The sequence below is a fragment of the Amblyomma americanum genome, chromosome 7 (assembly GCF_052857255.1).
Source record: "Amblyomma americanum isolate KBUSLIRL-KWMA chromosome 7, ASM5285725v1, whole genome shotgun sequence".
Classification (NCBI taxonomy): domain Eukaryota; kingdom Metazoa; phylum Arthropoda; class Arachnida; order Ixodida; family Ixodidae; genus Amblyomma; species Amblyomma americanum.
In genome coordinates, this window is record NC_135503.1 from 27,326,909 (window position 1) to 27,398,082 (window position 71,174).

Consider the following 71,174-nt stretch of genomic DNA (forward strand, 5'->3'; position numbering starts at 1 on the left):
ACAAACTATGTCTGGGACTTCTCGGACAAGACAAGCCTATTGCCGACAGGTTATCACCCAAAATGATACGCTGGTCAATCACCCTCTCACCATACAAGTACACTAAGTATAGTTTGTTTTCGGGTTAGTTGTTTGAACGGCGTTGAACATCTTCCCTGGCGTCTCTTCTTTTCTTTTAAAACTATGCAGCGCCTTCATTTGCTTCAGTGCACAGGTACCATCTTGTGTACCACCCTGGCACCAGCATCAGCAACGTCGATGGGCTAAGCAAGATACCGCTTCCTACAGAGCCCGGCACAATATCAAAGCCTGATGATATCTTTGTGCTTGAAAGTTCATATCCAATTCTTTCGCCATCCGACATCTCCAAATCTATAGATCGCGATCCTATGATGTCATGCCTACGCCGTGCGTTCTTTGCTGGGGATGAGCTGCCAAGAGGAAGTGATTGGACATTATTTCAGAAGAACCGTACAGAGTTCAGCGTTCATGAGAACTGCATCCTGCGAGGAACACGAGTCATCGTTCCTGGCATCGTTCCTTAGGAACGATGACAGGAACGATGACTCCTTTCTTAGGAAGAAGAAGTTCTTGATCCGCTTCAAGAAACTCATACGGGCATGAATAAAATGAAAGCAGGCGCACTTAACCCACGTCTGGTGGGAAGGACTCGACAGCAGCATTACAGAGAGAGAGCATGTTTGCAAAAGCTCTCAAGAACACCAGAGAAAAGGACGGGACCATGGTCTAGACAGCATGCTGATTTTGGTGGTGTATTTGAGAGGCACTGCTCTTTTGTCCTAGGGGACGCCTACTCTAGTTGGGTAAAGGTGACTCCCGTTCATGCGTCTTCTCCGGATGCAACGATTCAATGCCTGCGAAGCATATTTTCCATACATGCCATTCCAGATGTCATTATCTGTGACAACGGCACCGTATTCGCCAGCGCGAAGTACGTTGACCTCTTGAGCAGGAACGCCATTTGGCGAATCCTGGTCTTACCATAACACCCAGCATTGAACGGAGCAGCGGAACGCGTCGTGCAGATAATTAAGGAAAATTTCAAAAAGGTAGTGCCAAAGAATTTCCAAACAAACATTGACAGAATATCTTTCTTACAGAACAAGGTCTCACGCGTTTGCTGGATCCCCTCCCACTGAGGTCTTCATGGGTAGGCAGCTGCAAATAACCATTCAACGAATGCACGCCGACATAAGGCCGCATGTGGACATCAGGCAATTAAAGGAAAAGATCCGCATTGACAGCAACACATGCAGAAGCTTTTGTAGCGATAGCTACATTACAGTAGCATTTCAAGCCTTCAGCGTGGCGGCGCCGCCACGCTGTCACGTGGTTGGTCACGTGGTGCGGAGCAGCTGCCGGCGGCGCGGCGCCGTGGCTGATCACGTGGTTCGCCACGTGGATGGCCACGGGACCAAGTACCACTCAGCCAGCTGTAGCTATCCCGTCACTCAAGGTTTAACCAGAGCTAAACCGCCGCCAATTTTTTTTTTGCCTTCGTCCGGAGAGCACGTCGTTGTTCCGAACTTCCGACCAGGCCCGACATGGATTCCAGGAACCGTTCGCCGTGCACCTTACAAGTGTCGTGGCACCAGCCGCGACCGTGGCAGAGAGCAGCCGTTCTCGCGCCATGCTCAGTGCACCTGGGTTTCGGCGTTACTTTCAAGGCTCGGCCCCTTACAATGCCATAACATGAGGATTTAGATCGCCTTCCCTAGAAAGCAAAGAAAATTAATTTTCTTCTAGCCTCGCCTGTTCAATGAATTTGCCGCTGCTTTTCTCCCATGTTACAACTCAGCTTATACAGGTAACCCCTTCCCCGTTTAAAGAAAATTTCGCTATGTGTACCAGCGAAAAGGTCAGTATAATACAAACAAGATTTTGTGATTCCTTAGAAGCAAAAGAAATGCAACGTTTGGTCCACAATTACAACAAAATTACATAGTTTATTAGCACGTAACATTTCCCCACGACGATTTCATCGGTGGCTACTATTGTTACGCTTCCTACTGTCACGTGAGCGCCCAATTTGCGACAGCCCATCAAGAAATATGGACAAGAGTTTCATCGCTTACTGACTTTTTTACAATATAATTAAGACGCACTGTGACACCCTGGTGCTTTAACACCTTAATCGCTATCCTTTTTTATCGACCAGCGCTCTAGGACATGCAGCATGGATGACAAATGTACTTTCTTGAATATCAAATAGTTGCATAGAATATCCAATGAAATATTGCAGGCTTTGCAGGCCATGTTTCACTTTAGAAGGCTTGCATCGCAACATGTGCTGCATTTCTGAGTAATATAAGGCGCCGCGAAACTATCTTGCCCAGTTAAATTTTCTCAACAACTTTCCGCGGTTACATACAGCAGAATTAAATTATAGGGCAGAAAAGAGTTCAGCTCAACTTAAAGACAGCGCAGCGAGCTATGGAAAGAAAAGTGATAGGTGTAACGTTAAAAGACCGGAAGCGAGTAGAGTGGGTGAGGGAATAAACGCGGGTTAATGACATCCGAGGGGAAATCAAGAGGAAGAAATGGAATTGGGCAGGGCTTGTAATGCGAAGGCAAGGTAACCGCTGGTCCTTAATTGTAACGGAGTGGATTCCAAGAGAAGGCAGGCGTAGCAGGGGGCAAAAGAAAGTTAGGTGGGCGGATGAGATTAAGAAGTTCGTAGGGATACGGTGGCCACAGAGACAAGGGAAAGGCCTTTGCCGTGCAGTGGGCGCAGTCAGGCTAGTGATGATGATGAGCATTTACTTTGTGCAGTAAACTCCTACGATATTCAGGAAACGTTCTCGTGTTAAGAAGAAACAAATACATTTTAAGCAAGTGGCGAAAAGAAGTAAGACGCCAAAGCGAAAACAGTTTGACGTGACGGTGCCGGCAGACGGGCACAAAGAAAACAGAGGACTGCTTTCAAATAAAATTATTTCTTGGGTGGACCTCTGCATATAAAAAGAACTGAACTCGACAGCACTGATATAGCCATGACTGCTTCAGACTGACCACCTGTCTCGCTCTTAGCTCAACAATATAAATATAGAACCGCACAAAGATTCACTCCAATAACTTTGATGTGGAAAAGACTTCAGTAATTACATTCAGCAACAACTAGCAATATATGATTTTTATACAGTAGATACGTACAGGTAAAGTCGAAAAGGAATGTAAAGCAACAACCTGATTGCGTAGCCTTCCGTGTATTCTGTGGCATAGAAAGACTCTTGGAAAGATTTTAAATAAAAGGGAACCTCCTTACAAACGCTGGGAAAGAGGTTGTGCTGCTAGCATGTTTTTTTAACGCCGGCTGAATCAAAGAAATTCCACCACGGGGCAGTAAATTCTTGAAGGCCATATGCTCGCAGCATTTGGTTCATGCATTAACGAATGTACTTTTTTTCTGTACAAATAAGCATTCATTATGTTCTGCAAGTTTTATTATGTGTCACTGTTCGCATCACTGTTGTAATATGTCTTTTTCTGGAGTGCATACAAACTCTGGACAATTCTTACTGGCAAAAGGCATCGATAAAACAAGTCGACAAAGAAATTAAAATATTCACCGCCTCCAAAATATTATGCCCCTAAAAGCAATTCTCCTGGTTTATTAAAGGGCACATTAATGCACAAGAGGGTAAAGAACCAAGGTATAAGGCAGGCTATCACGGTAAGCAAGCGCAATTAATAAGCAGTACGAGCTTTCTGCGAGTGACCTGCTTTCAGTCAGATTTGTTTTCAGTCTTCGCACTTGGTCCGCCACCAACATTTGAGGTCGAACTTAGTTTGGAAGCTAGTACGTTATCCCTTAGAATACATTCCACTGTACGTAGACGATGACCACCATCTGGTCGTGCAGCGTTGCCGTTTACGCTATTCAAACAGTACTTAAGTCCAATTTTAGAAAACCTGCCGTCTAGTAAGAGTCACACTCAGTGTGCAAGTCGTGCCCAAACCTATGACAAGGAGCGCTGCATAGCTCCCACACGTTTCGCGCATGCGGATCACAGTGCTACACTTTCTCCTGAGAAAGTAAACGCGCAAAATAATATAAAGGTACATAGCACGTGCACGACGCAGCCCTGAAAGTTTACAAGTAAAAGCGTGGCATTAACGCTTCGCAGAAAGGGAGCAAACATGATGAGATAACTGTTCAGAGACACAAAAACACATAACAGAGGGAAGATGAAAATAACAAGCAAAGGTGTCGATTTGGATCTGGAACTCGCCCTTAGTGACACAGATACCATGAACCTAAAATCAGCGCAAAAGAAGCGATGAGGAGGCCACCACACAACTCCAAGAAAAAGTCTACGAGTCCTGTGTAACGTTCGCACACGCGATACTGCTTGGCACGCTCGGGTTTGTCCGGCAGTGGAAAGCACGGATGAAGTCGGGGCTTAGCATCAGAGGCTCGTTCACCACGGACCTGGAGTACGCATTGGCGCCGCAACGGAAGTAGGCGTAGCGCGTGTAGAAGAACTGGGCCTTAGACATGCGGTACAGACTCCAGGCAGGCTTAAGGTCGAGCCAGTCGGGCGTCACTTGAACCGCAGAAGAGTACGTGGAGAACGCCCCGACAACCGCCGCGGCGATGTGCAGACCTATCGTGGACGCCATCACACCTTGCGCTCCGTAGAGGTAGGGTGCGGACATCGAGGTCTGCATGCATTTGCTGTGAGGAAGAGTCAAGGGACGGTGGGAGATCACTCCAGGGCTGCGTAAGCGTCGCTGAAGAATTAGAAAAGTTCGGGGGCGTTACTGCTGACAGCACTTCAAAGCTCGTGATGATTCTCCGGCGTTTCTTGATAAGCTTATTTGTTTTTTATCGTTTTGCTTTTGTTTGGACAGTTTGAGCCGGCCAGTACTGAGCCCATCAACCTTACTTCCTGGCTCCACTGCTCATTCCCCGATTGTATTGATAATATTGCCAATATTCGCGTGCGCGTTACGCTTGCCTTTCTCGAATAAAGCATAATTTCAGTTCTTGAGCGAGGTCCTGACTGGTGACGTTGTTCTTCTTTAGGCTAACATGTCTGCTTGCCTTTTCTCACTGCCTTAAAAACTACAGACTAATTCTAGACTTTACGATACTCGCTCAAAGTCCTCGGTTTTCGCGACAATACTTCGATCACCAGAGCTCACCTTCTTTGAGACATTTACGTCTTTCTCGATGCCGCAATGGACGCACATTATTCCTGAAATTAATTGCTTGTTTTCCTTTTCTGTCTTTATTTTCGCACTCTGCTTATCGCCGGCGGCACATGGGCTGATCGATTTGTTTTCTGGGCGAAAAGAGACCGGAGCCTCTCGTGAAGTCAATCACGCCTGCTGTTTTCATGTTGTTGGAGATAATCGTCGTTCTTCCCTTTTCCTTATCTCGAATGTTTGATGCTGTCTATATACAGGTCGAGGCCGAAAGCAGCAGGTTCCGTTCTTTGACCGGCCACTGAGCACTCCTGTTGCTATCGCCACCGCACAGTTCGTTTTTTTTTTTTTATAGCCCAATAGAGCCCGTTCCAGTGCAGTTTACACCAGCCTGTGGGTCTGTTATCTTCGGTGCTACCAACCACCACAATGTAGAAGTCTCTTCGTTATCAGTGTCACCATTCGTGTCCTTCCAAAAGAAACATTCCCTTCCTGTGATATTGTTTGTAGAACACGTTCACGTGCAGGTTATTTATCCAAATTCTGCTAGTAGTTCACCACTCCAGTTCGCAAGTCAATACAATGTACTTTCCTGCTGCCCACTAATTTTCTTGCTTCTCTCGTAAGCTTCTCATTACAGTAGCGGATCAGTACGCTGCACCACGACTTTATTTCAAGAATCAGAAACTACATTTTGTAAAACCATTCGGCGACCTCGTCATCCGGAGATGTCAGGGATGTTCCCGCATTATCTCCAGTTTTTGACTACACACAAAGCTTGATTATAATGATGCTATTCGTGAATTCTGAAGAATTTGTCAATATTGCCATCTGTACATTAATCAACCAAGAATTATACATCATGTCCTCTTTGCTCCGGCAGACACCAGTTAAAAAACACGCACCCGCCATTACGCCCTGCATACGCCTCGTCAGTTCCCCAAATTATTCTAAGTCTTATGGAATGCAATCTTCTGCCTCAGAGTTTGTCAAACACTGTAGCTAGAGCAGATTTGTTCAGGGAGAATTTTGCGTTAAACGTTTCTTGCAGAAATTGGCGGTGAAAGCCTGTCCAGATGCAGTTACTACTGATACCGTCGTCTGCGTCGTGAATCTAATGTGGGTATTGGTCAGATTCTACTTAGCCGCCGGAAACTGCGAGCCGATGAACTATTGTCACTGCGGCTAACTCCGGTTCTCGAGACGGAGGGCATATTGCAATTTACTAAGTTTCCCCTCTATTTGCATAGACCTACTGGTATGATACTCGTAGCTGTTAGCCGTGGTCATGCAGCTTTGCAGCTGCATCCCAAATCATTAATCATACATAAATGTTTCTCCATTTATCTAGTGATTTGCGGCGCCAGTTTATTCGTTGTAGAAAAACAATTTTTCGATACGTTTTGACATGACAGTAATCCAGTTAGGATACTGATTTGTTTAGTGTTTTGCGCACACCATTGTTTATATCAATGTTGCGTCTTTTCACAGCTACAGAGTTAAGTTCATAAGTTTTAATCCCTTACTGCAGTGCCCGCCCGGCCTATTGGATCTCTGTTTTTCACGAATAGTCATTTTTAAGGCTGTTACCACCTTTAGCGAGCAATCACAAAAATATTTAAATTCGAATTCCATTCAGCATTTACTGCCCTATTCGCATTCGATTCGGTAGCAAAGCAAAAATATTCGCACTTAATTTGGCTTTGAAAGAGTGCTATTAACCCACCTCTCTAATTTCATCTCCCCCTAAGTTAGCCGCTATCAAGAGAGTTGAAATACGAGGGAAATATTTTCCACAGTGGCACATTCGAGCCAACCCAGAGCATTTGGGCCCCAGTCTCTACCGCGGCAATACGCGGGAAATCACCTGTGGGATGCGATGGCTTTCGCTGTTTCCTTGGACCAGGGTGTATGATAGGCGGTCTGGTAGTACATCAGGGCTGCCATGCGGATGGCAATGACCGGGGCGTCGGCCAGCAGCGAGTCGGTGGTGTTGGAGCTCAACAAGGCGAACGCAGGCGCAGGCACGTACAGGGTGGTCTCATTCATGAACCACATGTCATCCCTGGCGCCCGCAAGCACGTCGTCTCGGACCAGGGGCATGCCGCGTCGCCGCTTTGCCTCCCTCACGTCGAACTCGAAGCTCAACGCCCGAAAGTGGTTGCGGACGAATCCGTGCGCGGACAGGCTGGGAACGGCAACGTCTCGGATGACGAGGTCGGCGGGAAGCAGGAGGGACATGTTGCCAACGGCAGCCTCGAACTCTTGCGTGTTGTTGCCTGCCGCCATGAGATGGCGGAGGGGTTCGTAGCGGACCAGGGCCCGTCGCGTCGCCTCAAACACTCTGTGGAGCTGAGCGTTCTTGGCCGGGTTTGTGAGGGCCATAACGTACGTGGCGCGCCACAGTTCTGCGTAGCTGTGGGCATGGGAGCTGCAAGTTCTCCAGCTGATCGTAGAGGGAGAATCGAACACACTACCCGCCAGTACCCTGACACTTGCATCGAGTGCAACAGTCGTCAGCATGTAGCATAATGACAACGGCTGATGTGAACTGTTCCACATGAGACGGATTCCCGCGAGGTCCTGTCTGGAGGGTGCGTAAATTTTCCTGGCGTGGTCTATGTTGATGCCGAACTCCAGGAAAATGGTTTTAAGCAGCGAAGTGCCTAGGCCACCAAACGCATTTACAAGCTCTTGTAAACTACTAGTTGTCTGTCCGTTGGCCTTAGTAAGACTGTCATATAAAAGCGCCTCCCACTCGCTAATCTCATCAATAGTATAGTTAGTCCGGAGGTGAGCGTTGACAAGCGAGAGAGCGATACCTAAGCAAGCAATTCCGCAATGGGAAAAGGCCTGCTCGATTCGCATGTAGTGTCTTTCTACAGCGAGATAGTAACCTGGGTCGTAGAGGAACATTACGAAAAAGTTGAGCCGGTATCTAAACTGTGCAGTGAGGGCGAAGCGGAGCATGTCGGCGGGGCCCATGGGAGTTCTGGTGCTTCCGAATGCTAAAACGGCCTCGGTGACGTCTTTGAGCCGAAGTTCTGAGCGCCATATCTCCTTCACGCAAGACGTATAAAAGTTGTGTAGAGCGGCAGCACTGCGTGAGTCGTAAAAGTTGGTGCCTTTGATGATGTTTCCGCCGATTTTGGCCTGCAACGGAAGAAAGAAAACCCGAAAGAGATCCCATAAATCCTCTCCGGACTGAGAACGCAAAAGAAAATGAACAAGGATTCGACAAGAGGACCTGTTCTTTATATGGCCGATGTGTTCTCATTGTTAAGGGTTAAATAGGGCGTCCGCTTCGAGGGGGAAGCCCCGGTGAAGGGGAGAACGTTGAGAAGTGAGAAGGGTGAAGGGGTGAGAACGTGAACTTGAAAAAACCGTTGTCCAGGAAAGGAGGCTGCGACAGGTGGCATGGTAAGTCAGATTAACCAGAAAAAAAAATGCGGCAACGCCGTTGTTGTCAGAATTGATGTCGTAAGTCCGCCAAATAAACAAGCAGGACGCTTTTACTTACTCCGTAAAATCCATAAGGTTTCCGCAGAAGTCTTTTTTTACAGCAGGGTAGCCAACCGGAACTCCTTTCTGGTTAACATCCCTGCCTTTCCCTCCTCCTCTTTATCTATCTATCTTTTTTACAGCAGATATCCCGGACAGGCCTATCGCCTACATACGCCTACAGGAAACTTCTTAATCTTCCAGACATTCCGACCCTCCTTCCATCCTTTGTCTAGACCACATTACACTTTCTTCGAATAGCAGAATCGCTCAATGACAAAGCCCATCTTTCAACGGATAGCTTACTGTCTACACATGAAGTCTGTGCTTTGACGCCCTCTCTAGCGCTCAAACTAAAACACACACCCTCATGGAGATGACACGTTATTTCTCACGACATCAGTTAGTAGGCACGCACAACTATTTTGAGTTAGGTTCTTCTTAGTGCCTTCAAGTATTTGAAACATTTACAGGCATTCTTTTACACCGAAATAGGCAAATCAATTTATGTGGTTACTGGATTCGAAAGTTCTAAATTCTGATTCAGAAAAACCTCGCATGCCCTTCCTTACAGAGATAACATTTTCGTGATATGGGAACATGAATCTAAAAGCGTTCTTCTCGCACCTTAATACCTTTCGCTCTAGCATTGAATTTACCGGTCATTACGCTAAAACGCGTCAATTTCCTTGACACCGCTGTTAGTTTCTAATATTGACATCTTAATACTATGCTCTACCAGAGACCTACAGACAGACATCGATTTTACTAGCCATCATCCGCGACACTGTAGGCATGGGATATTTGTAGGACAGTCAACGCGGCTCAGAAGAATATTTAGCTGCAACGACTATTTGGAACCTGTAAGCTAATTTTATAAAAAAAATGATAGCAACTCCCCCACGAACTCCCTGAATATGGCTCTCCAACGAGCAACTAGTCTGAAATGAGGCGAGGTAATTTAAAGTACGACCAAGTGCTAACATTTGGTGGCCCCCTGCATTTATAACGAGACGCTCGAATGTCCATCTTAACATAAATAATATTCTACAGGCGAAAAAGAAATAGCGCTTTTTGAAGATGGAACAGAGACAGACACCTGCGCTGACTAGCAACCAAAATGATTTATTGTGAAACTTGAAGCAGAATACATGCTCATAATTTGATTAGCAGCCCATCGCGCTTTTCACCTCTTCCCCCTCACCTACCTTCCTCCTTCGATCGAAGGCTCTTTTAACCCCTTCTAATGATCACATTGCCCAGACGACCACAAGTCTTCTTGTCGAAAGCTTTGCTTGTGGAATGGAACTCCCCTTCAAACGTTCTTCACTCTGTTCTGTTTTCAAGGATCCAATCTTCCTGCGCTTTCACTACGCGCTGAAGAGATTCGTGCCCAGTATTTTTCCCCTTAAATAAGTGATTCGGTAATCTTGAAGATATTTTTGCCCAATGTTAATTGCCGAAATAAGTTGCGCTGATAGTATTGCTTGTCTTGAGGACCGGAAGTGAATGACTGCGTCGCGATTACAATACTCTTCTCGTTATGAGCATCATAAAAACGAAACAGTGACCATGATCGCTCTCAACAGGAAAAATGGCAACATTATTATAGAGAAGCTGGTGTGATGGCCTTGTGGGACCTGCCTCTCGAGTGTTAACACTTATGATGCAAACAAAGCCCGCTCTAGAACTGCTTTTCGAATTTGCGTTCTCTGCTACGATGCCCACGGAATGCTTCAGTAGTCAAAGCCCCTTCTCCATTTCATTTCAGGCAGTATTTGGCAGCTTGTGTAACGATTAGAGATGGGGTATAGCCAGCCCGGCAATATTTTCCCAGTTGTGCCAATTATGTAATAAGTGCGCTTGATTGCGAAAGTGGTGCATCAACGATCAGTGTTAAGATTATATATACAAAATGTAAGCTCCAGAAAGATGCGCAGAATAAATGCGGTTTCAAGAAAGCTGCCTTATAATATTCGAACCCACTATATCTTCGTGGTCGGAATTGAACTTGTCTACTTGTGTTCAGTAGACGGGCAGCTAAGAGAAGCTCCAAACATTAATTCAAATACGCCCTTGCACGTAACAACTACAGGTTGTTAATAGTAATCTGGAGCCCTTTACTATGTCGCGCATCATAACTCTCTTCGTATTCAAAATTCAGCGTTCCTTTTTAATGGCCGAAGAAAAAATGCCTATGCACGAATTCGTGCAATGTTGAAGAGGGGGGGGGGGGGGGGGCTTCCCCAATGTGGAGTTGATTTGTAATAGGGGAGTAATTACGCACTGACATCTACCGAAGCACAGCCTCACAGGTACAAAGGAAAGCTACACAGATTTCACGGAAACTTAATAGTTATAGAGAAATTTCAACTGATCCGGGATTCGGACCCGCGACCACAGCTTCACCGAGGCAGTACCTCTACCAAATGTGCTAGGCGGTACGGCTGGCATAGTGGAGGAAGGGAGCGAACTGATAAAAAATCGAAGTGGGGGAACGGTGTTGGTCCGAGTAATTGCTCGCTTATTAACCCAGATACTGAGCATGCAACGCAAGGGAGAGCGGAACATGAATGTCTATGCAATAGTTCGTAATTAGGTTAATGCCGCAGGCAGAAGCTTCAGCACAGAGACAGCACAGACGGGTACTTCATACAGCTCAAATTACAAATGTGTCGGAAATCAGCTCACATGACTCTCTCACCCGAGTGGTGTTTTCGCAGTCGTGCAGTGGAAGGGGTTCAACTCATGGTACATTTTGTGAATGTCGACGTTACGTTGGACGGTGTTTAAAAAACTTTGTGTGGTAATATTAACGGTTCTTAGCTCGAAGTCACTAAAAAGAGGTTATTTAGCAGCATTTCCACGCTCTTATAGGGCATACACAATCAGCATTTTGGTCATGTAAGTTAAAAGCGAACGTTTGGAAGACTGCCGAAATAGTAAATGCAAACGTTCTGCGCAAGACAGCTACAGGCGCTTTGCGATCCTGCTTGTCTGTTTTCCGTTATTTCGACGTGTTCGAACTTGGGTGTCACATTCGGCCTATATAGCCGCCACGTTGGCTCAGTGATTATGGCACTCAGCTGCTGACCCGAAAGACACGGTTTCGATCCCGGCCGCGGAGGTCGCATTTCGATGGAGACGAAATTCTAGAGGCCCTGTGTACTGTGCGATGTCAGTGCACGTTAGAGAACCCCATGTGGTCGAAATTCCCGGAGCCCTTCACTACGGCGTCCGTCACAGCCTGAGTCGCTTTGGAACGTTAAACCCCCATAAACCATAAACCAAACCATTCGGCCTACAGGTGTGTCTCCCATGCGTCGCCGTTTCTCATACACCAGAAAGTTAAGAAAGCATCACAGAAGGGTTTCACATGCATCGTAATTCAGGTCGACGTGACAACAGGTGCGATGATGGCGAACTAGGAGCACAGCGAGAGCCTGCGCGTTTATATCATCCGTTTCATCTCCACCAGCTCCGTATTGCACCGTGAAAGTTACGCGTTATTCGCCATTAGAGAGTTTTAGTTTCACGTACGTAGAGGCTGCACGTACGTAGAGCTCTTACGAGTGATCAGTGCGCATGCGCAGAACGCAAAGGGTCTGCGTGAGACTTACGGACGTACGTGAGATTCGAATTCTTACGTTACGGTCTTTCCGTTGCTTGCGTACGTAGCGTTGACAAACATGGCAGCGCCCTGCCCGCCCGCTTCACAGCGATGACAGCTTCGTCGCTAATCCATCGACGCGATATCGTGTTCTAAACTGCTGTATTCGCCATCGATTTGCCCATTCTTACTCTCGCATAAAGTTTCAAGCGACAAATAGCTTTTGTTTTTCAGACAGAAGGGCGATTTTTCAGCTGCTAAGCCTGACGAAGCAGCGCTCCGACGCAGTTCGATTGGCTTGGCTTTGACTCGTCTTGTCTCAGAGTGGCTACAGCAGTGTCTACATCTGTCAGTAGAAGAACGCGCGGCGTCTGTCGCGTACGTGCAACTAAAATGGTTTGAAACTACATGCGCGTATGCTACGTAGACTTCTCACGTTTGCGTACGTGAACTCTGTACGTACGTGAAACAAACTCTCTATTATGGCGTCCGTGATGTCACGTGCGAGCCATATACTAGCGAGGGCGTGTCGCTCTGGCTCACCAGCATGTCCTGGGCAACGCCTTTCTGCACGTGGCCGTGTGCGATGGCGTTTTTGCAGACGTACGCGAAGAAGTCTCTGCAAGGAGGCACACTGCTGTCGATGACGGCGAACAGCTGGGCGGCCTCGCGGGGACAGCAGAAGAGCCCGTCGGTGGTGTTCCCTTTCCCCGGACTGGGACCGTACCAGATGACCAACCAGGTAAGCGCGCTGGCGACTCCAGCGAACCACAGCGCACCTACAGCAGCTCCAGTCATCAGCAAGCTTCTTCTTCGAGGTCGAGACGCTGGAGAAACCTGGGAATCGCCGAGTACCGGAGGACTCGCTAGCTCGGTCGGGCTCACAGCTTCCATCTTCTTCTTTCTTCCGTCACGCGTTCATCTCTCGCGTGCCGGACCACCGTGACTGACTGGATGAGTCGTTTTTTTTTTAAGCGAAATTAAATGAATGGAAAAAGGTTAACTGATTTGATGAAGTCCAGTAGAGAACGGTGGTGCGGTACCTGCGTCCAGGCAATGTATGAAGCAGGGTTGCTTGGTGAAAGACCTGCTACCATCAGGTGCCGGATACTTGTAGGCTTGAGAGCTGGGCAGTCCCACAGTAAGTGATGAATGTCGACCTCAATGTCCTCGTGTTTACATATCAGAAACCCTGGCCGAGGAAACAATTCTCGGTACTGAGGCCACTTCCGAGTGATGGCTGTTGTGAGGGCAACCCCGACCCGGATCCTGCAAAGCGCAAACTCCTCTGCACGGGTAAGACCGCGGGGGAGGGTTACCGCACACGGAGGGATGAGAGCACGTGTGCGGCGCCGGAGGAGTTCCTTTCTTGATGAAAGGAGGGGATGAGTCGTTTTAGTAGCAGCAGTTACAGCAGCAAGAAGGAAATTAAATTGAAGAGAAAGAAACGGGTCTCGGGTATCCGAAGAAAAAACGGATGCAAATCAAGCCACATCTGATTGCAGGCCTTTCAGAAGAATAAACTTTTATGAAAGAAAAACGCCAAAGCTGAAGGCAGCATCAAGAACGGATCCGAGTAGCCTTCACAATAGACACTGAAGGAGAGAAACGTGGCGGGAGTCATTATTCATATCGTTTCAGAAGGTATGCACGTTTTGAGCACCAGTAAAGTCTATACCTTAAGGAAAGATGTCCGGAAAGGAGAGGAGGATATATCTTGTCTGTTGGCATTTGTGTACACGACACAGCAGCGATAGTCATGTCCCTTGGAGTGCCGTGACATCGTTGTAATTATGTGTTCTGTCTGTCCTTCTCATTTATATGATAGAGTTGGGCAAAATTTTGAAGTCATGCTGCCAAATGATTTCTTAGAACACCATTCCCTGCGTCAACTCAAAGTCTCGCAGAAACCCCTTTCTATGACGGCGCGTAAGTAGAAGCAGATTGTTGTACTCTGTGCTTCAGTTTCGTTATCCTTTTTTTAGGGGGCCGTCTTCTTTTCTATGTGTATATGTGCTCTTGTATGGACTATTTCCTGTCATGTGACCAGAACCTATAATTTACCATGCCTTCTGCGTAAACGCTATATTTCGTCGCTGCCAGACCTGAGACTCGCCATCCAGACCAATACCGGAGCTCTGCTGAGCAAACGCGTGTATTTACATTCTCTTGGTAATCCAAATAGTTCGTTAGAGATTTAGCTAAATACTTAATTGATGTGTTACTGCCGTTATCGCTTTTTAAAGTCTCGTTCACATTCTTATTTTTTATTTTGATGCTGGGAACCAGCATATTTGTTATATAATGCATATAATTCATATAATTAATATATAATATAATTCAGGTTCGTAGGCAGCATGTTCGCCAAATATGACCATAGGCATTCTGAAGCGTGCTTTTCTACGCTTCAGTGTGGGAATACAGAAAGAGATTCTTTCGAACCAGTCACATTCACCGATTATCATTCGCGGTGACACTCTGAGTAGTATAAAAGCATCCCACCAAAACTTTCCTACTAAAAATGAATAACATGAGAGCCCTAAGAAAAAGAATTCGCATATCTGGTGATTCGGCCGTAGCATATATGTACCGCATTATATTGCCAGTAGAAAACAGGAATATAAAGCGAAACTTTAGGGTGCTGTTATAGGCGGCAGGATATCAATGCTGAAAATAAGTCCAAAGTAAAGAGCTGAAAGCTTCGGGAAGACTTAAATTTAACCTATGCTATACCAGGCGTCTCAGAAAAGCCTGCCACAAGTGTTTAAATGTAGGATTTATGAGCTAAAAAGAAGCTTTTCGCGCCATTGCAATACCAGTTTGGCGGACGTCAAAAACAATTAGAATTTAGTTAATCGCTTTAATAGTTTACATGATTGCTCTGTTTCCTGACGTCCACCAACACTGGCATTACCGTGCCTCAAAAAGCTTATTTTTACCTAGATTTTTTTTTTAATTCGTGGCGGGCGTCCACACCTACGGACTGGCAGATAAACAACTTGGAAAGTCCATGTACTACTGGGGACAAAAGTTTCCGGGACGCGAGTTCTGGGGAAAACCTTTATTGCAGCTCCACCTCGCTACGGAGTAGCCTCATATTGCGAAGAGAGTAAGGAGCGTTTAGGCCTTAAATGCTTCATACAATATCAGGCGACTGGGGAGGGAAGTGGAGCTACAATAAATGTCTCTCCTAGAACGCGCGTCCCGGACACTTTTGCCCACAGTAGCACCTGAAAAGCCCTACGTGTTCGCAATGCCCGTTAAATATGCAGTGCAACGTGTCCACGAAATTATGCAAGCTCCTCGACAGAGTTTTGCTGAGGAAGCCTGCGAGGCGCCGCTGCCGACGCCATCGATGCCACCAGCTGCCTCCGATGCCGTACTCTGTGCCTGTGACGGTAGCAGCAACGCTGCACTACTGTTGGCTCTTCACAAGCTTGGCTTGTCCCGTCGACCCGCATCAGGCGTCAAGACCTCAAGGAAGTCTCCAGTTCCTTAGCTTTCGAGTATAACTGCCTGTTTACAACTGTCATCCTGGTCTTAGAGACGTAAGCGAGGATTGTTATTTTGATTTTACAAACTACAACAGATGTATTGTCCTGTGAAAAAGTACCTTATCTTCTATACATACGTGCAGTATTTTATTATCGACAAACTGAAAGATACGCCCATGGAGCGTTGATTATGCATTCCCGAAGTTCTGCTGGTTATAAAATGAACAATGACTCGTACGGAATTAATTCCCAGTTCTCTTGCGCAAATTTCGACTATATACCCGAAAAAATAGCACTGAGAACTGCACTAACGCTGCCTCACTCCGACATATGGTGCCTAGGCATTGCATTCGAAAAGTATAGTTGAGGTGCTTATATGCGAATTGTTTTTATTTGAATCCGCAGTCCTAATGTGTACCCAGCGTACTTAATAAAATGTGATGGAAAATATGCCTGTTTCGACATGTGCATGGCAATGAAAAATTGATTCAGTTCGGAAAACTAATAAGAATGATAAAGGTTCTGTACTAAATACTCAGGATATACAATTGAAAGGCAAAGGCAGGACTGACCCCAAACAACCAACAATATCTGCTATACAGGACTCCTACTGAAGTTTTCAGGGCAGGCCATAAAGAACTCATGCTAGGCACGCGACGGCGTCTACTGATTAATTGGCGCCGTAGCAGAGAAAAACCCGTTCGACATGAGTACTGTACGCGGAACAACCAGGATGCGTAAATCTGAACTAGAAATAGCTGCCCTTAGCGCGACGTTCAGCACGCAACATCGCAGCTAAAAGCGCGGGTTCCAGTGAGGTCGATTCACGGTCTAAATGCGACGGGTTCACCAGCCGCGTAGCGTGCGAAGCCACATGGCCGATGGGACAGGTTGTCGACTCCCGCAAAGTAGGCGACCTTCGACCAGCCGCCTCTCCACTGCATTGCATGCGGCCACCGGATGCTACGTCGGACAGAGCAAAGCCGGTTGAAGATCGTGGTGCCAAAGATATCGACGCTGGAGAAGTCGTGCCATACGTCAAGGGCCCTCGGCGCCAACGGGTCCTGTCCGCTGTCGGTGGCCGTAGGACCGAAACATATGGCTGCATCTCAGGATCTCGGTGCACAACTCCTTTCGCTACTGGGTCTGTCATAGGCGCCCTTCCATCTCCCGGCCTTGCAGATCCGTTGTGCATGGTGAACGTGTTCCACGCCAACAGCCTGTGGTCCACGTGCTTACATGCACCGTGTCTAAAGGCGGAGACTGGAAAAGTAGACGGTAGGGGTCTCCAGTCTTCAAATCCCCCGCTGGTTTTGTGCTCGGTCTGTTCCGTGAAAGAATCACTGATCCATCCTAATGACTCCGAAGCTGGGACGCAGAGAGCCACTGAAGAAGCATAGGAGCTCGAGGAATACACGGTGTCCTCCTTCGCTTTCGCGTCCAGGTCTTCCGACGCGACTCGGCGCAGTACTTCGACGTCCGGCTTTAGGGCCAGTTCGGACTTGAATCTCTTCGGGAGTCGGCTGGAAAGCTCGCTTTCAGTGAATCTGAAAGATGACGCGGGCCTTGTTTGGAATTGCGGAAGCCCGACGTCCTTCTCTCCACAGAACTCCTCTGCCGCTTCGCGCGGGACGTTATGCCCACTTTCAGAGTAGCCAGGTAAAGTACGAACGGTGGGTGCTTCCGCTCCTGTTGAGGTAGAAAGGAATATGATATTTCTTCGTCGCTTCAGACGACAAGGCATCATCGTGGACGTTGAGAGTGTAGATACTTTTGTTCTTTGTTTGGGAGCCGGTAGCCTGTCATCAACCTTGGACTCCGGCGCAAGCGAACTTAGAAGGCGATCTTGTCTCGGTATCTCTGTACAGGCCTCCGGTGATGTGGCATTCATAAAGGGCACTGGACATTGAGATGACATGTAAGCAGGGTCTAAGGTGGCACTCGGGACTGCGTGCGCTGTCAGTGTAGGGCCTCTGTAGTCATCGAAGCTACGATTGGTAACTCCGGCTATTGGTGTCAGCTCTACCGTCCCACCTTCTGCGTGACCGGTTTCCTGTCCGAATCGATCGTACTTCGGCCACTGCCAGCGAGCCAAGAACATCCTTGGACTTTGAAGGGCGCTCAGAGCGAAGCTACGCATTCGGCTTCGGCTGAAGACTCCGTAGTGAAGCGGTTTGAGCATGTTCCCTTCGAACCACTTGCGCAAACGTTGGATGCCAGTGCTACCATGGGTTGCAAGCGCGCTCGTAGAATTCTGATGCGTCTGCAGTTTGTCACCGCCAGGTGTCGTCAGCCTGAACAGATCGCGCGATTAATAGAAATGGTCTCAAATGAAGCAGCAATCGATCATCTTACAAGAATTTCCTTTTATTTTTGCATAGGCAAGGTTATGCGTTACTTAAGTTGGAGTGAAAAGCGCTGATCTTACTTTCTCGATTGCTGTCATAAGAAATCGCCGTAATGAACCCCGATTGCATGTTCGCGAAATTGTGTCCTAGCAGTTAAAGTGGTGCAGTCAAGGAAATTTCCCATGTTTTATGAGCAGATTGTAAGAAAGGCAAGACGCGTTCTCGTCTTATGGCCTGCTGTGTGCACCTTTTTTTTTCAACAACACCGTATGTGGCACGAAAGTATTTCAGGAAGAGATCATGGAATAAAGATGCGTTAATGAAGTCGACTTCAGTTTGATAAAATATTCATCCTCGGAGCCGAACTTCATCAACACACTTCTCGAACCACTGCACAAATCCTAGAGCGTAAAAAAGAACCGAACCTTATTTGCACGGCCTTGAGAGGATAATGCTCCATTTCTGAACTATAAGGACTTCAACACAACAATAAATCTGAATCCGCCGAAGCGTATCGGTTGGTATCACGGACGAGACTATTGCACGAAAGAAAAATAGTGCTGCATGTGAAATGCTACAGGACTCCAATTTGAGTCTTCGAACGGCGTGGATAACTGGAGTTATCCTGCAAGAGTGTGAATTTTGTATAAGAGCAAAGCGCGTTAAAACAGAGGTGTCAGGTTTACTTTGCATATGGTCAGATATCTTTCATACCTTCCGCTAGATAATTACCTTGAAAAAAAAACACCCGCTGATGTGGTCTGAGGCTTCTTATTATGCAGATTGAATTTGTTCTCATTGTGTAATTAAAATATCATTTAAGACTTTGAACCTTAGAGGAATGGGAAGTGCAACACAAAATTATCCTGTCCAACATTCTTAGACAAAAAATTTGAATACTAGAAAATTTTAATTACTGTTATGAAAATTTTGAAGATAATGCTCCATTCTGCCGAATTGTAGCAAAATTTTTCTTTAAAAGTTTTGCCGTCGCTGGCATTGAGAAGTGAAGACTGCCTTAGAAGACCAATGGGGAACGGTTTTGACGACAGCGACATCGTTAATAGCAAAAAAATGCAAGCCTGCGGACGGGAGATCTGCGGATATATTGAATTTTATAGTGAAATCTTATAATATATGAAAACTATGAATTCATAAACGCTACCCGTTCAAAAATGCTCTCGTGCAGAATTGTTGGGTATGAATAAATTATGTGAAAAAAAAACAAAATCGTATGAAGTGGAAACTGTTGAAGAGGGGAAAAACAGCATACAAGATATCATACAAATATAGCTTGCACAAGGAATAAGTGGCAGCACCAACGGGAAGAGATGCAAGGCCGTGCGCTCTGTTATGCAGTGTCGCTGCAACCAACAGCCATAAACATTATTATTTTACGTCAGTGCTTTTGTTAAAAAAAATTATCTGTGCGCCAAAAATATTTGCAGATTTGGAGGCCACATACGCACGTCACAGTTTGTTTCATATTTCCTTCGCAGGAACTTTACTTGTGGAGGCTATCTGATGTACCCCGGGTACAATATTGAAAACATGTTTTTAGCATCATGTCGTCCTTCCGCACATTGTCCCAAGAACTGAGGACGGTGACGATCTTCATAAATGTCATCCTTGACTACTAGTGGTCGCAGCCTACAGCAGCGCCAGAATTTACACGCAGTGCCAGATAGCTCAGGCTCGGCTGGAGTAAAATTAACGCGCTAGAAAAATTGCGGCTATCGTATAGTCTGAAAATAAAAACTCAAGGGCGCATTTTGAATTCTCTAAACTATTTAGCTCTGGTAAACTATTTAGCGCACCTGTAGTATCCGTAAGATGCGAGGACGATGAAAGCCAGTATTAGCAGAACTGCGGGGAACAGTACTGTCACCAACGGGTGCCACACCACGGATTCTGCGATTGGTGGCATGGTAAAATGGCAGACTGTCAGCGCTTGGAAATAAATGGTACATCTCTGAAGACTGCTCAAGCGTACCCGCAGCATCGTTCATGAAACAGAAGAAAAACATTTTTCCTTTCCATTTTTTTCACACTTCAAACGGATTTTCGCTAATGTTCTGGTTGTCTACCGAGCCACACATAGAGCATCCCAAGCAAAGGAAACATTAGGCTGGAATACACTTCAAAATCGTAGAAAAACATTCAGATTAAAATTTTTGCACGTTATATCGTGATAGCTACATAAGGCCACCGGAGTACACTTCTGGCAGGCGCGATCACCCACTTAAGATTAAAGAATATAGATGCAGAACGGAGCTTTTTAAGATGTCATTTTTTCCTAAGACGGTCAGTGAGTGGAACAGGTTGCCCGGCGATGTTGTATCGCTATCTTCAAATGATGCCTTTGCTTCAGCAGTATGACTTGCATTTTTTTTCTCTTTACTTTGTGCTTGCGTCAACAGAACCGCTTTGTTTCACTTCGCACATGTACGGTTATGCTCTGCTTCTTTGTTCCTTCTTTTTGTTGTGACGGCGATTTGCCCTGATCTGTATCTTTCATGTATTCTATATAAACTGCTGTTTGTCAATGATATATGTACTTCCCCCCCCCCCCCCCCCACTGTAATGCCAAACTGGCGCTGTGGGTACTGTGATAAATAAATAAATAAATAAATAAATAAATAAATAAATAAAATAAGGCTATACAGCCTCATCACATAATATACCTCTTTAAAATTTCTTTTTTTCTAACACTATCACAGACTATAAAGTTGCGCTTTTGATACAGCCATGTAAAATTGTCTAATTGATTGATTTCGTCATATTTGTGTTTGGTAGTCTGCATCTATTCTGAACTTCTTCCATGGTTTTTATTCAACCCGCCCCCTCGCACGTGCGCACACATACACTGTAATGACAAAAACTGGGTTACGCAAAAAATGAGTAAAAGAAATTATTGTCATGTTACTTTAGTTATCTCAAAAAACACGCCTGAGACTGCAAACGTCACCGTACTAAACCAGTAGAGGGATTCAACAGCTGTTCGTCAGTTATAAACACGAGCAGAAAAAGAAAGCTAAAAAATTCTTTGAAGAAAGCGACGCTGCAATAAGTTTCATTTATTTGCTTCATGCGCTTTAATGCTTGTGAAAAGCAGCAAAGCCAACAGGTACTTGAGCCGGCATGCTACCGAATAGTGTCACCATATCAATGCCAGCAGTACCTATGTGTGGTGAATGACCCTATCGACGGGTGCAGTGCATTTTGAAGCATGAAGAGAAATTTCGGACATCGCGATAAAAAAATCAGAAGCCTTTTTCGATGAGGATGAAACTTAAAAGACATCTTCTACTCCGATTCGTTGTAATAGAAATGCAGCATTCAATTTAACGCTGCCACTCAAAACGATGCGTCTCATGCAACTTCATACTTAGTGCGGTGCGAATCAGTATATTACGGGCCGTAGTTTTTATCAAATATAAAATTTAGCTCCGGCTTTCTAACGGCAACAGGCACTAAATAGGTGTCTGTTAGTACGTGGAACAAAAATTGTTCCAGCCATCAGTACTGTCAAGCAGTAGCTATACCAACATTTTTTCGGACACGTTTTAAGTCCGAAAGAGAGTCACGTGAAAAGAAAAGGCGCCTTTCCCAAAAAATCTGCGCTCATTTGGAAAGCCGGAGCGGCGCGAAAGGAATCTCGCCGGCGTACGTCATAAACGATTCGAGAAGCTTGAAGAAATGACCGCCGATTGCCGACGGAGAGCCCGTTACCTTGAGTGTGCCAAGTGATGACGCGCGGCGGCGCCGGGCCGCAGAGAAGTGACTGGAGCTTTCTGGAAGCTTCTCGTCATCTGAGCAATGGAGACGTGTGCCTCGGCGGCAGGGTGAGATATCGGTTGTACTGTTGATGTTTTGTGTATGTACGTGCCTGCCTTGGCGCGAAGTTACAAGCAGACGTTGGCGAGTCTTATATAGGAAGGACGTATTGCGCCGTCGGTCAACCACTGCCTTAGTTCAGCTTCGAATAAGCGCTACCGCACGACTCCCAGGTCAACAACACTCGCCCAGCCACGCATCTGCGAGGCAGCGCGAGCCACTTTTTCGGGACTACCCCAACGTGGTCCTCCGGTCGTCGGACTGTCGCAGTGCCCGGTGAACAAATGGTATTTTATTTTGGTTGCCTCTCTCTTGTATCAGTGCACTGTTGTTGCAAGATTTTTCTTTGTAGCCTCTCTCAAGCGCGATTTCGCATGTGTTAGAGTGTTTTGTATATCACTTTGTATGTGTCGTTATGACTGATTAGAACTCTTTTGCATTGTGTCTTTGCTACATGAATTTTGTTTCATTTGTGAGCCTTTCACTCTGAACCCTTTTCTGGCTTGCGTCCCGCGAAAGCTGAGCACCAAATGCACCCCCCTTGGCGCTTGATGGCTGGGTTCTGGCTGAGCTTGTCGCGCTGAGTCGAGGGAGTCTCTTGAGAGACCGGAACCGCTACCCCAAACGTTCTAAAGGCGTCTTGGAGCATTATGAGAGCGCCTATCATTTAAAAAAGGACTGGCGCGTGTCAAATCGGATAACTAATGTTAGCAAGCGCTGGGGCACGGCCATTTTATGCAGAGTTGTTACACATAGCCTCCAGCTTGCCCTGTATGATTGTCATCCATGGTTTAAGAACATGTTCCGAGTGGAGCTCACCGGACAAGCAGGAGGATCCGTCACTGGCCGCGACGAAGCGCGCCGGGCAGCGGCACATCGAGTCCAGGCATCGAGCGTGTTTGTTGTCGTGGTTGCACTCAACGTGGCTCACGCATGGCTCACTGAGGCGTCGAGCTGAAGCAGGAACAGGTGCCGAGAATAAGACGATGATCCGAAACACCTCACAGTCCACCTTTGATGGTGTTTTCGTTTACAAGTATGGCTCCATTTCTAATCTCGGAGGTGCTTTGAAGCGGTGCTGCCATGCGTCTTTGGGCGTGAAAGGACACAATACCCGCACGGCCTTAGCTTAGCTTCAAGTATTGTGAACGTGCTCTCACGAAAGGACTGACACCATCTACTGTCCTGTTACGTCTACAACATCGAAGTGCCTCTCAGCAATGGCTAAACTCTTTTGAATGTTTCACCACTCGAGTGCGCTTATAATGTGCACTCCAGACCAAAGGCACATTTTTAACTAGTCATTTGGCCAATAAATCGCGAAAAACAGCACACAAAAAAAAATCGCGGAGGTAGCGCTATAGGTGTGAAAAGGATTAAAGATTACAGCACGTGCCACATACATTGTCGTTATGAACGAACACATAATCACCGTGAACATGACAAACGTATGCCACTTGAAACGAATGCAAGTTACCTGTTAAAGAACACACCAGGGATAGCTGTAAAGGCTACCGTATTTATTCGAATCTAGGCCGATAGTTTTTTAAAAAAAACGAGATGTAGAAGTCTTATGTCGGCTTAGATTCGAGGATTTCGTTTCGAGGTTTCGTATTCGTAAAATACGAATAAATGTAGCACGCAGGTGGCGCCCCCACAAAACGCCAACGAAAGACAGCACTGTACCCGTTGCTATCCGTAGCCGTTGCTATCCGTAGCCGATACTGATCAAAGCACTCATGAGCACTGGCTGCCATTTTGGTCTTGTTCTGTTCTCGTGCGGTGGCGTGAGCACATTCGCAGCAGTGAAGTTTTCGTGCGTAGTTTTTATCACCAACACCATGGCACCAAACAGGCGGTGCCATTATAGTGCCGCCTTCAAGCGGAAAGTTATAGTCGCTGCAGAGCAGTCGTCAAATCTTCAAGCCGGGCGGGACTTCGGCGTGGATGAGAAGAATGTTCGCCGTTGGAGGGGGCAGCGTAACGAAATTTTTGCTTGCGCGGCAACGAGAACGGCTTTCACGGGCCCCAAGAAAGGCCGCCATCCAGAAGTGGAGGTAGCTCTGGCCGAGTTTGTGGAGACGCAGAGGTCAGCGGCACTTCCAGTGACCACGGAAGTGCTGCAAGCCAAAGCAAGAGAGCTGGCGAGAGAGCGAGGCGTCCCCCGGGAACTGTTCAAAGCCAGCCGGGGCTGGTTGCAGAAGTTCATGAAGCGCTTTGGCTTCAGCCTCCGACGTCGCACGTCCATTTGTCAAAAGCTGCCGGGCGACTTCGAAGAGAAGCTGATCTCATTTCAGCGATTCGTAATAAGGAAGAGGATGGAGCACGGCTACGCCGTAGGACAAATGGGAAACGCTGACCAGACGCCGGTATGGTTTGACATGCCAGTGGCGTGCACCGTGAACGAAAAAGGTGCCAAGGAAGTGAAAGTGCGCTCGGCCGGATACGAAAAGCAGCGCATGACTGTAATGCTGGCCTGCACGGCGGATGGCCACAAGCTGCCGGCGTATATAATTTTTAAGAGGAAGACTCTACCAGCTCGGGAAGTGTTTCCAAGAAATGTGATCGTCCGCGCCAACGAAACTGGATGGATGGCGAGCGATATGGTTGAGCAGTGGATCAGAATGGTTTGGCAGCGGCGTCCAGGGGCCCTCTTGGCCAAACGTTCCCTCCTCGTCCTGGACTCTTACCGTGGACACCTCACTGACGGCGTAAAAGCTGCGCTTTCCGAAGCCGGTACCGACGTTGCCATCATACCCGGCGGCATGACAGGCCAGCTGCAGCCTCTTGATGTGTGCCTCAATAAGCCTTTCAAGGATCGGCTGCGCAAGTACTACGTGGACTGGATTAGTGAAGAGCGGCGCGAGCTTACACCAACAGGCCGAATAAAGCGCGCCTCACTGGGAGTTGTAGCCACTTGGATAGCTGCAGCCTGGGATGACATCCCAGAAAGCTTGGTTGCACGCTCATTCCGCAAGTGCTGCATCTCTAATGCACTTGATGGCAGTGAAGATAGTGCACTGTTCGAGGAGGCCAGCGATAAAGAAGTCAGCGATGATGATGACGAATGAGCGGGGGCTGATCCCGGGCTGGCGTTGCATATGTCTCCTCGCCCAACGCCGCCTCTCCTCCTCCTCTTCTCTCAAAGCTCCTTTGGCAGCTTTTTTTTTCAACGGTCCCTATCGGGGCCATCAATCACGCTTCGGCAGAGCATGCAGGCACGATGCTTCCCGCTGTGTCTCACTCGAGTTCCTCTCTCTACACCAAGTCGCCTATGCGCAGACACATGGTGCAGTCGTTTCGCGCCACGCACTTTCACGTGCGCGGCGACGTAAGAACAGTCGTGTCGCGTCATAAAAATAATTGTGATAATGAGGTATAAACAGTGTTGTTTTTTCGGCCGGCCTACAATTGAGGTAAGTTTTTTTTTTTTTCTGTGGCCTTCAACTTTCGGGTCTCGGCTTAGAATCGTGGCCGGCCTAGATTCGAGTAAATACGGTATATTCTTTAAAATGTAAAATCACGAGCACAGCAGTGATTCCTTCCTCTGCCTCTTCTTAAACAAAGTTGCCTACTTCATTATTTAGTACCTGTAGCTCCTTACACAGATATGCGTAAATATCTCTCATAAGACACAGAGCAGTGCTTCTATCTCAAGCTTGCACGTTGTAACACGATACTGATCAACAAGATAAGGGACAAAAAACGTCCGCGTCGTTGCTGTCGATGTTCTTGTGCGGGACTTCTTTGCAGAGGCTTGAACTCAAAGCCCTTAATGCATAGTTCGCAGCAGTCGACTAAAAATATATGCATCCCTCAGATGCATGACGACAGCGAAGAAATTGCGACGTCACTCGTCCGTTATATAGTTTATTTTAAGGAAGTGTATACCTAATGTCATGAAAGACAATATCGCTGTAGTTCCTTCTCTTAGATGAATGTGTCCGCACCAATAGCGAGGGCAAGAACATGAAACACTTCCAAACCTCTTAATGCAATAAGTACGCGTAATTGAGCCAATACATACCAGACTTGGTAAATAAGCTTAACGGCCTTTTCTTGGTCCGTTGTTGGTCATAGCGCCTCGAGATGCGAGAATTACAGCGCTCTGACCCGTATCGAATATAACTCATTCAAGCAAGATGCACAAATTATGAATTCTGGGGCGTGTAGACTGTTTCAAGCATTTCACGTACGTAGGACGCAGGCAAAGCTGTCCGTGTCAAGCAGCAACACCGGCGTGGACTCCGGACAACCACAGGCGCCAGACGCTGTGCAAACGAGGACACCAGCGCAATGGGAAGTTTTGTTGCACGTCGACCCTGGTCCGGGTGGATTTATTTCGGCAGAAAGGCCTGCGCATAATTCCGAAATTACTGTGGTTTCAACACTCTAAAAGGCTTAAAGGGACACTGAGTACAAATAGAAGTTCATCTGCATCGAAACGGTATCATGTTCTAATCACGAAGAGATCACTCTCAACGGAAACGGAGTCTTTCTGTTTTCTTCAGGGCATTTATTGCACATCATATACAGAAATGCTCATCGCTCGTTCCCCAATATTCTCAACACCAAACACAAAGGGCCTCCGCACTCATCCTATGACGTCACCGCACCTTGCCCGGCTGACAGTGCCATGCCATGAGCTAAGGTAATTCAGTAATAATCCATGTTAGTTTGACTTAGTTGGCGAGACGATAACGCCGTGTCCGCTCCTCGCGATAGTTGCTTAGTGAGTCTTGCGGCCTAAAACCATGGCATGACATTGCCTACTGGAGCAAGGTGCAGTGACGTCATAAGAGAAGTGAAAAGGAGTTTTGTGCGTAGATGGCGTTGACTATTCTCGACAAGCACCAACAGTTCCGTATTTATCTGTGCGTGAAAGAAGCATTGTCATTAAACACCTTATTACATGCATACGTTTGTTTCGTTCCTTCGCAGTTGGCGATAGCCATAAAATGCCATAATAGCTGCGTGTCTGCAGCGTCGAATTTCTTATAAATATTATGCTTCTGGATGCGATATTGAGACGAAAGTGGAACATAAAGTTGGTACTAGCAAATCATAGGCCTTGTTCTTTAAGCTGTTCACTCGAAAGCCAAGGATAGTTCAGTTCCCGATCCGATGACATTTCATTTCAGAGGACGCAAATTCCGAGCTAAGTATAAACACAACCATCTCGCCCAGGAGGAAAGGAGGTGACGTACCGTTGCTGGAAATAAGCTCGTTTTCTTCCTGTGTGACCTCTTCCCCTTCAGGCGCCCCAAAAACGCCATCGTGAGACGGCGTGATAAGATGGGCGGGTTGGTCCCGCCTGGACAGGAACGAAAAGAAAGGGTGTTTCACACAGCTGCAAACAGAATCGGCTTATTCGTCTGTCGTTACATTATAACCGGCGTGTCATTTCTGTTTTTCCTTGAACCAGAAAAGTTTGATTTATGGTTTATGAGGGTTTGACGTCCCAAAGCGACTCAGGCTGTGAGGGATACCGCAGTGGAGGGCTCAGGAAATTTCGACCACTTGGGGTTCATTACCGTGCACTTACATCACACAGTACACAGGCCTCTAGAATTTCGCCTCCATCGAAATTCGACCGCCAAGGCAGGGGTCGAACCAGGGACTTTCCGATCACCAGCCGAGCGCCATGACCACTGAGCCACCGCGGCGGCTTGAACCAGACAAGTATACAGCCAGTTATGGATGCTAATGACAAACGCGCCAGCCACTCACAAACGCAACCCACTTGAAAAATATTTGTCAGTGCGACACAACAGTAGTAGCGAAATAGTGAGCTCTGCGTGGGACTGCTTCAACAATGCGAGACTGCTTGATGAACAGATCACCTACATCGTTTAATATATTCAGTTTCTCGTTACAAACTCATTTTTATGAAAACAGAGCCAAAGGCGCATAGAAGTAAACACGCATGACAAACTTTCCTCTTTCAGCGTAGTGATCCAATGAGTTGAAAGGGACACTCAGCTGGTAACTGTTTTTGTATGTTACGCATTTTTACGTACTAAAGGTGTAAGCTAAGCCTATGCGGCATACTTAAGTGCACAGCTCTACATGAATTGCGTGCATAAATTCGTGATCAGCTGCGAAACTCCGTAGCCACTAAAGAAGCATGCCACTAAGCATAGTGCACCAAGGTACATCCCTACTTGCGAAGTATTAATATATTTTTCATTCATGCTGTGTATTACACCTAAATTAAGGAAGGCTAACTAAATGATTCCTCCAAAAAATAGAAAATTATCAGCAGCTGCAACTTAACCATCTTCTTAACGTGTGGCTCATACGACTTATTCCCCACATCCTCTGAACCACTAACAGCGACTATAGGTTGCGCCAGAGTGGAACCACCATGCGGAAATAACCAGTGGACCCGGAGCCAACATAATCCCTAGCTAATGCAGGCAATTACAAGAATGGATCATTACCAACTAGCCCGGCAATTTGTCCAATTCCACAAAAGAATCAAACTATTGTATTACATGGCCCATGAGCTTGTGGACATCCTGTAGAGCGCAACTGGTGGCATTTGATAATATTAGCATAAGTGTATGCGTTCAGGTCACATGAGGGTCTCACCGATCGCTAAGCGCTTGTGGCAGGGCTACCACGACTGGAGTCAGGAAGAAGCTGAACGTAGCGAGAACAACGTGAGAACTCAACATTGCGGGCATGGTGCGGTCTTCTGCTTCGTCTTCCTCTTCCTTCAGTGTCCGGATAAGTGCTTGGTCATATTTTTTTCTCTTCTGATCAAGGCGGCGGTACAGGTAAGAAGCACTCGCAGTTGCCATGTTAAGTTGCTGAATGTTAATAAATTTTGCGCCCGCAGAAAAATACGTACAGTGATGACACAATGCTGCTATAGCATGTTTTTTTTTTAATTCCCACGTGTTTTCATGGCCGTCGACGTGTTGCCTGAGCACTTTGATTTTCATCTGCTCTTCTCCATTCATATCTTTTCTTCAAAAACGTTTTAGAGCAGTCGCCGTTTCTATCTTAGTGGATCCCCAACAGCGGGTATGGGCCATTTATCGCTTGACGGCAATAACAAGAGCTCGCTTCCAGAGTGAGACGCGATTTAATTTTTCCGGAAAGATCGTAATCGCCGCAACAGTTACGATAGTCGGTGTTGTCGGTGCTTTTCGCGTGTTATCTCGAAAGTTCTTCGTCACCTTTAGCGCCTTAACGACCAAACCTGAGCTATGCTCTTCATGGAAGATAGTACCAATATCGCCAATGACGAGCCACACTCGTCCGGCCCGACATTCAGCTGCTCTCACCGCCAAGAGAGTTGCTGCTGGCATTTCCCTTGCTTGCGATTTTCAGCACTACAGATGGTATATATAGTTGTCCTTGAATATACGCGATTCGCCCCTTTAGCGCATGTTTTACTCCTGGCACTAGTCATTTGATAATTGCGTCACGCATTAAGAATGCCAGTGGTTGCGATGTCCCGAGAAAAGGAGCTGCTTCTTGGACAAGGTTTGACAGCAGCGTTGTTGACCATCTAGGATTTGTTTTGGACAATGACTGTTTTCGTTTGCGAGCTGAAGACGGCTTCAGATGACGACGAGAGCGACGGTGGCAGCGACGATGCTTGCGGTGTTTGTTGGTTTGTGCCAAGAGAAAGCAATAAATCAAATAAACATTCACGACTGGGAGTCGAACCCGCCTCGGCACGAACAGGTCATCCTCGCAGATCACTGCGCGAGAGCGCTAGGTTACATTAACGCGATAGCGTTGAGGGCCTCGTATCGCAGAAAAGCCGGTGTCAGCGTCGGCGGCGTTGGCCGCGAGCGAAAAATCCCAGAAGCATTAATAAATAAAGCCGAATAGGAAACTGGTCGAGTTGGGGAATCGAGCTAGGGCCTCCGGAGTGCGAGACGAGCACAAAACCAGTCCACCACGCCAGCTTGATGGTTTGGAATGAACAAAGGCGTGTCTAGTGAATACGGTGTTCTCTTAGAAGGGTGCTTTAGAGACATGTGTTGTGGTGTATATTAGTAATTATGAGCATGGAAATTACAGAAGTCGCAGTTAAGCGAGTAGCAAAATACATTTCCTCTACTTTTCCTCTTCGCTTGGCGCGCACGTGGCGCCATCAGGCGGCGCCCACTAAAACCACTCCTCCTCGTACTCGCAATGTGCGCCACTGCCCCAACAGATAGCGCGCGACGGCAGCGCCTCCCGCTCGTCTCGTTCGGGCGCAGTGGGGCCGTGCGGGCACGCAGGAATCCCGAGGTGAGCGGCGAACAACGCAACTCACATCCAAGGCGCGTTCACCACGAAGCTGGCGGCCCTTTCGTTCGGCGAGGAAGATATGCTGGCGTTCGTGGCATCGGGTTTGTCGAGAACGATGTGCCGACGCACTACGACTGCAACTTGAGTCCCGCGCGTTTCGGCAAGGCGCCTGGCAGCGCTTCTACGTGGTTTTCCGCTCCGCGCGTCCGTTTCACCGTACGTACGTAGCATTAGCAGCATCAGGTTCACGCGGCGTCGAAGGCGTTGGCCGTGAGCGAAAAATTCCAGAAATATTAACAAATAAAAAAGTAGCAGGTTGGCCTAGGTAGTGAATCCATAACCCATTACGCTATCGCGTCATACCCTCAAGACGGAGCTTGAGTGTCCCCTAAATTTTTTTTTCAGAACAGTATTTATTACAATGATGGCATGTTTTGTGTACATCAGCTATGTAAGAAAACAGTGGAAAATCATCACACGTCAGTAACCAAGCACGAGGAAAAAGTGCATAACAAATAGCTGATACATCATAATGCGAACTTATATAAGCAACAAAGAATTTAAAAAAAATGGCACTAAAGAGCACAGCACCAAGAGTGAGTGCCACTCCGGTTCAAACTCTCCCTGTGCATGCAATACATTTAGGTGTGCAGTCATTCTAGTGAAATGGTATTTTGCAGAAACAACACATTCACAATGTCGATTCATTATGCGTGTTTTCCATGGACTGTGTAACCCAATTAAAGGTAACATATCTAAAGGTTCATCAACAAATGACAGTGCAATGAGATATCGTACAGAATGCGATGTATGTCTTTTCTTTTCAATGTGCATTCCATGATGTCCCTGAAAAATACTGCATCTTTACAATTGACAACAGAATCCTCAATCGTTTCAGGAGCATCACTAAGGCGACAATTTACCGTAGACACAAAAATACCCTTTTTCTCTAGCCATGTTTTGACCGGTAATGTATCAGTGTGTAGATTCTAGGAAAATGTTTTTGTGCATGGCGAGATGGGCATTCTACGCACTCTTTTGAGTACGATATGTCCCGGTAAACCAAACTACACAGAGCGGTACATAGGCGGAGGGAAGAGCATGCAAATTAAATTCTTGTACAACTGTTTCATCGACAAAAAAGAACTCAGGGGAAAACCAAACAGATAGGCAGCAAACAGCCAAATACACCTCATGCATGAATCCCTACAAAACACGGACGATCAGAAACATCAGAAGACAATTAAGGTCGGTAAAATATGAGCTTGCAAGAATGCATGCACTATTGGGTGCGTAGTACCCCGAATAAACATCAAACGTGAGACTACCTCCCGGACGTACGTACACGCGGACTAATCTAAGGCCGCCAGCGCTTACATGCCGGAAAAGCTTATCATGCCTGATTAATTCAAAAAACGAATCCCGCACAAAAGTAGTGAAAACTCTGTGGAAATGCTGGATATAAAGTCTTGTGCAATTAATAATTAGCAGCACATAAATTTGTGGCGAGAAGCATATTACATGCGGTCACCCTGCCAAAAGTCGAGACCATGGGGCACAAAACTAAGGAGAGCGCTGAACAGTTGCTACGCGGCATCTCCAGTAATGTGCACTGTGCTTATAAGCACTGAAAGGGAAGCAGAGTAGTTTGGTGGCGTACGTGTCCACTGCATGCCAGCATATTCAGCAGCTGCCGTTCCCCACATGACAAACCAGAGACCGCATCTCTTAGAACGGTTAATCCGAGCTCCTGACACTGCACCGAAGTCTTCAATTAAACGGATAACCTCATCAATGCTTGGCTTATCAGCGCAGAAAAACGCGAGGTCATCCGCATAAGCTAATAACATCAGTTCGTGGCCCATAATACGAAAACTACTGACGGCTGCACTGTTTACAACACTTAGACGAAGTGGCTCCAAGTATAGTGCGACAGGAGTGGGGACAGTGGGAAACCCTGTTTCACAGAAGACCGAATGCGGACTGGTTGTCAGAGACAGCCATTAACAATCAAGAGCCTCAAACAGTTTTCGTAACAAAGGCATATCGTCGCAGCTGAACACACCTCGCGTTAAACTCTAGCGCTTTGCACTGCACATCGTCTTCTGCATATACTAATACTACTAACAAACTAATATTCACGCTTTGAGCTATGTAGCGGTAATGACAGATTTGCGCAGCATGCGTTGGCTACTACTAACAAACTAATATTCACGCTTTGAGCTATATAGCGGTAATGACAGATGTGCGCAGCATGCGTTGGCTCGACCACGCTGTGGCAGAAACGAGGCACTAGAGCAATACGCGTTGGCGTTGACAACAGTGCTGCAGAAGGGCTGCACTGGAGAACGGGCCGCCGCCGTAGTTAGGCGAATTTGCACTGACAATTAAAAAGTTAAAGATGCACATACCTTTCTCCCTGGTTCAGCTGAAACCTCAATCGTACTTTCAGGTATTAAAATGAGGAATATGAGCAGGAACACGGGGGTGCGTGGCTGATAGCCCGTAACCCTCCTTGCGGCGATACACGGCTGCCGCTTCCAGCAAATAAGTGGAGAGGGTTCGGCTGTTCCGCATTCTGCCTGCACTCCCGCCACGCGCATATTTCTGCAAACGTGGAGCATTACGTCTGCACCTGAACGTGATAACAGCTAATCATCGCAGGGTTTGGCAGTGCGCGCCCGTGCTCATCGCGCCGTCGCGACCGCTTGCTACCCTGGAACACGGGCGCAAGATACGGGAGCGATGATTGCCCATGATAGTGAAAGTTCCGAGGCAAGGCCAAGTGCGTTTGGCTCGCAAGAATCGCTCCATGCAGGCCACGCTTCTCAATGGTTCCCCGAGAAATGGAAGCACTGAAAGTAATTATTTTTTTCGCGGAATCACCATCTGCATTTGAAACGGAACGAAGCCGCATGGAACAGAGGTGAAAAATATTTTATTGACGCCTGCCAAAGTGAAATAAGTTCACATAAAACACTGCAAAAAAAAATACAGCCTCGTCAGTGTTTATTTGCACTTCCTTGCAGTGGGTGTCCGAGTTGTGCGGCATGCCACGGGCAGCCTGAGTTGTGCTCTCCATACTCGAAGGCCGAAAACCAAAAACCCATTGAAAGCAGTGTCTTCCTGAAGGCGCTGCCAGTCCTCTTGTATTTCTTCCCAGTTGCCCGGTTGTCCCCAAGTCCAAAGCGAGCTTGCAAAGGTTGCTTTCGTATGACCCCAAACGTGTTCGGTAATGTCTAAGTCGGCACCTAAGGCCGGGCTCCTCCAAAAGGATTCCCGCAATCATAATTGGCTTTATGCACAGGCGACGTATCCTATAGGAAGTAAGTAGCCATACAGGTGCTGTCCGTTCAGCGCATACGGAATCATTTCTTGGTCTAATATTGAGCAGTAGGTGGCGCTGCTGAAATTTTCGTCAGTTTTGACCAATGACCCATGGTCATCGCATGAAAGCGCAACTCCCACATTCTCTGCTGTGCCTCGACTTGGTATACAACCTCCTTGATGTTTTGCGCGCTAAAACGTGCGTACCCTATGCGCCATATACTCTTCGTTGTTGATCGCAGCGGCTCAAAATAATTGATTGAGGAAAATAGCGCGTTCTTCCACTCTTTCACTGTCCAGCCACGCTGGTAAATGGTGAACTTGGATAGAGCTGTTTTGTTGACTACCGCGAGCAGTGGTTTCTGGGTGGCAATGCGACTTCGCCAAACCGTCGTGTCAATCACATGACTCAGGTCAAGAGCACTACGGATGCCCTTCGCCGTTTGAAATGGATTGTCGTTAGCAGCGCCAAAAATGGTGACATCTTCAACCTGGGTGGTGGTGCGTGGTCGCCTGTCGTGCGGTTCATCTTCCAGTCGTCCTTCGGTGCGATATGCTTGGACGATCCTGTTTCTCGGTGTTCAACGGCCGCCCGGTCACAAAAGAAATATTTCGCTGAGAGCCGCCTTTTAAAAACCTATCTACGATTGTCTTCTGCTCGCTGAAAGGCACCCTGCCCATCGTCGGCCTCGCATTACAAAAGAATATTGCGTCTGTCGCTGAAGTATGGCAGTAGCTTGTCTTCGCCGAGACAAAAAAAAAATGGCGTCAGAGAAAACGACTGGCCAAAAGTACCCCATTTATAACTGCAAGCGAAAGCAGAAATGATGAGGCGGAAAAGCAGCCTCCTTTATCACTGCGCAAGGGCGCATTGCTGAACCTACGGATGATTAGGCGTAATCACGTTCAGGAACGGACGTTATGTTCTGCGTTTGCAGAAATACGTGCGTGGTAGGGATGCAGGCATAATGCGTAGCGGCCTAACCCTCTGCACTTTTTTGCTGAAAGCGGCCGCTGCATATCGCCACAAGGAGGGTTTGAGGCTATCTGCCACGCGCTTCGATGTGCGCGCTCATGTTGGTCATGATAACCCCTCTCTCTCTCCCCCCCTTCCCCGTCAAAAGTATACAGCCCAGGGGGCTTGCTTGTGAGGCCTGTAGCGTGCTTCATTATGCATCCTCAGCGACCGCAATCTCTCGAAAGAGGAATGGCTTCGCTTCGAGCCCTCAGTCTTCCCAAGCTTTGCACTGCTAGATGTACTACAGTCGCGAGTAAAAAATATTAGCACTAGTGACGTGTCACCGGTGCGGCTTAGAGCAACGCTGGGCACTGCAATTATGAACACGCAGACAACAAGAGTTTCAGGTGTGTTCGCAAAGTACGGCAGAGCGCCAGCCTTGTGCTAATCTTTTATGCTCGCGACTATACTAGGGAGAGCCGCTAAACAACTTAGAAGCAAACCCCTTGGACTATATACTTTTGACGGGGGCTGTACGTGGCTATGGTGTCTGCCTGCGAAAAGCCTGCTTTCGCACAATATTTCATGCTTAGCAATGCTAAACCACCACCAATTTTTATGAAACCTTGTGTTAGTTAGCAGGAAGCAACCTCTATGCATTTTGCAGTGCCTTACAGTGTATCGAATCAAATAAACACGGCGCATTTCAATATCTTGAAACTCACTCCTATGGCATGCATTGAGAAAAAGCCGCTCTCAAGAATATTTCTTTTTAAATTTATGCTTTAATTATAGCCCGGATGTTATAGCGGGCTATGCTTGTCACACAGGTCATTGGCAGAGCAAGACAAGGCTTGTTAAATAATATGGCAGAGACTGGCTCCAATGGGAAGAGTTCAAAGCGTAAAATCACTTTCGGGGCAGGAATTTTGGGAGCAGAAAACAAAACAAAGACAAAAAGGACCATCAAACACTTCTCTTTTTTTACACGAATGAGTTCTTCGTCTCTGGATCTTTTTTCTGTATCGCCAGATTTTCTTCTGTTCATTCATCGCCAAGGGTCAGTGGAGGCCAGTAATTTTCTTACAGGACTTCAAACGTCACACCTACTTGCCTGCGTCTAATCGTTGTCATCGCAAGAAGGCGTATGCTCTTTTTAGAATAGAAATGTGTAAAACAAATGATTCGTAATTTTGTTGTGTTTCAAATAAACAACGCAACACAAATCAGACGCTTTCGGCTTTATTGACAACACTTACCATTTCATTTGGCATCGTTCGGGGCGACAAACAGGAGATCACCACGCGGAATACATTGTGTTTACTTCCGGGCAACCGTCAACAACGACAGCGAACGGGTATAGCTTTTAACGTCTACACTGAGGAGTAGTGCTCCCGTAGCAAAGTGTTATCAGGAATGATTTGATCGCGTCATGACTAGGAAATTAGGATAAAAATGCGACATAATGTTTGCAGTTACTTGTGCTCACGCGCACACTCATGCAAATAGAAAAACAACAATCACAGATTATCGTTTCTCTTCGCGGCTCAATCGATGACGATCTTTGTGAACGAGTGACTAGCCCTAATGGTCCTCCTGTCTATGATGACTATAGACCGCTGCAAGGCTCGAAAAATTGCATGTTCCCAGGGGATTTACACAGTCAGCTATCCAGTCGGCACGGAATCTATTCGCACAATTTTTGCAGTAACAATGTTAGGAAACGATGCATGCACTCAGAGCGACATTCCGTCAATAGCACTGATTCCTAGCGCGCTGTCTGACACCAGAGTAGAGAGAGCTTTAGTGCGAAGAAACAAGTGTTTTAACTGATTTCCGACGTTTCATTTTCAGTCACCTCTTTCAGAAACTGACGCGCATCGCGTAGTCGTATTGAGCGCAGCCGAGGGCCTTGCTTTAGTTTTTAGCAATGCCAGATAATGTCGAGCCTCATCGCAAGGCATAGGTCGGTACATACGCTCACGCACTTGTCTACAGTTCTCGAACGGCACTATCGATAGTGCGTTTGCTGCATTCGTCGCTACCTGACTGGCCTGATGTATTTTTTCGCGAAGTTAACCGTGATACGATACACGGAAAGTGCGCTCACGGTAAGTTATTTTTTCGAGCCGAGCTCTAAGCATGCTAGGTGGAAAGAGTGTCATGCTCGTACTTTCATATGACCTGCCTACGGCGCAAACCTCAATGTGCTAGTGACCGGGCAGCACTTAGCAACAAATATTGTCGGCAACAGGATTTACCTGACAGCGAATTCTTTCTTATGTAGGATCGCTGCTAAAACGATACGCTGCACTGAATGCCTCATTTCGCAGCGGAAATCTCCTGTGCTGAGAATGACTGCAACGCAGTGTCATCAAGGCGGAACGTGGTCATTCTTTAAGCCCTCTTTAAGTGACCATTATGTATGATTTCGCACTTTTGTTTTCCACATAATTCCTGCAATGTTTCTTGTCGCGTCATCAGAACAGCTGCTGCAAGCCGCTGCAATACATTTCACATTTGATCGAATGAACTGCCTTGGCGACGGTTCACTGCAGAAGTGCTTGCGCTTGCTTCAGCTTAAATATAAAAAAAAACAAGGCTGCACAAGGCCTCAGAAAACCAGCCTACCTTCTTTCAGAGCCAGGATAATAGGGCAGTTCTATTTCAATTCTATTCTAATATTGTTTTTCCCGTTGTTCAACTTTGGATGCAGCGACATTACACGCCGTATTCGCTCTTCATTATTCATCATCACCATCATCATCCTCATCAACCTGACTACGCCCACTGCAGGGCAAAGGCCTCTCCCAAGTTTCTCCAATTAACCGTGTCGTTTGGCAGCTTCGCCCACCGTTTCCCCGCAAACTTGTTAATCTCATCCGAACACCTAACTTTCTGCCAACCCCTGCTACGCTTGGCTTCTCTTCTAATCCACTCCTTTACCCTTAAGTTCCAGCGGTTATCGCGCCTGCGCATTGCATGCCCTGCCCAAGCCCATTTCTTCCTCTTGATTTCGACTAGGATGTCATTAACACGAGTTTGTACCCTCACCCACTCCGCCCGCTTCCGAGCCGTCTCTTCAGCCTCTGACGAATAGCCAGAAAAACAAAAAATGCGATTCGAATAAAATTACACCGACCCAGCTCTCCGTTCGCATGTCAAACACTAAAGTCGCTCTATTTGCTAAAACTCCCCAACAAGTTTACAAGGAAAGCAACAACACGAGCGCGAAGCTACATATCACGGGCTCAGCGCCAGCGTACTCGGCTTCGGATGCACCGAACTCGGCGGACTCTCCGCCGCTGGCGACGGCGATGTGGCCGAGTCGGCCACGACGTTGCTCTCCAACGCGATCGCCGACGACTCGACGGCGGGCGAAGACGAAGACGACGGCTGCTGGGCGTGCGGGTAGATGGCGGCCATTTGCGAGAAGTAGGAGCAGGGGAAGGGCGCCATCATGGGCGCGAACCTCGTGAACGGGAATGACGCGAAGCCCACACCTCCCGGACCGGCCGCGGCGCCGGCCCAGAGGGCCAGCGCGGCTGCCTGCGGCTGGAAAGCGGCTACGGCTGCGGCTGCGGCTGCTGCAGCCGCGGCGGCGGTTGTCGTCTGCTCGGCCAGGTGCTGTTGGGATGCAACGTGTGGAAGACCGTTGCACTCGGCATCGGCCGAGGATGACGTCACTTCGGCCTCCAGGCTCGATTCTTGTTCCTGCTTTGCCAGGCCTGGGAAACGATTGGAGCGCAGGAAATACGTAGGCGTGAAGTGAAAACAGATTAAGGAAATTCTTACCTAATTACGAACGCCGTAGGGCATCTAGATTATCAGGTTAACTTCAGTACATGTTGTAACCTTAAACCCAACGTGATCCTTCTGATATTAAGTGTGTCGAAATTTAGACATTCAGCACTAAGAGGAGAAGGTGTAAAAAACTTTACAGGGTCCAAAAAAAAAGAAGTGTGGGTCTTGATACTAGATAGGGCTCCTAATAGACCAGGAGCCCTCTGACTCCTGCTTCGCGTCTGATCTGCTGATAGATAGATCGACGTGAAATCTAGGTGCCTAATAGCAGCTTGTATCAGCTGTAAAATAATTATTTTTAGTTTTCTTTGCGCTGATTTTCAAGTGACCTCCTTGCGTGGAAAACTCGTGAAGGTACCTATTTATCAGGGAGCATACAAAACGCGACATCTCTGGATTTGTTTCACGAGTGAAACTTCCGGTATGTTGACAACAATTGTACGAAAAAAGAAAAATCACTGACACAGCGACCTTCCAATGATACAAAATGCCCGGGCACCTCACGGTGGGTACTTCCTGAGGGCCGCATCAATTTTCGAGAGGCGGACCCGCGAGCACCGGTCTGCACTGCTATCAGTGGACACAAATCTAAATTCGTTTTCCCTCTATTCAAGAGCCACTCGACACGTCATTTTATTTGCGGCGAGAGATTCCCGGGGGACAGGATCGATCTCCCCAACGCACCATGATAAGCCCGCAGGATGGCTTGCTGGTTTCTATCCATAGCACCCTCTCTCTTCTGCCACAAGTGCTGAGAGCAAAGAACCCCAAAAAAGGGAGCCAAGAAAAGTAAAAAAAGATGACCGCTGAAGCGGCGTGGTTGAAAAAGTCAACGCTGGACGGACAAAGTGCCCTCCGGGAATTCTCCCTCATACCTCCCGCGGGCCTCGTCCTGGAAAAAAATAAAAAAATAACGGCAGAAAGTAAAGATGAAAAGCGGTGCCTTGAGTAGGGGAGCGTTGGCTTTCACACAACACAACGGGATAAGAGGGTAAGGCATACAGCACCCCTAGGGGTGTACACTGGGCGCCCTCTGGAAGCAGGAGGGGGAAGAGATTAACCGCGTTTTTGTCGTCAGCTTCCAATCGCCATGAAATGAGCCGTCCGTGAGGCCGCGGAGCGTGACACCTATCGCTGCCGCCACAACGTGGCGCTAGCAGCAGCAGCCATAATCACGGTTGGCGCGTGCGCGCTACGCGCGGCGCACCGCCGCCGCGCACCGTCGGTGGCGCGTGGCGCCTCTCGCGGGCGAGGGGGAGAACTAATTGAATTCTCGTCTGGCCAGCTCCGCACAGATGGAGAGGGTCGCGTCGCAGCAGCTCTTGTGGAAAACTGGCTTTGACGAGCTGCTTATGGGGCGCGCGGCGCTGTCATAAACGGCGCGTATATAACGACACACCGTTCATCGTGTGTCGACATCAAGTTATCTCTGTGTGGCTAGTGGAGAACGAGGGATGAGAGTGAGGAGACCAGAGTGCATCGTGGCTGCTTGGGCGCATAGTTTCGTGCGCTTAATGTCCACTGGAGTAAGGAAACTGACCACAGGTGCTTATGGGCCGGCACGCTTCGTTAACCACTCGAGATGGCCAGGGGGCGCTTTTTACGAGGTGTTCGCGGACAGAAGCACTTAGCAGCGCCTTTAGTGCTCGTTGGCGGTGGTCATGACGACGTCTACAGATGACGTTGGTTTTGCAAAGTTGTTAATGTTTTGCCGCCGCATTACGAACATAAGGGAAGTCGTGCAGCTGGCCGCCTCTCCCGGACGTGAGGTTTCATGCCCATATGACTAGAGCAGTTAATCCTAGGCTTCCGATCTACAAACTTTACAAACTGCCCTTTTTATGAACTGTATGGATGTGACGTCAGCAGTGAAGTTATTCGTCCATGTGGCCAGCGAGAGACAAAAAACCTGCTGTGGCGTGAACATCATCATCAGCCTGACTACATCCACTGCATGGCAAAGGCATCTCCCATGTCTCTCCAATTAACCCTGTCCTTTGCCAGCTGCTTCCACCCTGTGCCTGCAAACTTCCTAATCTCATCGGCCCACCTAACCTTCCCCCGTCCCCTGCTATGCTTGCCTTCTATTAGAATCCACTCCGTTACCCTTAAGGACCAGCGATTATCTTGCCTTCGCATTACATTACCTGCCCAAGCCCATTTCTTCCTCTTGACTTCGACTAGGATGTCATTAACCCGTGTTCCCTCACCCACTCTGGCCACTTAACGTTACACCTATCATTTTTCTTTCCATGGCTCGCTGCGTTGTCTCTAACTTAAGCAGAACCCTTTTCGTTAGCCTCCACGTTTCTTCCCCGTAGGTGAGTACCGGTAAGATACAGCTGTTGTAGACTTTTCTCTTGGGGGATATTGGTAACCTGCTATTCATGATCTGAGAGAACCTGCCATATGCGCTCCACCCCATTCTTATCCTTCTAGTTATTTCCCTCTCATGATCCGGATCAGCTGTCACTACCTGCCCTAAGTAGACGAATTCCTTTACCACTTCCAGCATCTCATTGCCAATTGTGAACTGCCGTTTCCTTGCTAGACTGTAGAACATTACTTTGGTTTTCTGCATGTTAATTTTTAGACCCAACGTACTGATCTGTCTGTCTAACTCATTGATCATGATTTGCAGTTCATATCCTGAGTGACTCAGCAAGGCAATGTCATCAGCGAATCGCAAATTATTTAGGTATTCTCCATTAACTCTTATCCCCAACTGTTCCCAATTCTGGCCTCGGAATACCTCCTGTAAACAGGCGGTGAATAGCATTGGCGACATCGTGTCCCCTTGCCTGACGCCTTTCCTTATTGGAATTTTATTGCTGACTTTATGGATGACTATGGTAGCTGTACAGCTCATATATATATATATATATATATATATATATATATATATATATATATATATATATATATATATATATATATATATATATATATATATATATATATATATATATATATATATATATATATATATATATATATATATATCTTCCAGGATTTTGACGTAAGGCTCATTGACACCCAGATTCCGCAATGCCTGTATGACTGCTGAGGTTTCCACTGATTCAAATGCTTTCTCATAATCAATGAAGACTATATATAGGGGTTGGTTATATTCTGTACATTTCTCTATCATCTGATTGATAGTGTGAATATGGTCCACTGTGGAATATCCTTTACGAAAGCCTGCCTGATCGTTTGGTTGATTAAAGTCTAAGGTTGTCCTGACTCTATTAGCTATTACCTTAGTAAATACCTTTTAGGCAACGGATAGTAAGCTGATCGGTCTGCAATTTTTCAAGTCTTTGGCGTCTCCTTTCTTCTAAATTAAGAGTATATTTGCGTTCTTCCAAGCTTCTGGTACGGTCGAGGTCATAAGACATTGCGTATGCAGTTTGGCTAGTTTTTCTAGCAGAATCTCCCCTCCGTCTTTCAACAGATCTGCTGTTACCTGATCCTCACCAGCTGCTTTGCCCTTTGCATTGCCCTTAATGCTTTCTTTATTTCCTCTTTCGTTTCTGGCGGGATGACGCATTGCTGTGCGCTACTGTCTCCATCAGCAACGTCCTGATTGCATTGGCTACTGTATAGATTTGTGTAGAACTCTTCGGCTATTTTAACTATCTTATCCATATTGCTAATGACATTGCCCTCCTTGTCTCTTAACGCATACATCTGGTTTTTACCTATGCCTAGTTTCCTCTTCACCGCTTTTAGGCTACCTCCGTTCTTTAGAGCATGCTCGAGTCTCTCCATATTAAACTTCCTTATGTCGGCCACCTTGCGCTTATTTATTAACTTCGATAGCTCTGCTAGTTCTATACTATCTGTATGGTTAGACGCCCTCAAGCTTTGACGTTTCTTAATCAGATCTTTCGCCTCCTGAGATAGCTTGCCGGTACCCTGTCGAGCCGTCCTACCGCCTACTTCTACTGCGCACTGCGTGAACATACTAACTTATTACACAAGGACGACCTTCTTCTATTTAAGCATCGCAAGTCTTTCGCTGTTAGGTGTCCGCCATGGGAGGGGGGGGGGGGGGGGAGAACACTCCTGTGACAAAATTGGTATAGAAAAGGTTTCTACAAGTTTGTGTGCCTCCGTTGTTTACCGTAATATTCATTAATGAAAAAATATAGAAGGAAACGGTGAAAAAAGAAATGACGCCAATATAACACGTTGCACGTCGTGGAAGAAAGCTTACATGCTGCGCCTTTCGGCGATCTTTCCTTTAACTTGTGCCGGAATGAATGGAGCGGGATAATTTCTGTGTGCAGGTGCTAATCCAGGTAGCCATCATCATCGCGTCCCCGCAGGCGTTTTGAGGAAATGTGAGTTGTATGACCTCAGACTTACAGAAAACTTTCTGGCAACTGCCGAGCAACAACTGTAAACAAAAAATAACCAATATAATAAGAACAAGGCAGAAAAGCATATGGTAAGTGCCTGTTATTTTGCAGCTTCAGATCAAGCTGGCCAAGCCTTGAGATATGAGGATGCTATAAGCAGAATGCTAGCATTGAAAGATGGCTGGATAACCTAATTTCAAAGGGACGCCTATTTACATTCTCTGTAGAGTATGCGATATAATTAGAAGCTGTTGATGCCTGTACATCAACAGCTTTAATCATTTTCTCATTCTTTGATGATTATGTTTGCGGACCCCTGCACGTCTGCCTGCACACAACCAGACATCTCTCGGTGTCCTCTACCCATGGCGGTTAGGTATTTCCCTGAAGGTGTCTAGGGGCGGCGACACGGAAGAAATGAAGACAGATCTAAACGTACAGTTGTCACCTCCTGTCCTGGGAATGTATACATATGACCGACGACGCATTCTTTTCCCGATGAGGTTTCTAATACCAACGCATTAAAATAATAGGAAACGACGCTGATAAATAGCGCCCTCTCACCTTTAGGATGGTGTGTCGACGTGCCGCTCGCGTTAACGTCATCCGCGTTCCAAGGCGTTCTCCTGGCGGAGGTCTTTGACCTGCCGGTTGTGGCGTCGCCTGGTTTTTTGAGGATTTCCTCGATGGAGTAGGAGGTGACGCCCTTGCTGCTTGCGCTAGGCCGCCTCCTGGACGTCGCTTGCTCGTCTGAGGAGTCCTGGTCTTCCCCGTCATCCTCAGAGTCGACCTCGTTCGATTCTCTGCGTGCACACAGAGAAGAAAGTCAGTGATTGGCCGCTGATTCCACGTGGTATCGGCTCTGCCTACGTTTATTTCTAAACCTAATAGCGTGCAGATTTCGGCCCATTGGTTATTCATCGCTGGCAAACAGAGCGAAAACACTGAAGTGAAGTGAAGTGTCGAGGCATTTTCATTTCAAATTATATTGACGTTAAGAATTTTAAGAGCGACAAGCACGTAAGTACAGTTAATATACCACTCTTTTAGTTATGACACCTACTTGTTTTTCAAGTAGCACTTCCTTCCAGTCCCTAATAGTCAAGAAGGAAGTCTTATCATCTGAGAAGTTGCAGGAGATGTGTTATAAATGTTGGACTAATGCTGAAATACGAATTCAAAGCGTATGTTACGGGAAGTCGTCACAGCAGTGGGAGGAGCTGAGTGGGATATGACCTACGCCATCACTTTTAACTTAACTGGGTTCAGGCCACTCAGCGTGATGCGTTGCCATGCGCCTTCCAGGGACGTCAAGGGTGACGCCATTACAACCCTCCTACGTTTCTTTTTATGGTTACCGCAGTTACCACACTCCGGTTATGCCGACTACTACTACAACAACGGCGCACAACCCAAGAGGCGGGCCTTTAACAACTATCGCTGTAGAAACACGGCGCCAATTCAGGGTGGTTGGAATACACCCCATTGGGGAAAAAAAGCCTAGCTAGAGAACAAACCTCGTGGTGTTGTCAAAATCAAAGTAGGCAGAATTAGGCATGCCGCTCTTTTTGTACTGAGGACAGAAGAACAAGCGCCTTGTGTGACCTGGGGGCACTGTGTGAACACGAGTTTGAAAAAATTGCGTGGAGAACGTGTGGCTTTGGGTGTGGTTGTGTCTTCGCAAGAAATCTCACGTTTTGGGGTGAACTAATTATGTCCTGTATGACCAATACAGCTGATTCAGAATACGAGCTCATCGCTCTGCCAATTGAATGCGGCTTGTCGCAAGGTCGTCTCATTTCAGCTTGGTATTTCAAATAAATCTTGATGGAAAGACTGCCAAAAGGTGACAAAATATTGAAGTGATGCTAATATTTTAAATAATAAAGCATTGCTTAATACTGCCTTTAACAATGTGTTTTTTAACAGCCGTATGATGTAGATTAGTCGAAGGCAGTTCGTGGGAAAAGTTCTTTTTCAGCGCAAAATCCCGAACGTCACAGAAGGATCGGACGCGTGTATGCATGTTTATAAGTGGATGTGCGCAGGAGTGTAGGTTTATATATTTCTATGTTCCTTCGGTGACTTTATGTTTTGTTTTATTTTGTTTTTTGCGTTGAAAACTAACTTCTTTTTAGATGTTACCGTAATAGTAAACAAAATGTAAAACAAATGTCTTGTAAACGGTGCTTTGCCACATAAACGAAGTGCGTTCCGCAGAGCCAACCTTTGTTTCATGGTGGCAACTCGTAGACAGCGACGAGATGAGCCAGCTAAACCTGATATCATTGCTCTAACCTGCATGGAAGTTGTGATATTTAAACTTTCTCTCTACCCCTATTTAACAAAGTTCTGCAATGATTCCATTTGCCTTTGTAAAAAGCGTGTAGAATTAAATCTGTGCCCATGTCAACTCGACTCTTTTTACGTTAGAGGTCTACGTATATCTATTTCTGTACTCACTCGAGTAGCTTGCTAAGCTAGTTAACTTTTTTACGCAACAGCAAGAGAAAGAACGGCGGGCAAATCAGTGCCACGTCGTCTCTTTCTCCCATCACGGGTGGTATATTCAAGGCGAGGATCTACCGGAGGGCTTGCCCTTCTACTAAGGCAGATCTTTTCATCCTTAAGTTAACTGCCCTCCCTGCCAGAGCATCTCAGGCCAACGATAGTACTACACTACATTTGTCTTCACGTGTCATGTCATGAGTGCCAAGGTCTCAAATTAAGAGCGCCCTCATGGACTGTCAAGTGCCCTTAAAAGTCCTAGAGCTCTAAACGTCATGACGACACCTTCTACAGAGATAATGCACACATTTAGCATACCGAGTACACTGTTACTGCTACCGTTACTGGACTACCGGGAGCCCGCGCGCCGTCAATGTGCATGCGCGGATCACCTTCTTGGGCGCCTCTGGTGCCAGGTACCCGGCAGTTGCGCGTACGCCTGCCGCATCGGGACCAATCAGCGCGTGCTCACTGACGGTGGGCAGGCTCCCGGTACTCCGATAATGGTAATGGTAGACACCTAAAGCAAACCGTGTACCTTTAACGCTACCGAAATACCGAAAGCCCGCCCATCGCCACTGCGACAGCGCTGATTGGTCTCGATGCGGTAGGCGCGCGCGCAGCTGCCGGGTACCTGGCGCCACCTGTCGCCCACAAGGTGATCTGTGCATGCGCACCGACAATGCGCTCACGATACTCAGGTAACAGTAGAGAGTTATAGCTTAGCTTGATCCGCGATCCGTTACCGTGAGTCGCTTCCGCGGGCACCACTGAGTACGCGCTGATTGGTTCCGACGCGGCAAGCGTGCACGCAGACGATGGGCGCGTGGCTCCATCTGACGTATTCAGGGCGTTCTGCGCATGTGAAGAGGCGCTTCGCGGAAGCGGTTCATGGTAGCACATCGCGGATCACGCTAAGCTATAACTCTCTAATAACGGTAGCACGGTACGTGGTATGCTAAAGGTTCCTTGTAACGTGGTACAGGGTGTGCTAAAGGTGCCTGGTAACGCGGTGCAGGGTATGCTAAAGCTGTCTAATACATTTCCACTTATGCAAGTTACCGGAGCTTCAATGCAGTCATTGATTCTGGTTTGAAATTAGTGATCTTTTACGCGCCAGGTACCTACGGCCTGTTACGGCTTTTCCTCTGGAAGAGTAGCCCGCCGGAGTTGTGCGACGTCGAGGGCCGCGAGGCGGCGGAAGCCGCAAACATGGCGGACGAGGTGGAAGGCAGCGCCATCTGGCCGAGGCCGTTCTGCAATGCATTCTGCTGCTGTTGCTGCTGGTGAGCCTGCCGCGCTTGAGGATGGGGCGGGTGCGGCTGTTGTGAAAGTGGGGGCAGGCAGGTGGTGACGTGTTGCAGCGCCAGGTAGGGGCTCGGGTAGTAGGGCCCTACAGCGAGCGGTAGTGGTTCGGACAGGCCACCCGTCACGTCCACTGTTCGACGCGCAAAAAGAGAGAAACTCATGGGAGTCAAAAGCAGTTGGAGAAGGAAAAGCAGTGCATAAAAAAGTGATTGTCTTTTTCGTAGTTGAAAATGTATTGCGTGAAGTGCGTAGCGCGTCCTAGGACGACACATGTATTCTGGTGACTTCACTGGGGTACTGGTCACATCTTATGGGTGCTGAACATGCCCCGCCTTCGCCCACTTGTGTCCTTCAAGCCGAGAAGCACGTATCGTCTCGATGGCTACTCTGGCCCCTTGGAGAGCCTCCGCTATCAGTAATAATAATTGATTTTTGGAGAAAGGAATGACGCAGTATCTGTCTTATATATCGTTGGACGCCTGAACCGCGCCGTAAGGGAAGGCATAAAGGAGGGAGTGAAAGAAGAAAGGAAGAAAGAGGTGCCGTAGTGGAGGGCTCCAGAATAATTTGGACCACCTGGGGATCTTTAACGTGCACTGACATCGCTCAGCACACGGGCGCCTTAGCGTTTTTCCTCCGTAAAAACGCAGCCGCCGTGGTCGGGTTCCAACTCGGGAACTCCGGATCAGTAGTCGAGCGCCCTAACCACTGAGCCACCGCGGCGGGTCCTCCGCTATCAGCCGCTTTTGTTTTTTGCTACGTGGATAGGGCTCTCGACTTCCTTCACCACTTTTGGTACGCTACGTATGTGCCGCCACGCTCAGCCGATTATTTTTTAGCACTGGGTAGTGCATTCGGGGTCTACCTCTGCTTTCGCGATTTGACGGGCCATAGCCATCGCCCGATCTGCAAAGGTCTTAAATATTCGCGGCACATTAGCGGATGAACGATGTCGAAGATGACAATTACGGACAGACGTTGGGAGAGGCTACCAGTTATAACAGGCAGCGCAAGAGGCTGCGGCAACGACCAAGGGGTCTAAGGCATTGGGAAACGAAGCCGCTCTGTTTGTCCGCCGCTGGTTCGAATCCCACTCGTTGACAATTTCTGGAGAAGTTTTTCTCCTTGATTCTAGTCTGACGGAATACGTCGTAACTTTTCGAAAACGTTCGGCTTCAGGTTCGCCGTAGTTTCAAGACAATGTTCATCTTAATTTGTCAAGAATAAGAGATAAAAGGTTTTCTTTGTTTTGAAAAGACTCGGCGTTTCTTGCACTTACTTACTGTCAGGAATAGCCGTACTTGGAGCTCGACAAAAATATCCTTAGAAAAATGGTGCAGTAATAGCCCGGGTTATAACTTCAGCCACAGGGGAATACCCAAAATAAGAATAAACAGTGGCACATACGTTCAATTCAATAGCTTCACTGAAAGCTCACATGATGGGCAGAGCTAAATCTGCGCAAGCAATGCTCCACATATGGTCGGTTAGTTACATAGTAATAAAATAAGAACAGGAAATAAAACACAAACCAATGAACTCGATCTGTTCAGGTTAGAATGTGTAAAGGTTAGTACAAAATCTCTTTCGTGTAGTAAATTGCGCGAAAATAGCAGTAATTCCTCATTATGTAGAGTGAGTTTTATGGAATATGCGTGCGAACAAGAAGTGCAAACTAACTTTGTGCTCAGTGGTTTACGTGTTTAGAGTGAAGAGCTAATCAGCACTCAGTCTACACATATCTTCATTTCTTAAGGTTCCTCATAAAGAACAGCGAACGTGATTCGATACTGAACGCCGAGTTCATTGCCGTACGGGGACTGGTTTGCGAGAGCATGCGTACAGCGTAGGTCAAACATCCCTAGGCGACAGGATTTGCGCTAGGACGTATAGCTGCCCATGTGTACAGCACTCAAGTTCCAGATCTGTACAGAACCAGGAGAACATTTGTGCACACCCTGGATGAGGATGGGAGGTTGTGCAGTACCACAGATGCACCACTATACCTACGTCTCAGTAGCACATCCAGTGGCCCCTGGAGTTATTGCGAACAGTGAACGGTGCGAAAAAAACATGTTCCGCAAGATTTGCGTACCGGTCGGTGAGGCGAGCGCTGAACACTCGGCCGCGCATCGCAGGACCCTCGAAGCCGACGGAGGTGAGGCCAGGCCGTGGTCAACACCGGCGCCAAGCGGGTGCTTTGGCTGTGCGTGCTGTGATTGCGGCTGGTGGTGCTGCTGGTGAGGCTGCTGTTGCTGGTGGTGCGGGAGGAGCTGCCGCACGTCCCAGCCGGGGCCGGTGTCGTTCTTGTAGCGCAGCATGCGCCGCATCACCTGAGGATTGGACACCTGAGCGAGGGAGAAAGACATCGCGCACCCGCGCCGTGGGAGAGAGAGAAAGAAGGAAGAAAAGGAAGACAGCAAGAAAGAAAGAAAGTGAGAAAGAAAGAAAGAAAGAAAGAAAGAAAGAAAGAAAGAAGGAAGGAAGGAAGGAAGGAAGGAAGGAAGGAAGGAAGGAAGGAAGGAAGCAAGGAAGGAAGGAAGGAAGTGAAAAGAAGAAACGAAATAAATAGTGAAAGTAAGAAGAAAGAAAGAAGGAAGTATAGTGAAAAGAAAGAAAAAGGAAAGTAAGAAAGGAATGAAGAAGGAAAGAAAGGCCACGAACCCCCTTACCTTGGGTTTGCTCCCCCCGATGGAGCCTGGCTTGATGGAGCCCGTCTCGTAGAAGCGCGTCAGTATCTTGGAGACGCATCCGTGCGAGACAAGCAGCTGTCGCGAGATGTCGCACGGCCTGACGCCCATCAGCGCCAGCTCAACAATGCGGCGCCGGATGTAGTCCGGCAGCGGCCGGCCGTTCACGAACACGCCGCCCAGCTGGTTGATGCCCGCCTGGCCTGCGAGGAAGTGCGCAGGCCGCCAATGGCTTCGGGAGGCTTCCTCTACCGGCATTGCTAAAAAAACGCAAGTCTGGGCTACCTAACCAGTCTAGTAAAGAAAATTCCCGTAGGTGCGGGAATGTGAATGAATCGCCGTAAGTGGACCCCCCCGTGGTGACTCAGTGGATTCGGTTGTTCGGCGGCTGAGCGCGAAGTTGGGTCGAATGCAGACCGGGATGGCAGCATTGCGATGGACGCAAAATGACCTAGTGGCCGTGTTCTGTGCGATTTTAGATTTCATTGGAAGCGATTCAACACCAGAATGCATTCTTTGGTCAAATGTTTGTTTCTGTATTAAAAGAATCGTATGCTGTTTGCGCATTGTTTTTTTATTGCATTCTGTGATCACCATGTTCCTAGGAATGTTCTCGACATCTGACACAATACTAGGATCTCTCTTTAATGTACTTTTGTTTTCAAAATACCCCTTGAAAGAATTTTTTCTGAACAAACTTAAGAAAAATTCGCATGGTACTTTCTTCGAAACACTTTTCCTTTTATTTGAAAAACCCACCATGTAACTCAGTAAGTTTTCGTTCGGCTACTGATCCCAAAGATGCGGACGTGTAGGGACAGAATGTTTAAGCTGACTTTTATCCCTCACATTAATTGTCTCGGATTTGCAGGGCAAAATCAGCAGCATTTTAAAAACTCTTACATTGGAAAAGCCTATTCAAGGTTATTGAGGACAAATTAAAGTAAATATACAGCACGAGTTAGAAAAGGGAGAAAAACAGCATTGCAAAAAAGGGGGGGGAGGGGGTAACAGCAGATGAGACAAAGTGGAAACGGGGCCGCTAGGAACGTAGGCAGTGGTTTTGAAGTCGGGTATGTGGTCAGCAATCGCGGTAAGTGATTGCGGACGGCGTACATCGATATATGTATCTGCAAGACGGCCGCTCTGTTCTTTGCTGCGGTTTTACTACCACTCATGTCGGTAAGTGACGAGACCCCGGCGTTTTTATTTTTACGAGACCATCTGCGGTGTGGGCCCCGAGGCCGTAAACTAGGCCGAGTCTAGCGCAACTCAGAAACTCTCGCCCGAGCTACACAAGCAATGCTTGCTGAGTGAGAGGTCAAGTTTTATCGACCAGGCTTTCTTGAAGTTTTCTTTATTTCTGCTTCTATGGCGACAAGGAGGCAAAAGGTTCTATGAGCTTGTTCTTCTGGTCGACGAACCGAAATTTTTCGGCGTGTGTTGCAACAGTGCGCATGGAATTGAAACTTTTCACCGAGCGAATCTCAAAGTAGGGAGGGGAGCTGAGGGGGGTGCAGCATGGCCAAGAACACCCCAAATAACTAGCTTTAAACAAATGGATCTCCGTTTCGCAGGGTGTTTAATTTGCAACAATAAATCACACCGCGAGGAGGCCACTAAGCTCCGGTTTTTTTTTCCTCTCCATTTATGACGTATTGTTATACGCAAGCTGTTGTTTTTTGAAACCACTATAAAACAACAGAAAATGTCGAAAACAGTTGTTGCGTCTAGCTTCTAGACAAAAGACAAGCGCACAGACATGATAAACATGAAACAAAAATCTCGAGATTGCGTTTCACTTTTGCAACTTACGCACTCATAAACAAGCGCACTGGAGGAACTCATACCAAAACAAAATCCGGGCTGAATCTACAGTGATACGAAACCAGGACCCTGCACCTGACCCCCGGCGGTGTCGTAAACATGTCAAAATGTCATAAAACAAAAGAAAAACAAAAGAAGGATAAAACAATAAGCCTTTTCGTGGGGAGCGCAATAGAAAACGATGGCGCGTAACGGGTCCGGCCGAGCGGCTTTCATCGAGGCTCCTGTCATCGTCACCGCAGATGCCCCGACCCTACTCGCACTGGCTGCCGACAGGGGGAGCACGCTTCGTTGAGCACCCCTAACCCGCACCACGTGGGGGCCAATAAACGTGCGAACTGAGACGGCAGAGCTGGTTTTCAGCGTGGGGTAGAAGCCGCGAGTGAGTGTTGCAGTTTAGGGGACGCGTTCGCTCGACAGACGGAAGGCGAGAGATGTCAGCGTTGAATGGTGGGGCCACACAGAGGTGCGAAATCGCCGTTATGTTTGCCCACGTGAAACTAGGAGCACGAACATAGAAGAAAAAAATGGCGGTGGCTTAACTTGGCTAACCCTGGGATTCAGCGAAAAGCAAGCACGCTTGCTAAGCGTCGGAGGCTCGTCCATGACACCTCCGCTACACGCTCGCGACAGCCATTCTATATACACCCACAAGACCACGTGGATATGACGTGGTGTCACATGGTCTTACGACACCCCCATCGTGTGTCATCACGTGGCTTCACATCACCCTACCGGGTGTTCTTAAGGTCAAAGGTCAACCCAAAGGTCACCCAATGTCAAAGGTTCATTAAAGGTCATGGGTCAAGATCAGGTGTCAAAGGTTCGCCACCATAACTGTACCACATATGGTCACACACGGCTATCCTTGGTCGGGCTGAAAGTCGTTTAAGGTCGTTGTGCTGCATACCCGAAGACCGCTTTACCTAGCGTAGTGAAGCTTTTCGCTTCAAAACTCACAAACAACTATCCATTGTCCTTCGTGCGAATCGCAAGGCGAGGTTAGTTTGTCTTTAACCTAACTGAACTTTGAGATATAGCTGAGCAAGACTTAAACATCATGCCTTAACATCGCGTTTTTGTTGCATAAGAAAAAGGAACACTAAAGCATTCGCAGCTTCAGAAGAAAGAAAAAAAAAGTGTAAAACAATTGCGAGTAAAACAATAAATAATAGTGGAAAACAATACAAAGCATTCGCGAGAGTGGGTGCTTACTACGCGGTCCACAACAATTCATAGCTAATGCGGATCAGATAATATTTGGGACAAAAGACTCCAAGATTCGCCAGCGGAAATCGAAGTGCATAGGTTTGCTATTAGCCGGTAATAAGTGACCACACATGTGGAAATGAACGTAGAACTCACGTCCTGTTGCCTGTGGCATCGAAACAAGCGATCATTGGCACATGTGCAATACTGTGATACGGCACCTATGCAACTATATGGCCATTAGCGCGTCCTAGAGACTTGTCCGCGATGGTACACTCACAATGCACGCTGGTTAGTGTGATGCTAACATTGCTAACACGACTTGTTTTCCTTCAACTCTTCTTCAGCTCGAAACTTCCTTCGCAAGCACTCTGTTCGTGGAATCAAATGATGGATGACAGTGTAGGCTCGCCGTTACGACATGCTACAAGCGCTAGCTCCCGTTTCAATCGAGTGCGCAAAACACAGCATAGCAAAAATGTCATTTGAAATGATCATTGTGGTGCATTCATTTGCGCTGACTTCAAATTATCTTACATGGTGCCATCGCCACAGCGACGGACAACTTTTTTCACAGGACGGTCGATTATAAATTTCCCTTAGAGCAGCGTGAACAACGGCACTATACTGCACCCATCATTAACATAATATACTATCCTAATCATGCTTTACCACATCGACATGCCAGCCAAACGAGGCTCCCACACGCGTCCCTGTACTCCTTATCACTCTTAAGAGGCAAGGACACGGCATGGAAGCATTGGAGTCCTCCTCGAGACTCGGTGTATTCCCGGTCCATACGAACCGATCTGTAGTAGTGTAAAAGGCAAGTAAATACATTACATTTCCGTTTTGCGTAGTGGTGCGTAGCATCATGGAACCGACTCTCAAAACGTTTCTTATACGCTTGGACGGGTGGCAGTTGAGCTGAGAAAATGGTAGGGTGCCTCGGTACAGCCTTACTTTGAAACGGTAATGGCAGCTTCGCCATTTTAAAGCACCAGCTCATTTATCCACATCAAGATTTTTTTTTTTTCAAAAATCAACATTTTCTCGTATTTGACACATGAGACCATCTAATAATTCCTATTTCAAATTAGATTTTAGAAGCTTTCTTTATGGTACATGTCGGCACAACGCTTGTGACCCAAAATGGCATTCCCCTGCCCAACAATGAATATCCTCACCCTGATAAAGAAATGCAGCAGCGAGGCTCTCTAGGATATGAGGAAGAGCGGTTAAGAATGAGGTATGTGCGCAATGGTCATAAAAACGTTTGACGTGTACATTACGTCTGGCGTCCTCAGAGGTTCGGAGTTTAACACGCTTTCTTATTGTGCAGCTTTAACAATTCTAGCAAGTGTTTTCCTGACTTCCCAATCTAAATCGTGCTGTTAGATTTATCCTGTCAATGTGATGACACAGATCATGGAACTAACCCAGCAAAGCGGAGTAGCGCATGTTGCAGAAAGTTACTTGACTAATGCGCAGTGATTATAGAAAAAAGGCATACCGACGATATACGTATGCATTATACACTAAACATTGCAGCAGCAATGCTTTGTGAACATTACTTCTTCAGTGCTCGTTTTAATTGAGCTGGCCGGTACATAACTCCGATGGGGTCAATAGAACACTACGACACGCACAGAAATAGCCCGACACGTGTGAATCAGCAACTATACACCATTCAATTGTTAGTTCAGCCTTAGGTCATCCTGTTTCTGTGCATGTCCTAATATTCAGCAAATCCCTTCAGAGACATGAATTCTTCCTGAGCATTTGGGAACAATAGCCTGCATCTCAGTGACACAGGGAAAAGTATTCACTAACGCTGAACCTAAACCCGCTCGCTTCTAATGCTGGTAATAGCTGCCCACATTTGTTTTTCGCATGTTATGCAATAAACCAGCTTTTTTTTCTCGAATGCCATGCAAGAAAGTAGTGTCAGCCATTTGATAGACGGTTAGCGCAACGTGCTTAGGAAAGGGTGTGAAGTTACGGAGCTGTTTTCTGAAGGAGGTGTACCGTTTTTGAACGCAGTCGTTAACGCGTACCTTCGCGGAGTCATAAAAAGCATAACAAAAGCTTTCTTTGAAAGGTGCGCACGTATTACATGTTGTGAAAAGAAAGTTACGGCCTTCTGTATGTTAGCGCAGCAAGTGGCTAGCACAGCAATAGCAGCTCATCAGTGGCGTTACAAACATGGCACCTAGTCTCGCACAATGGGAACATATGTGCTGATCGTCGAGGGCATTGTCGATTACGACCGAAGTTTTCCCATGTAGCGTAACTTGCGCCTTTAGATATCGGCGTTCTTTCTGTAAGGTGTCGCTTTCCTCTCGGTTTATTAAAAGCCCCTTTTATAGTATGGTACCAAGCAAGACAAAAAGTTAAGCCACACCGAAAATTGGCCGAGTTTGTTCAAGCTCATGATCAAAAATAGTAGGAAGGAAAGACGAAAGATGGACAGGACGACGAAAACAAGAGCTTGCGTGTGTTTTTCTGTCTGTCTTCGCACTATTTTTCATCACGAAAGAGAAAATTTCCGGTGTGTACATGAAATTCAAATTTTTCGTTGATGCACTTCGGGTGCTTCAAGATAAAATCGCGACTTCTGAGAATACTGCACAATCATCGTGCATTCAAGCTCCTTCAAAATGCATTCACATCGCTCGAATGCCAATGGTTCACATACGCAGTCAGCAAGGAACAGCTTCGATCTGACCACATCTCTATCACGCGGCGTTAGTCAGAAACAGAAACGTTCTGCTATGTGTTGTTTGCGAATACGCGTTTGTGTAGTTAGGATAGATGAATAAAGCGATGTTTCTTACCGGCTTTTGGCAAGTGCTGTCTTCAATGTGTCAAAAATTGAAAACCAGTCTGATGATCAGGTATTCTCAGGTATTTCAATTGAGCTTTCTCAGTTTTTTTTTTTTTGTGAAATTATGCTGAAATGAATACCTTATAATTTCCTCCTCGCTGCATTCATAAATGATTGAACTCTTTTTTTTTTGCTGACTTTCAGGACGATCGATTGAAGACCGCAAAGTAATATGCCCAATAAACTAAAGACTTGGACTGTTAAGTAACATGCGAGTGGGACGCGAGTACATTATATGACTTGAGACTGCACTTAATGTTCAAAGACTTTGACCTTAACGTGGAAGTTTTCCAGTAATTATCACGCATGTACTGGAGTGCTCTCAATTTATTTCAGGTAAGTCTTATTACTACACACGTGTTATGCTCCAGTCATTCATCACGCATATAAACTCAAGAGAGCACTTCTCCTCAGAGCACAGGTTTTTCTGTCCCACACTTTCTTGTTCCCTTCTCGGCATTAGTAGCGTGCTGGGGAATGTGATGTTAAGTCCGGCAAGCTGTATTATGAGCCGCCGCATGGCCCCTTTCCCGCCCTCGTTTTCGACATTGCATCAGCGAGTGCACGTTCTTCTTTCCACGTAGAAATAGAGAAAAGAAATTGGCCAACGGTAGCAATTTATTTTTCGACTTAGTAATAGCCAGGAACTGTAAAGCAAAGAACGCTGATTACCGAACTTTAGGGCCTCTGTAGGCATGAAGTGAGGTCTTTTCGGAAATGTTGCAAGGACTTTCAAATCAGCAGTTTCCAGCTGCCAGATATACCAGTGAGTAAGCCAAACTAATTCGTATCTCATGCCGTGTGCTCTATTTACACGGCTAAATTTGCGGATGAGCAATTATTCGTCCACTGGCAAATTCTGAACCACGCAGAGTTGATTTTACGCGCCTGCACAAGCGCGGGCCCAGGCTCTGAGAACATGTACATCTCTAACAATTGCAAGTAAACTTAGACGGAATCAGCGCAGACCACACATAAGCTATCGTGAAGGGGCATTATTTTTGTTGTGGTATGACACTGCACTTATTACACGCTGTCCACGTGCCCTGTAAATGTTATTCGTTCCGTATAATGCAAGCACTTTGTTGAGTTCCACTGCCAATATCTTCTTTTCATTACTTCGCGTCATCCTGAACGCTGCGACTTGTTTCCTGATCCTAAGAAGTACCGGCTAGTTCGTACACTCCTTGCCGGTTACAGAAATGTACGATTAGTACTTACCAGTGTGCGGCATCAGTGTCGCCACCTGTGGAAGAAAAAAAGTACTCAAATGAGGAAAAGCTTCTTCCCGCGTCGCATTTGCAACTCAGTTTTATTAAATGATACTAGCTAGCAGATGGAGGAGCAAGTAACGGCGATTTATTGAAGCAGCAGATTAATTACTAGGTGACTAGAAGCGTAGGCAGGTTCATCTGAAATTCAGGTGCGGAGAAGACAGAAAGCTAGCTGTTTTTCTATATTCTGCTATCTTATATCTGGTCTTATGGCTAATATTTATCTCGTTTGTTATCTTGGGCGACGAGTTTGTTCTTCAGTAACGCACGTATTGCGTCTCAAGCACCTGTAGTGAAAGAAATAAAAATCCGACCAAAGCTATACAACTTGTTGCGTACAGAATGTGATAAAGTTTGCAGTGCACCTTCTGACAGCCCAATACGCGTCCACTCTAATTGTTCACGCAAATTTTCATCACTACCTGTCTTCAATTCAATTAAGTTTATCTTTTGAACGTAGGCATTGAGAGCTGAATATCGTTTAGTTCATTTTTGTGGTTAAGGTCATCGAGAAAATGTGACGAAGAAATGTTGCCAAGCGTATACAGTAACATTTCCGAATCGCCTCCTACACTGAATGCTAATGCCTAGCAGTGGATGCTAGCGATACTGAACCTGGAGGAAACCAAGAACTTGCGGCAAAATTGAAGTAACCACAAATCATAGCAAGTGTTAAATGTAAGTTTTAAACTGCAGCCCTCAATACAAAGCATTAAACACACAATACTGCAATGCAATGTTTTCCAACTGCCCACGTAGCATCCATGTGCCTTTACATGCGGAAGCCATCAGTGTTAGCTGAAACAATACATGGATTATAAGACATGAACTGTTTCTCACGTATAACGTCGGCTTCCAAAATAGATCAGGAAGAACGGATTAAACCCCGCAAGCTCAAGTTTTTGTTGAAATGGACGCGGTCTGTTCTTGAGAGGCGATGGGAAGTCTGGGGCTGTTCGGTTGCCCCGTTGTTATGCGTAATTGACTCACGCACCTTTCTTCACATTGTTTTCTAAAGGCGCATTAAAAACAGTTATGCTTACCACCTGCTTCCGCAGCACGTTTCGTGACGTGGTGATTTCAATTCGGCCGGCCATTTTATTGATGGTTTATTCATAGCAGGCCTCGCCAAATGAACAATAAAACTTCTGTACAAGAAAATGTATTATATTCAATAACTGCTTGCACACTTTCCAGCGTTCATAGTTCTTTGTACACATATTTCTGTCCATAATGGAGCTCGCATGAGTCACAGAATAAAACTTGCTTTTTGTTGGGAGAGAAACACAACCGCACAGTTTATGCTTCGCAACAGACAAACTAATCGTTAAAAAAACGAGCTTGTTAATAAAGAAATGCCGTTTTTTAGAATTCGATTGAAAGTTCATTTTTCTCGTCAGAGTATGTTGTGCGGCACTTGTTTTTTTTTTCTGAAAGTTTCTCGTTTTAGAAACGATGGTGCCCATACAAGAAGATCGTCGTCCGAAAACGAGTTCTGAACAACTTATATCAATCGTTCTGAGCATATATTTCTTTTACTTCTAGCATTTTATTACAAAAAATTCCGAGCGACGGACTATGTGTTGTACTATGGAGCTTTTTTACTGTTCTTGCGGCCTAATTTTTTAACAAAGATGAACAGCTGCTAACACAAGTACAGGATTTTTTCACTAAAAGGATGTTATAAGCAGCTAAACCGCGATGGGCTTCGTTGAACTGTGAACAACCGCCCAGCTACAACGCACTATGAGCGTTCCTCATGGCCCCTTCGTTGCCCCCTAGGCTGAGAGCTGAGGTCCCGCGTGGCTAGGCTGTTACTGGTTCATTTGCAGCAAATTAACGCAGCTTAAGTTCGGGAGTATCGCAAGTGTAAGAGACAACCTTAAAAGGGTAGACGTGCGGGCTAGTTGGATGTTCATATCTTAAAACAGGGCTAAGGACCAAGATGCGTGTCTGTCCACTTGTATCTTCGTCCGCGTCCTTAACGTTGCTTTAAGAAAAGAGAGAAGCATCCTTACTAGCTGCCTGGCCATGCCCGAACCGTCGGTAGTGCCGCCGCCTGTTAAAGTGTGCTAAATCATGAAGAACGTGCTTGCGAAGTCGAACAACCAAGGGAAGGCCGCGGGGGGTAGAGCTTCTCGCTGAATTGTTCACGGTGAGGAGTGGTTTAACTAATGTGATCTTTTTGTTTTGTTTTGCGGGTTGTTTCTTTTTTTTGCTCTGCTTTGCTGTCAAAAAGTTCATTATTTCGGCTTGTTACATTTGGGTATGTATAAAGCAGTATGCCAAGGAAATATTACCGGTCTTGATGTCAGTGCCCGGTTTAATAGCGAGACGCGGGTTGCTGTGTTCCGCTACAGTGCTGGACTGAAACTTCAAAATACAGTTTCGATGCATAATGTTTAAGTAACTGCGAAAATTTGGGCCACATGGAGGTGCCGATGGTTAACTTTGAGGAAACTGAAGGCACTGCGTGCTGTTCGCGTTGATACATGACCTACATAAGTGGGGTGGAGCTGCAACAAAGAATAATTTCATAAAAGTTATAGCTGACATTTTGCAGCTAATTTCAATTACATAAAGAAAAGATAAGCCCCTTTGGCCGATAACTTTTCTGTCCAGCCAGCGCTCACCATCAGCAGAGTTTTCAACTGCATAGTGTAAGTGAGGGAGCCACTTATGACTTATTCACTTGCCATGCGAGTTCCGTCGACTCAAATTTAGAGTGAGTCCTAAGGCAAGCTCTGCGAAAGGTTTTAAAATGTCAAGCCAGGCTGAAATGGGCATGCTGAAAGCTGTTAACTTTCCTTGAGCACTCATGCACCCAGTTATGACGGCAGTATGAAGCTGGCAGCTCACTCTAGTTTATCAACCCGACATTCCTTCCAACCCCAAGAAGACTGAGGGTGGCAGCTTTTACAAGCCAAGGCTATCGAAGCTGCGAACAGAAATCAGTACAAGATGATAACGAGAAATACAGAAAAACAACAATAAAGAACGCTGCACATTAGACTGCACTAGAACAGATATTCTGCCATCGTGTCGAAATAGTGTTTTATCGATAATCAGAAAAGCTGACGGTTGACTTACACTGGTCCTATCACTCTTTTTTCAATAACAGTTGATGCGATGGGGCGGTAATAATGAACGAGTCTTTACCTGCCTGGTAAGAAATAACTAATCAGCAACGCGGCTTAATACGCATGCCGAATTTACATGTAAATTCCACTCATAATCGGTGCCGCTGTAGAACGAGCGTTTTTCTCAGAAATAGGACACTACCCCAGCCGAAAAAGGCCGAGGTCAAATAAAATGATAATTCAAGAACCTTATATACAGACACGCGTTTCATATTCCAAAAGTGTGGAGACCTGTTTTGTTAGCCAAGGAAACTGCTATCAAGACAGCATACGTTACCGTGCTTGAGGGATTCGAAGAATGAATCTACTATTTACGCTTTACTCTGAAAAAACATGCGTAAAGCAATATGGCACACTTTATACATCTGACGCCTCGGTTACGTGAAAGCAACGTCTGCTGGCTGTATGTCCTAAGCGTGAAATTTCTTTCGGGCTGCATATGGGCATACATTACAAGATATGTTTAAAGGGGGGCTGCAATTTTCTGCTTGAATATTGCACTGACGAATAGCCTGCGTTCGTGTGATGCAGGTAACTTTACTTAGTCAGTTAAAAATGCTTCCGTCGGCTTCCGTCGGATATATTTTCAGAAAATGCTCTGGAAAGCGGCTTTTTCAGGGTGATGAAAACAATGAAATTGATGAAAACGGGTACCACTGACCACCTTTCAGCTTATCATAAGAAGGCGGTAATTATCACCTCTTAACTACATGAAATTTCGCGCCATCTTAAACAGATCAGGACACTTTATGGCGGTGAGATTAATTTGCGAAAGCCAGTTAAGCTTTGAAACCCCTTCATACCGCACTAAATGAGAGATGCGCGAGGTTCTAGTCGCGGAACATGCTCTGTGTAGCACGTCGCACGTCTCACAGCAAACGCAAAGCGGCTGCGGCGGTGTCTACAGCATAAATAGCTGCCGCGTGGCACTTCGTACGCCAGCCAAGCAGGATTTTGTTTAATCTTTATACGCAGGCTAAATCCTCTGTTTTTTTTCATTAAAGATCTTCTCTCTCTTCGTCAGCACGAGTCTTCTTCAACAAGATCGCCTGGCCTCCACCAGCCAGGTAATTTTCATATGAATGCGGCTAGGTACATTCATTTGGATACGATTCTCTTGTCCAAACACTTTGCACAATCATCGACATGCCGAGACCAAACACATCACTCAGTAGGCCTGTCTACAGGCCGTATGTTGTCCTGAGACAAGGCCACATGTATTATTGCGCGTAATTGAGGTGTTATGCACTCCCTTAATTAAGCCTTTAATATACTTTCTCCAACATTTTAATTAATAAACCAATTATGTTTTTTTTTTGTTCGAGAAGTGTGCCATGAGGCATAAGTTTAAAAAAGGAAGGGGGGGGGGGGGGAGGAATGCACGGGATTGAAAGTTGAAAGGAGTGAAGAACCGTTGCGCTGAGGTAGTCGCAGAGGTTGCTAATGAAACGGTTGTCCACAGTGCACTTCACGTAGTCCACTTCATGTTTCACCAATGTGACAGCTTTCTTTGCAGGAAACGCAATGTGTTTGAATATAAACCCGCTTACAAGAAACGCCCAGTTTATAGACAGCACTTCGTCTTCAATCCCGCCTTCTCTGCGTAACAACGAATGAGTTTCGCGTACATGCTTGCTATACGTGCCGTGGAGCGGTTTCTATGGCTTCCATTTCTTGGTCGTGCGTCCTCGCGCGCGCCGGAACTGGTCTCCGCGAAGCCCGACACGGAGGTACGGAAAAAGCGTGGTGGCGAGGAGGATTCATGGCGGAGAGGAAGGGGAAGGGGCGCCGAGTCAGTCCATTTCCTGTGGCTGCGAGCGCCTAGCGTGTTCGTGCGTACGTACGTGCGTGTGCGTGCGTGCGTCTTCGTCGTTGTGGTGGCGTGCCAATGGCGTGCCGTGCGTGTTCTAGCCACGCGTCGACCGAATCCCGTAACGACGCCGAGACGTCACAGCCGGCCTTCCATATTTGATGAGCGGCCCCCTCGCCTTCTCCTTTTTCCGTAGCGCGGCAAACACGCCGCGGCAGGTCCGCACGGTCCAGCCCACGCTTGACCATGCGACGACAAACGGCCGGCGGTGAACGCGAATTATGGATGTCTTCGCCGGGCTAAGAAGGGGGGGGGGGGGGGGGGGGTCATTTATTTACCCATTTTTCTCCCTTGTGCGGACTTGTTTTTCTTTTCGCCGGTGCTGCTTCCACTTTCTTGCATGAAAGAAGCCCGCAAAGGTTTTCACGTGTGACGCCCTTGTTGTCTTTAGCTTGCATTATTAGTTCGAGTTGAAACCACCCTCGTGCGCCATGATTTCACCTTGTTAGAAACGGGGCTGAGAGAAAAACCTCGAGATTAGATGAAGCTCAGCGTGCTGTTGAAAAGAACATGATAAGGGTAACTTAGATGATGTAAAGATAGCAATGTGAACTAGGTAAAAGAATTTAGTTAATGGTGTCTAAGGCCGAAATCAAATCATGCAACTAGATATGTGGGACAAGTGATCGCGGTACACAGATCGCAGATAATTGAAAGTTTGTTGGGGGAACAGAGGGCGAACCAAGGGAAGAAAACCTATTCGAGGTGACAGAAAGTGAAATGAAAAGATAAGTCTAGGAAGTTGCTGGGAGAGGGTATAGGCTTAATTGTAGATCTGCGGAAGCAACCTTTCTTCTGCAGTTGGATAAATGTGGCTGATGATGATGCGATGCTAGATCTTGCGGCGCAGTTAACTAGGTGCAATCTTGTCATATAGCCTATTGACCGCATAGATTGATTTTGGGCTGTGTAGTTAAGCATCAGAGCTCAAAATCTCTGAAGAACGAGGACTGATGTTCTTAGTCCTGCAGATTTCTCGACCTTCAAGTATATAGGAAGTCAGCGCTCAGTTATAGTGCACAAAAGCATAAGCTCTGGCATGAAGACTTTTTACCACTACTGTATGAGTCGAGTCAAACGTATAGTCGCAACACAATTTTCGCCATTCTAAACATCCCGGCATCCGGAGTATCAAAAATTCGGAACCATAGCATGTTGGGGCGCCGAGATGACTCTGAAACGCCACACACAGAGACAGGCACACACAGCATGCCTGCTAGATTTGCCAATATCCCTCATTAGTGCACTATTATCTCATCATCCTGTTATGCTTACTAGCACCGTCTGTGCAGGCTTATGCCGCCGTAGCTTTTTTTTTATGAGCACGGGTGAATGTCTTGAGTTGGACGAGAACAAGATGAAATTCAAAATTGTGCGACACTTCGAGTAACTGACCTGACGAAAACTTGATTGCGGATACTGTTTATATTCATACTCCGCACGGGCTTAAGTTTTCATATGTCACTTTTAACAAAATTTTTCACTTACAACGACCGTTACAAAGAGCACGTCGAAATAACTAAGGTCTTCCTGCGTGTAGCTCATGCTGTGTATTGCCAACTTCCCTCCATTGAATAATGATGGAAGTCCAAGAACAAAAGATAGGAAGTAACAACATCCAGCAAGAGGACAGCTGAGGCACCAGCCAAATATGAACCGACACTGCATGCAAAAAGTTTCGTGAGTCCGGCAGTGAGCGCTGAAGGGTAGTTGCAACTATTTGTTGTGGTTTTGTCATTGCCGCGATTTCTTTAGATGTCTGCATATTTCCTATCAAGTGGCTCTGGAAAATATAAATAGAACAGTTTTTTCTGCAGTTTTTCTTGAATTTGTTGCATCGCATTCTTGAGCAAGCCATGCAGGTTACCGGTGAGGACTGAGTTACTGGGAATAACTATGCAGGCTTTCTGGTTGATGTGTTGACGTTATGAAATACTTTCTAACGGCGTCGACTGAAACAAGCTCGGAGCTTCTTGTGAGTCACACTTTGTGGCATCGAATAACTGCTCACCCCCGCATACCTCTTACTCTTCGATTCTAGTGAATGGTGGTGGAGAGGCCTTTTTAAGTATGGCTGACTTCAAAATATTTGACGAAGGCAAACAAAAAATGCTATAATTTACTTATATGGCATATTCACGAGCTCAAATGACGCGTCGTAGCGAAGACTATCTTAGAATGATGTATTAATTGAAAATCGCAACTACACTGGTCTCTGTAGTGCCGTGAAATGCTTTCTCCTCAAGCACAACAGTTAAAGAGGGCGAAAATTCAAACGATATACTCACAGATCAGAATTAAGGCTGATCACTTTGCAAACCTTACATAGTCCCCCTGCATTTCTTCCGCTTTGGAATTGCCCTATAACTTCCCATTCTTCAAGACAATGCAGGTCAGGTATAGATCAAATCAATGCAGCCGTCTGCAGCGCTCGAACGTAGCTGTAACCGGACGGTACCTGCTGGCCGAAGCAAGTAGTGCTTGTCTGATTATACAGCCGCATAAACATGAATGTTGAAAGGGAACTCGAGCACCACACCTTGAGACGGTAGCATGTCAATTATTTCTTTCATCACTCTGCTGCTCAGAAATTGCGAGTTTCGGGCAAGCGCGATTGCGACTGTGCTTTAAATATCCTGTCTTTAATGTCCGTGCAAACGCGGTATGTTTTGTCGACTTTGAAGTCTACGGCCAGTCTACACAGTGGACGGATCATCGTAGAAGTTTGTACGCAACATAACGATGTGACACTGGAAACACACCACTCTCCTTATCCAGGATTTCGCGGACCTACCTGGTTAGAAATAGAAAGTGTGGACTTGGTAGAAAGTAGAATTATCAGAATTACTAGAAAGCACACTTTGTTCCTTTATGCGTGCACTTGTGATTCCGTCGACCAGAGAAAACGCCTGTACCTGTATGTTTCAAGTTGTCCGGAAGGTTGCAAAGCTGAACAAGAACTCAAACGCCGGGGTCAAACTAGACACTGCATTCAGGCGCTTGCTAGGCGCCTGCAACAGTTATAGACAACCAAGGTGGAGCCCCGGCAGATAGAGTGTCCATGACAGTCGCTTGCTGCTTTTAATCTGGAATGTTTGTATTCATTCAAAACGAGCTGGCCTGAACCTCGTAAACTAATCGTGCGCATGCAATGAGCCATATCAACTGCCCAGTACGACCGCGGAGGTTGGATGAACAGACATGATGTGCACCGTACGCCTCAATTTAGATAAAGACCAAGAGAAACAGAGCTGTTCTTGTTCATTTGCGAGAACAATTGCAGCATAGCATTAAAAAAGGTTAAAAATATGTCTGTGAACTGTAGGGTACTCCATTTCCGTAGAGTAATGCATGCGGTGCATGAATACTATCAGGATAGGCAAAGGCTTGATTCATAAAAGGAATGTAAAAATATAAAGTGAACCTTAAACTGTTACCACCATTTGTAAGTGTCGATAGCAGGAAGGTGCTGCAACATTTACTCTTGATATTCTTTTCTTTTTCGAACTCATAACTTGAATTCGGCTTCTCTGCACAAGTTGTCTGAATGCGGAAAAGCGTGCTTCGCGTAGCATTGGAGCCTGCAATTTCTGCTACGTGCGTGCCAGCTATCATCTCAGGAGGCCGTTGAACGTAGGCGCTAACAGTTCCGAAAACTGTTGCGGCGGAGTCAGTCCCATTAAAGCCCGCTTCAATATCTAAAAGATGCGGCTAAGGAAATCAGGACCCACGGCGCTCGTGGGAAGCAGCATGAGCTCTCCATGCATCAGTGTAATTGATGCCCCACACACTTACGTTGCTTCGCGCCCTCTTTTCTACAAGAAATTTGTACATAAGTTAAAGAAAGCCCCCTACAATCCCTATTGGCACAGAAACCTCAACAAAACTAAGAAAAATTTGCTGCTTTAGCTACTCACCTCCGATTCCGTGGCTAGGAGCTCGTCTGTCTTTGGGCGAGCGCGCAAAGGCTGGCGTGAAGGGCCCCCACAACGGGCAAGTGTCCGTCACCACGCCGTCGACGCACGGCGCATGCGAATCTGCGCCACTGAATCGGTTCCAGCGGTTCCATAAAACTCTCCTCCAGTTCCGTTTCGGGGCCGGCCGGGCCTGCACCGAGCAGTATTACGCAGAGCAGCGACAAAACGCACAAGCATGCAAAGAGGGGAAGGAAATTACGCCAGTCCAAAGGAAAGTCCCGCAGGACCCGAGGAAAGAAAGAGGGAAGGCAGGAAGTCAAAAAGGGGAGGGCGGAATCGCTGCCCGAACGCAGAAGCGGAGCGCGCCGCCGCGGCCGCCGACGGAAGCATGACGTCACGGCTGGCGCGAGTCGAGCGCATTGGCCGCAGGGCAGGCCGAATCAGACGGGCTGAACGCGCGTCACGTGGCCCGGCCGAGGGCGGAGCTTCACGGCCGCTCGCGGAAATAAGTAGGGCACGCGAAGAGGGAACGGCGGGGAAATAAAAAGAAAGGTGAGCGGGAAGCGGGGGAGGGGGAAAGGAGGGGAGGAGGACATGGAACAACCGTGGTGCGGGAGTGCATGCTTCCTTCCTCCCGCGCTGGCGTCGCTAGCGCGGCGCTCCCGACGCCGGCGCCTTCATGAATGTTTAAGCGACCGCAGCGGCCTCTCCTCTCCCCACCCGGCGACGGAAAACTTTGTCAACGTCCTTTTGGCTTCGAGGATTAGTCGTAGGGATTTCGAAAAGGAGAGAAGGGGGGGGGGGTGGAAAGAGGGAAAAACAAGTGAAAGAAACGCTTACGAAAAAAAAAAACAGGCAAGCGGAAATGAAAACGGCCGGAAACGAAAGAACGTGCGTCAGATGAGACGTCTCTAGCGGGACCTGCTAGTTCTTTTCTTTCATTCGTTTCGGTGCGAGGGAAAGAGGAGAGTGCAGAGGGAAGCTTGGCGCTGCAGAGGGAGAGTAGGAAGGAAGGGCATCGTTGCGTCAAGGCAAAACCTCTGCGGATAAGCGAGGGGAAAGGGGGAGAGAGAGAGAGCCGGCGCAGCGTGCTGCACCTGCTCCAAATTTTCTGTGTCTGGCACGCTACGGCTTCGGAGAGGCTTAAGCGAGAGGACATTGGCCACGCCTTCCCCCGCTTTCCTCGCCTGCAGGGCGCAGGTGTGGAGGGGCGGGGCCACGCGACCGAAATGGCGCCCTCTCAACGGCGCCAAAAAAAGCGACGGCCGGAGAGGGAGAACGAGTGTGGAAACGGCGCCGAAACATCGTTTTAAAACGCTAAAGTCGTCGAGGTTAAGTCGCCGGGCACAGGAAGAAATGAAGAAAAAAAAAGGGTAACAATTACCACTGCGAAGGAAAAAGCACAAGAAGCAAAAAAGAAAGTACATGAGCCCGGCGGAAAGTGTAGAAATCGGCGCGCTGGCGACTTGAAAGGCTACGAGAAAAGGCGGTTAGGCCGTTAGGCGCATGGGCTGTGTTGGCTGCGTTTTTTGAACACTGTTCTCCAACTAAAAGCGATGAAGAAGTGCTGGGTAAAAAAAACGAAAAAAGAAATAAACGGGCGACACACCCGACAGCCGGATTTATCTCAGCTTCCACACCCGGCCCCGTCGGCTGTGGTGCGCTGAGCGTACATTTTATTTGAAGGCGTTTGGGGTTTTCTTCCGGTAACGATCGGGCCAGTGTACGGGTATTGGCCGAGTTGCAGTTTCTGGCGCCGGCGAACGTTAAGCCGGTCGCGTCTGTATACGCTCTCGAAAAGGTTCCGTACGATCCTCGTCGGGAGCCGTTGGAAACTTCAGTGTTTATGAGTTTCATTGCAAGGTTTACATAGGCGGTTGTCCTTCCGCAGGTATATAGCTTTATTTCGAGGTTAAAGTGTTCTAAGCGCTGGTTCGCTTAGAAGGTTGCATTAAACTTAATGACACGTAACAGTTTTATGCATCAGCTCTCCAGAGACAGTTGACAAGCTATACTCCTAATTCGTTTAACTTTCTAGCTCGACAGTCAACAACCCTGCAGCCTACCAAGTTGTTCACTTTACGACAAAGCTGACAACGTGCCTCTGTTTTATTTAGTTGTAATTATTTGTTTGTTTCTTGCCTGATGCCCTTAGCAGCAGACTAGAAACCGCTGCTACCGCTAATGCGGCCCCAATTTTGCGTTCAGCCGGTGCTTTTTTTCAAGAAAACATAAAAAGAAAAGAAACAGAGATGCACAATCTCAGCGCGCGCTATAAAGTCAAAACAAATAATATAAAAGATGCGCTAACATTAATGAACAGATCCGCCACTCGCTGTACCGCTAACTGTGCAACTACCGTTATGAATATGAGCCGTGCAAGCAGTGAAAGGGAGGCAACTACCTCTACGTATTTCTGACGACTGAACAGTCGACCAACACTTCCAAGCATGCAGTTTCACACGCTATACTACTCAACCTTGGCAGGACAGGGACTGAATGTTGACTCGTGGCACTTTCGTACAGAATTCAAGTATTTCGTTGTGAGTGCAGGATAGGCGGAATGATTCTTTAATTTCAACTTGCATGAAAGGGATAGTATAGGTAGATAGGAAAGTTCCTTTATTCTAAGCGGCCTTCTGCGGCTGCTTATAGCTTGAGGGTCAGGGCAGTGGTGTCAGAATTTGATCGTTTGGTAATTTTGAGGATCCGTGCTTCAGAAACTAAGGTGTTTATAAAATGCTCATTCATATTGTACCTACAAACGTAGCTGCATCTGAACTGAACCGCCCAGCGGCTGCGGCTAAGTAAAAGAGATACAAAAGGAGTAAGTAACAGAGGGTGCAAGAAGTCGTTGCCGAAAACCATCGACTTGTGGGGCGCTTACATCGGTGCTCCGTACTGAAAGCAGCTCGCCCGTAACCATCAGGTGCGTCACCCACCGTAGCATCGCAGGCGGCGTTTCCCGCTTCCGGCGCAGTTCGCCATATTAAACCGGAAGAAGGCGTCATTCATGCGTTCCTTGGGCACGGAATCAAAGCCCAACGGCACCCGTCTTCCGTTCGTGCGCGCCCATCGGGGTCAGCGTTGTGGAACGGTGGAAGACGAGTCCGTTGAGCAATATGCCGGACATCGCAGGAATGACAGGATGCGCGCGTGTGTACGGAACCATTGTAGCTGTTGTTTAACGTGCTGGCAGCACAAGCACATCCTGGAGACCTCGGGGTGATCGGTCGATGTCACCGCGGAAATTTTGTTAGCTAAGGCTAAGAAGTTGGCTCAACTTATACCTCCACCAGCAAGCCATCAGATGTAATAGACGAAAATAAAAATGTAAATGAGCAGGATGCTACAAAAAAAAATTTGTACAAAATAAGAGAAAAAGGCAAGAAAGAGAGGAAGAAAAAGAAGTCCAGCCAGAAGGTCGGAGCCGTAGATGGGGAAACTTTTATGAAAGTGTGGTATGCATGTCGTTCTTGGAGAGTCGACATCATTGCTGGCTTTTTGCATGACATTAATTAGAACGGTGCCAGGTTGTGTTACTTTCGCGGACCCCTTCATCTACGCGTTTGAGGCTGGATGATAGGATCCCAACTCTTTGATCTCAGACTCACTTCCTTGATGTCAAAAAGCTCGTTAGAGAGCTGACAAAATGTTAAAATAATTATTTTCTACTTTACTTTGCGTTGTCATACATTAGCAGATTGTATGCGTTCGATTTCTTTAAAAACCAAAGGACAAAAGGGAAGCGCTCTACTGCTGAACTGAGCTGAGAGCATAAAAAATCGTGTAGAGCCACTTGTCGCGATAGCAACTGCAATCTTCGGCATAAACTGGTTCTTAATACTTCAGTTGTAGGCCTAACAGCATTTGCTTGCTATCACCGGGGTTGTATTAGGCTAATGGCGCGGTGCAGGTCGACGGACGAGCAAAAAGCTTGGGCTCTGCAGAGGAATAAATAAAGATGGTGAAGGCTGCTCCCACGCACAAAGGCTGGTAGTATCGAATGCCGAGCACGGAGAGTTCGGTTACGCAATACACTGCAATTTTCATATGTTTTGTCAAACAAGTTTTTCAGCATCTGTGGCGTCGTGGCAATATTATCCAGGTATTTGTGGTGGTGATATAGTAAGCGTTGCAGGTTTAGTAATTGTAGCATGCTAACTGCAGCAGAAACTCAATGACGTCACTGCTCTTGAATGATGGGAGTACCCTGTGGCCAATAAGACTGCAGTGTTGCGTTGTTCTCCTGCTGACCATTATGTGAATTAGGTCAGTCGTCTATGGACTTGAAAGAAAGCTTTCTCCAGACTCGGGCGACAAGGTGGGAGTCAGCATTGCTGTTTCGGGCAAAATCGGAAAGTCTGGAAGATTATCTTGCTGCTCTTGTTAGGCTGTGATTGAACCAGCATTTACGCAGGCAGCAACTACCACCACAATCAACACGATGCCATCTGTTCACTCATTCCAATTTAATCACTAGCAAGCGGCACCCTCTATCCTTGCTACATGCCACTTAAAGCACACAGCGTGAGTTATTGCCCTGTGGTGTTACCGTGTTTATAGAACTGATCAGACTGTGGAAGAGAAGTATGAATAAGTGACATACCAAACCGGCAAAACTTGCGAAGTGTGTTCCGCGAGCATTGCGCTGTGGTGCTGGATGTATGGGCGGCACAGGATCGACCCCCCTGACTAGTTAGCCTAGTTAGACTAGTTAGCCTATGTGCATACATGTGTGCCGCCCAGAATTCTGACATGCATGCTCGCAGAGAAGTGCGGGCGTATGACGAGATCTGACGAGGTCTGAGGCGTAGCGAAGCGATGCTACTCGAGTTGCTACTCGGTCCTCTGCGAGAGATTTCTTGTTTTTGTATACGTATATCATTACGATGTAAAATATGGCTTTGAAGGCCCTCGGTTTAGACATCCAGTTCACTACAATTTCCGGAAGATGTTCGCTTGAGTCTGCCGAGAACGGGCGCTGAAAGTATTTAATGCTCTAAACAGATCCGCTTACACGCGCGAGCCAGTCTACAGCTTCATAATGCGTCGAGGGCTTGATTATGACAAGCAAGATTAAACGTGTAACTATTTTGCTATATTTGGAACAGCCCGTTACAGAGACGCGACACTGCGAACAAGCAAGATGAGAAAGCTGTAAAAGCAAGCGGTAGAAATGGAGCCTCGAATACAGCGAAACAGCAAGAAAAATACATAAAACTCGCACAACGCGCTTGCAACTGCGGCCAGCGGCTCGGAGAATGGCGCGAAAATCACAAGGCAATGTGCGCAGTTTTCTCCTCCGTTTCTAATGTTTCCCGTGAATAAGAAACGCGATTCAAAACAAAAAATAAATAAAACTGCGCGGCGCGTGCGTGGCTCTCCACGCTACCACCTGCTGCTTCTTTCTTTCTTTTTCCCTCTCATTTACCAGCGAAGATAACATCTGAGTTCCGAAAAGTTTCACCTGAAACAGTGGCCGCGATGCTCCGCGCATATACATATCTCCGCTAACGGCTTTTCTCTCTCTGCCTAAAAAAAAGAAAACAAAAAAAAAACAAAAACCAGCAAACGCAGCCTCTGCCACGCGCCAAAAGTCAGCAGTGGGATGTAGCCTACGGAAGCAAGCTCCATTCGAGATGGTGTACACCAAAACTGTGTGCAAAGAAAAAAAAGCGATAAAGGCGATAATAGAACGGTCACGAACTTCCCAGTGCAGCCTGCAGTGGTAATCGTCGCACGAAGCTGCGTACGCTGACCTGTGAATTGAGAAACAAGCAATAGAAATGTCAGAACCAAGGTGTGTGCGTGCATTTCCGTGCACATACAAAAAAAAAGAAAAAAGAAGGGGAGCGAGTAAGCGTGTGAGT

General features: G+C 46.9%; 3 protein-coding genes across 3 annotated transcripts; all 3 read right to left on the reverse strand.

The window, feature by feature from the left end:
* Positions 1 to 4,311: 4,311 nt before the first annotated feature.
* LOC144097628 (uncharacterized) lies at positions 4,312 to 13,177 on the reverse strand. The gene is made up of 3 exons (XM_077630283.1): positions 12,827 to 13,177; positions 7,040 to 8,325; positions 4,312 to 4,699 (listed from the first exon to the last, which is right to left on the reverse strand). The coding sequence occupies exons 1-3, from the start codon at positions 13,175 to 13,177 to the stop codon at positions 4,336 to 4,338; spliced, it is 2,001 nt and encodes a 666-aa protein (XP_077486409.1). The 3' UTR covers positions 4,312 to 4,335.
* A 2,727-nt stretch (positions 13,178 to 15,904) lies between these two features.
* Positions 15,905 to 27,270, reverse strand: LOC144097029 (uncharacterized). Its single transcript, XM_077629819.1, has 5 exons — positions 27,170 to 27,270; positions 26,159 to 26,317; positions 22,782 to 22,916; positions 19,943 to 20,036; positions 15,905 to 18,071 (listed from the first exon to the last, which is right to left on the reverse strand). The coding sequence occupies exons 3-5, from the start codon at positions 22,837 to 22,839 to the stop codon at positions 16,526 to 16,528; spliced, it is 1,698 nt and encodes a 565-aa protein (XP_077485945.1). The 5' UTR covers positions 22,840 to 22,916; positions 26,159 to 26,317; positions 27,170 to 27,270; the 3' UTR covers positions 15,905 to 16,525.
* A 10,476-nt stretch (positions 27,271 to 37,746) lies between these two features.
* On the reverse strand, positions 37,747 to 49,303 carry LOC144097030 (uncharacterized). Its single transcript, XM_077629820.1, has 5 exons — positions 49,160 to 49,303; positions 48,583 to 48,835; positions 46,308 to 46,617; positions 43,236 to 43,474; positions 37,747 to 38,231 (listed from the first exon to the last, which is right to left on the reverse strand). The coding sequence occupies exons 1-5, from the start codon at positions 49,286 to 49,288 to the stop codon at positions 37,747 to 37,749; spliced, it is 1,416 nt and encodes a 471-aa protein (XP_077485946.1). The 5' UTR covers positions 49,289 to 49,303.
* Positions 49,304 to 71,174: the final 21,871 nt, after the last annotated feature.

Coding starts and splice junctions, on each gene's coding strand:
- LOC144097030 (XM_077629820.1), bottom strand. CDS start 49,288: ATGGGCGTCAGGCCGTGCGACATCTCGCGACAGCTGCTTGTCTCGCAC. Junction 46,618..48,582: donor AGCGCTCGCCTCACCGACCG/GTACGCAAATCT, acceptor CGCGTCGAACAG/TGGACGTGACGGGTGGCCTG. Junction 43,475..46,307: donor AGGAAAAGCCGTAACAGGCC/GTAGGTACCTGG, acceptor GTGTGCACGCAG/AGAATCGAACGAGGTCGACT.
- LOC144097029 (XM_077629819.1), bottom strand. CDS start 22,839: ATGTGCCGCTGCCCGGCGCGCTTCGTCGCGGCCAGTGACGGATCCTCC. Junction 20,037..22,781: donor CGGATCCTCCTGCTTGTCCG/GTGAGCTCCACT, acceptor CACCAATCGCAG/AATCCGTGGTGTGGCACCCG. Junction 18,072..19,942: donor GCATCTTACGGATACTACAG/GTGCGCTAAATA, acceptor CGATCTGTTCAG/GCTGACGACACCTGGCGGTG.
- LOC144097628 (XM_077630283.1), bottom strand. CDS start 13,177: ATGGAAGCTGTGAGCCCGACCGAGCTAGCGAGTCCTCCGGTACTCGGC. Junction 8,326..12,826: donor GCGTTGCCCAGGACATGCTG/GTGAGCCAGAGC, acceptor CTTCCGTTGCAG/GCCAAAATCGGCGGAAACAT. Junction 4,700..7,039: donor AAAGCCATCGCATCCCACAG/GTGATTTCCCGC, acceptor TCTTCCTCACAG/CAAATGCATGCAGACCTCGA.